This window comes from Monodon monoceros, unplaced genomic scaffold (genome assembly GCF_005190385.1).
Source record: "Monodon monoceros isolate NGI ecotype Baffin Bay Population unplaced genomic scaffold, NGI_Narwhal_1 Super_Scaffold_5, whole genome shotgun sequence".
NCBI lineage: Eukaryota > Metazoa > Chordata > Mammalia > Artiodactyla > Monodontidae > Monodon > Monodon monoceros.
The window spans coordinates 18,952,366-19,024,454 of record NW_021703782.1 but is presented as its reverse complement, the minus strand read 5'-3'; the positions used below and the strand labels follow the sequence as shown (position 1 = coordinate 19,024,454).

Sequence of the window (72,089 nt, the reverse complement as noted above, 5' to 3'; positions counted from 1 at the left end):
TCTTAAAAATTATGTTAAAATACACATAACGTAAAGTTTACCTTCTTAATTATGTTTAAGTGTAATGGTATGAAATACTTTCACATTGATATATAACCATCACCATCATCCCCTCCAACAAATCTTGCAAATCTGAAACTCTATTACCTATTAAATAATAACTCCCCTTTCTCCCTTCCCTCTAGCCCCTGGCAACCACTATCCTACTTTCTCTCTTTATGATTTTGACTACTCTAAGTACCTCATATAGGTGGAATCATATAATATTTGTTTTTCTGTGACTGGCTTATTTCACTTAGGATAATGTCTTTAGGGCTCAGCCATGTTGTAGGATATTGTAGAATTTCCTTCTTTTGTAAGGCTGAAAAATCTTCCACTGTATGTATGTACCACATTTTGCTTATCTATTCATTGGTGATGGACATTTGGGTTGCTTCCATATTTTAGCTATAATGAATAATGCTTCTATGTACATGGGTATGAAGATATTCCTTGAGACCCAGCTTTCATTTCATTTGGATATATACCCAAACATGGAATTGCTGGATCATATGCTAATTCTATTATTAATTTTTCAAGGAACCTCATAGTGTTTTCCACAGTGACTATACCATATTGCATTCCCACCAACACTGCACTGGGTTCCAATCTCTCCACTTCACCACCAATACATTGTTTTGTTGTTGTTGTTTTAGATCATAGCTATCTAAATGGGTGTAGGGTCGTATCTCATTGCAGTTTTCATTTGCATTTCCTGAAGGATTAGTGAAGTTGATCATCTTTTCGTGTGCTTATTGGCCTTTTGTGTAGCTTCTTTAGAGAAATATCTATTAAAGTCCTTTACCCATTTTTGAATCAGGTTGTTTGTTTTTGTTGTTGAGTTTTAAGAGTTCTCTGTGCATTCTGGATAATTATCCCTTATCAGACATATGATTTGCAAATATTTTATTCCAATCTGTGGGTTGCCTTTTTACTCTGTGAATAATGTCTTGACAAAAAATTTTTAATTTTCATGAATTTCAATTTGTCTACTTTAACTTTTGTTGCCTGTGCCTTTGGTGTCACATCCAAGAAATCACTGGCAAATCTAATGTTGTGAAGCTTTTGTTCCATGCTTTTTTTCTTTTTTTTTTCTCAGAGTTTTACTGTTTTAGGTCTTACATTAAATCTTTGATCCATTTGGAGCTAATTTTTATATATGGTGTTAAGTAAGGGCCCAACTTTCCAACTTTATTCTTTTGCATGTGGATATTCAGTTTTCCCAGCACCTTTTGTTGAAAAGACTGTCCTTTATTGAATGATCTTGGTACCTTGTCAAAAATCATTTCATCATATATTAAAGAGCTTATCTCTGGCTTATTTCTATTCCTTAAAGAGCTTATTTCTATTCCTTTGATCTATATGTGTGTCTTCATGCCAATGTTGCACTTGTTGCACTCTTTTGATTATGATAGCTTTGTAGTAGGTTTTGAAATTAAGAAGTGTGAGTCCTCCAGTTTAGTTCTTTTTCTTTCAATATTGTTTCAGTTATTTGGGGTCCCTTGAAATTCTATATGAATTTTAAGATGGATTTTTCTATTTCTGCAAAAAAATCTTTGGAATTTTGATAGGGATTGCATTGAATCTGCAGATCGATTTGCATAATACTGACATTTTAACAATATTAACTCTTCCAATCCTTGAACGTGGAATGTGTTTCCACTTATTTTGTCATCTTTCATTTTTATCACCAATATTTTGTCATTTTCATTGTAGAAGTCTTTCATTTCCTTGTTTAAGGTTAAGATAATTCCTAAGTATCAATATTTAATTCTTTTTGATGTTATTGTAAATTGAATTGTCTTTGTAATTTCCTTTTCAGGTTGTTCATTATTTGTGTACTGAAATGCAACTAATTTTTTGTGTTGATTTTGTATCACTTGGTTGAATTCATTTATTAGTTCTAACAGCTGTTTTTGGAGTTGTCAGGATTTTCTACATGTAAGATTGTATCATCTGCAAACAGAGATAATGTTACTTTTTCCCTTCTAATTTGGATGTCTTTTTTTTCTTTTTCTTGCCTAATTGTTCTGGCTAGAACTTCCAGTACTATGTTGAATAGAAGTAGTGAAAGTGGGCATGCTTGTCTTGTTTCTGATCTTAGAGAAAAAGCTTTCCATCTTTCATCACATGTTTACTATGGGTTTTTCATACATGGCTTTTATTATGTGGAAGTAGTTTCCTTCTATTCTTACTTTGTTGAAGGTTTTTATCGTAAAAGGATGTTCACTTTTTTTCAAATAATTTTTCTGCATCAATTTAGATGATTATGTGTTTGTTTCCTTCATTTTCTTGATGTGGCATATTACATTGATTGATTTTCATATTTTTAACCATCCTTGCATTCAGGGAATAAATCTTGCTCGGTCAAGGTGCGTAATCCTTTTAATATGCTGCTGAATTTTGTTTGGTAGTATTTTGTTGAGGATTTTTGCATCAAGGTTCATAAGAGATATTGGTCTGTAGTTTTCTTGTAGTATCTTTGTCTGGCTTTGGTGTCAGGGTTATGCTGGCTTCATAGTATGAGTTAGGAACTCTTCCTTCCTCTTTGATATTTTGAGAAATTTGAGAAGGATTGGTATTAGTGCTTTTTAAAGTGTTTGGTAGAATTCACAGTAAAGCCAACAGATCCAGGGCTTTTATTTTTTGGGAGATTTTTGATTACTGATTCAATTTCCTTATCAGTTACAGGTCTATTCTCTTTCTATTTCTTTGTGATTTAGTCTTGGTAGGTTTTGTGTTTCTAGGAATTTGTCCACTTAATTTAGGTTATTCAATTTTTTTGAGTACAAAGATTCACAGTACTTTCTTTCTTTCTTTTTTTTTTTTCACAGTACTTTCTTTTTTATTTCTGTGGAATTGATAGTAATGCCCCCACTTTCACTTCTGGTGTTAGTAATTTGAGTTTTCTCTCTTTTTTTTCCCTTGGTCCATCTAGCTAAAGTATTGCCAATTTTGTTCCTCTTTTGAAAGAAACACTTTTTAGTTTTATTGATTTTCTTTATTGTTTATGTATACTGTATTTCATTTATCTCTGGCTTAATCTGTATTTCCTTCCTTCTGCTAGATTTGGTTTCAGTTCGTTCTTCTTTTTAAGTTCCTAAAGTTGTAAAGTTAGGTTGTTGATTTGAGATCTTTCTAGTTTTTTAAATGTAAGCTGTTATAGCTATAAATTTCCTCCTTAACATCACATTCGCTGAGAGCCATAAGTTTTGGTATGTTTTTGTTTTCATTCATCTCTAATTTTGAATTTCCCTTGTGATTTCTTCTTTCACCCATTGGTTGTTTAAAAGTGTGTTGTTTAATTTCCACCGTTTTGTGAATTTTCCAGTTTTCTTTATGTTATTGATTTCTAAATCTATCCCACTGTATTGGTCTCTTAAAACATACAGAAAACAAAAAGTAAAGTTACAAACCATTGTCACAATAATGCTAGCTTATATATTTGTCCACGTATCTATCTTTATTAAGATTTTATTTCTCCACACATCTTTGAGTTACCATCTTTGTCCTTTCATTTCACTTCATAGGACTTTAATGATCATTTCTTGCAGGGAAGGTCTGGTGGTCACAAACTCCCTTAACATTTGTTTCTCTGGGAATGTCTTGATTTTCCTCTCACTTATGAATAACAGTTTGCCAGATATAGTATTCTTGCTTGAGAGTTTTTTTCCTTTTAGCACTTTGAATAAATCAACCCACTGTCTTCTGGCCTCCAAAGTTTCTGATGAGAAATCTGCTTATAATCTTACTGAGGATCACTTGTAAGTGATGATTAATTCCTCTTTTGCTGCTTCCAAGATTGCTCTTTATCTTTAACTCTCAAAAGTTTGATTCTAATGTGTCTTGGTGTGGGTTTTTTGTGATCATCTAAGTTGGAGTTTATCGAGTTTCTTGTATGTTTATTTTCATGTCTTTCTTCTAATTTGAGAAGTTTCCAGTCATCATTTCTTCGAGTATCCTCTCTGCCCATTTATCTTCTACTTCTTCTAGGACTCCCATGATGCATATGTTAGTTCTTTTGATGGTGTCCCTATTTCTCTTAGGCTGTGTTCACTTTTCTTCATTCTTTTTTTTCTTTTTGTTCCTCAGTCTTGATCATTTCCATTGTTCTGTATTTAAGTTTATGGATTCTTTCTTCTGCCTGCTCAAAATTGTCTTTGAATCCTTCTAGTAAACTTTTAAATTTCAGTTTTTGTAATTTTCAGCTCCAGAATTTCATTTTGATTTCTTTTAAGGTTTTCTATCTCTTTATCGATATTTCCATTTTGTTCATACATCGTTTTCTTGATTTTTTCCACATCTTCCTTTAATTCTTCAAGCATCTTTAAGACTGTTATTCTGAGGACTTTGTCTAATGTGTCTTATGTTAAGTCTTTTTCAGGGACAAATTTTGTTGAATTATTATTTTCCTTTGGATGAGGCATACTTTCTTTTTTGTGTGTAATATTTTATTTATTTATTTATTTTTATTTATTTTGGCTGTGCTGGGTCTTAGTTTCGGCATGTGAGATCTTTAGTTGTGGCATGTGAGATCTTTTTTTTAAATATCCATTTATTTTTAAAAATAAATTAACTAATTAATTTATTTTTGGCTGCATTGGGTCTTCATTTCTGTGCGCGGGCTTTCTCTAGGTGCGGTGAGCGGGGGCTACTTTTTGTTGCAGTGTGAGGGCTTCTCACTGTGGTGGCTTCTCTTGTTGCGGAGCACGGGCTCTAGGTGCGCAGGCTTCAGCAGTTGTGGCACACAGGCTTAGTTGCTCTGTGGCATGTGGGATCTTACCGGACAAGGGCTCAAACCCGTGTCCCCTGCATTGTCAGGTGGATTCTTAACCACTGTGCCACCAGGGAAGTCCGGCATGCACGATCTTCTGGTTGCATCATGCGGACTTCTGGTTGCGGCATGCGGACTTCTCTTACTTGTGGCATGCATGTGGCATCTAGTCTCCTGACCAGGGATTGAACCCAGGCCCTTTGCATTGGGAGTATGGAATCTTACACAATGGACCACCAGGGAAGTCCCTGGGCCATACTTTCTGTTTCTTTGTATGCCTTGTGGTTTTATGGAACACTGGACACTTGAATTTAATAATTTGGTAACTCTGGAAATCAGGGTTTCCAGCCTTCCCCAGGGCTTGTTATTTTTTGTCATTGTTTTTGTCTATTGGTTTTGTTTTTGTTGACTATTGCAGCCTCTCTGTGCTGAGCATCAGCATGTGATATAAACCTAATGTCTTCTTCTGTCTTTCCTGATACTTTAGGCATGCACAGAAACTTTCTAAATTTTTCCTGTATGTGCACTTGTTTTTGGATGTCCTAGTCTTTAATGTCTAGCGTCTGAATGAGGAAAAGCAAAACATGTAGTGGAATAAAATGGCACCAGCCCTTGAAATTTCCTGGAAATCACATTAGCCCAAAGAGGAGGGGCTTGAAACAATGGGCAGAGGTGCAGCAACAATGATTTCCTGACTCTTCATCTGTGCCTCTGTGACCAGAAGCAGCAATCCACAATTAGAGCACACTATTTACAATAGACAGGACATGGAAGCAACCTAAGTGTCCAATCAACTGATGAGTGGATAAAGAAGATGTGGCACATATATACAGTGGAATATTACTCAGCCATAAAAAGAAACTAAATTGAGTTATTTGTAGTGAGGTGGATGGACCTAGAGACTGTCATACGGAGTGAAGTAAGTCAGAAAGAGAAAAACAAATACCATATGCTAACACACATATATGGAATCTAAAAAAAAAAAAAACTGGTTCTGAAGAACCTAGGGGCAGGACAGGAATAAAGATGCAGACATAGAGAATGGGCCTGAGGACAAGGAGAGGGGTAAGGGTAAGCTGGGACAAAGTGAGAGAGTGACATGGACATATATACACTACCAACTGTAAAATAGATAGCTAGTGGGAAGCAGCTTCATAGAACAGGGAGATCAGCTCGGTGTTTTGTGTCCACCTAGAAGGGTGGGGTAGGGAGGGTGGGAGGGAGATGCAAGAGGGAGGAGATATGGAGATATATGTATATGTATGGCTGATTCACTTTGTTATACAGCAGAAGCTAACACACCATTGTAAAGCAATTATACTTCAATAAAGATGTTAAAAAAATACATTATAAAAAAACCCCCAAAACAATTAGAGCACAGATCCCCCCATATTTGGAGGATAGAGTCCTTTTTCCTCATCCCATCTCCTACAAGCTCTGTTCAAGTTGCTCGTAGAACACGTGCACAGCTGCCTGCCACATGGCTGTAGTTGGGGGATGGGTAGCTGCTACTGTGGTAAGAGCTGAAATTGCCCCAAATTGACTACAATTTACCATCCAAGACTTCCCTGGAAGTTGCAAGCCTTCAATAGGCTCCAGATTTCCAATATAGTTACATCAGACAGATTCTGTCAGTGCAATTTTTGTCTAGATGGAGAGACAGACTCCTGGCACATCCTACTTCACATGTTCTGTGAATTCCCTCCTGACAGACTTTATTCTCTAACAATTGCACCATTGCATATTCCCACCAGCATTGTATGAGGGTTGCAATTTCTTCACATCCTTGCCAAAGCTTTTTATTATCTCTCTCAAAAACTGTCTTTTGATCAATGACCAAGTGACCGGGAGGGACTAGAGAAACAGAAAAGAACTGTTGAGAAGAAAAGGTATTGAGTGAAAATCCTGAAATAAGTGAGCAGAGGGGATGGGGAGAAGTGGTAGGGACTGGGTAGGAAAAGGCTGGAGGAAACAAGGGTATGAACAGGGGCAAATATGAAGTCAGGGGAAAGACAGAAGCAAACGTGTGGGCTGGGAAAAGGCCACAAAAGTGGTAACAATTAGACAGATGTGAGTGTCTGGGGTACCTGCTGGATGATGGGGGACTATGAGGACAGAGGCCAAGGCTGTAGCTGGGTTTGGCTGTAGCTGCACTGACAATGGTTTGGGACGTTATTAAGGAAACTCAAGCCTGCCTGGTGTTCAGTGGACCCTTGGAAAATACCAGTTTGCAGGACAAGATTTTTGGCCATTTGTGCTGTAACAATTCTTTTTCATTTCAGGAAAGATAGATATGCCAAGCTGTCACTTGAGAATACCATGAGGCGGGACCATTGTCTTCCCAGAAGACCATTTACATAAGTTACAAGAGAGGGAATAAAATCATGAGAGACCCTGTGAAGTCTGTGTGTCTGTTCTTTGCCAAGGGAACTTTTATATGCTTCCTACTTGGTGATATTTCCCTTAAAGGTGGCCCACTTCCCTGAGTCCCAAATGAGAAAGAAGGAGTTAGAATCAGATATCATTACTGTCAGTCATCTCAGACATGAGTGAGTGAGGCAGGGGTCTGACCTCCATGTCATGTTTATGGAGTTGTGTGTATACAAGTCTGTCTCTTTTTCTGCCTGTCTCAGGATGGGTGGGTGATGGCTTTTTCCATAAACCATTCAAGGAAGGAAATATCACTCACAGAATATCTGATTATTACTAATGTTGAGTAGAAAATTAAAGAAAGTTTGCTGGAAAAGTCTTATGGCCGTACCTGTCCCTTGCTGTACTTCATCTTTCACTTGCTACTTTACCACGAGAATTAAATCTCTATTACATATAGTCAGTTCACCTCAAACCTTCTGGTGCAGTTGGGCCATAGCAGAAGGCTCTGGGAGACCTTAGTACCTTAGCTGTGGAACTGGCCCACCTGTAGATTGATGGTAGTTGTATAAAATATGCTAAGTGCACAGGTTAGTATGTTTCTCCTTTTTCCTTTTCCTTTCTTGTTTTTAGTAATCTTTTAGTGCAGTCAAAATGTAGCATACTTGGACAAGGTTAAAGGGAAAGCCAAAATGAGAATTTTCCATTCTCAAGTGGCCAATTATGAGACTGGTTCATTGAGCCACAAATGAGCCAAATGGGGAATGATTCCTAGCTCACCCACAGCTGTAGGGAAATTTTGTTTTGCATTTTATTTTATTTTTTTATACAGCAGCTTCTTATTAGTTATCTATTTTATACGTATTAGTGTATACATGTCAATCCCAATCTCTCAATTCATCCCACCACCACCACCACCCCTCCCCTGCTTTCCCACCTTGGTGTCCATACGTTTGTTCTCTACATCTGTGTCTCTATTTCTGCCTTGCAAACTGGTTCATCTGTAGCATTTTTCTAGATTCCACATATATGTGTTAATATACAATATTTGTTTTTCTCTTTCTGACTTACTTCACTCTGTATGACAGACTCTAGGTGCATCCACCTCTCTACAAATGACCCAATTTCTTTCCTTTTTATGGCTGAGTAATATTCCATTGTATATATGTACCACATCTTCTTTATCCATTCATCTGTTGATGGACATTTAGGTTGTTTCCATGTCCTGGCTATTGTAAATAGTGCTGCAGTGAACATTGGAGTACATGACTTTGTTTTTTTTTTTTGCGGTACGCGGGCCTCTCACCGTTGTGGCCTCTCCCATTGCAGAGCACAGGCTCTGGAAGTGCAGGCTCAGCGGCCATGGCTCACGGGCCCAGCCGCTCCGTGGCATGTGGGATCTTCCCGGACCGGGGCATGAACCCGTGTCCCCTGCATCGGCAGGCGGACCCTCAACCACTGTGCCACCAGGGAAGCCCTGCATTGTTTATTTTAATTTATATTATTTAAAAATTTTACATATAGTAAGTCAACTTTCTTTTGTGTACAGTTGTATGAGTTTGAACACACGTATAGAGTACTGTATAAATGGAATCATACAGTATATAATTTTTTGAGGTTGGATTTTTTCAGTCAGTGTAATGTGCTTAAGTTTTGTCAAAGTTGTGTATTGTAATAGTTTAGGTTTTTTTATTGTTCACTAATATTCCATTGTATGGATGTATCAGAATTTACTGAATAACCTATTAAAAGACATTTCTCTAGTTGGCAGCTTTTGATGATTTATAAAGAGTGCTGTTGTAGACGTTCGTGTATAGATTTTCTGTCAACGTGTTTTTATTTATTAAGAATGAATACATAGGATTAGGATTGTCGGGTCATATAGTGTTTGTATATTTAACTTCTTGAACTTACCAAGCTCTTTTCCACAGTGGTTGTATCATTTTGCATTCTTACTAACAATGTATGAGAATTCAAGTTACCCTGTGTTCTTGCCAGACATGGCATTGACATTTTAAAAAATTTAAGCTGTTCTAATAGGTGTGAAACTATAACTCATTATGATTTTAATTCACATTTCCCAAATCGATAATGGCTAATTATACTGAACATCTTCTGATGAGCCAACAATACATCTTCCTTGGTGAAATGTCTGTTCAAATGTTTTGCCACTTAAAAAAGTTGGTTTGTTTTATTACTGTTGAGATTTGGGAAATTTAAAAAATATATATGTATTCTGGATATAAGTTCTTTGTCAGATAAGTGTTTTGTAAATGTTTTCTCCCAGTCTATACCTTGTTTCTTCATTCTTTTAATAATATATTTTACAGAGCAAGAGTTTTAAATTTTGATGAAGTCCAATTTATTATTTTGTTTCTTTTAAAACATGCCAAGAACACTTTGCTCAACCAAGGTAATTAAGATTGTCTCCTATGTTTTCTTCTAAAAGTTTTATAGTTTTACATTTTACACGTAGATCTGTGATACATTTTTGAGTTACTATTTGTATAAGGTGTGAAGTTTAGTTTGAGGTATTTTTTCTTTTGCATACAAGTAACTAATTGTTCTGGCACCATTTATTTATGAAGATTTATTTCTTCATTAAAGATTTGATAGTATTTTCCAGTGAAACTATTGGGGCCTGTAGTCTTTTGCAAAGGGTTTATTTGGATTCACTGACTTTCTTCAATGTGGAAGTTTATGTCTTTTGCCAATCTTGGGAAGTTTTTAGTCATGATTTCTTAAAATATTTTTTCTGCACACTTTCTCTTCTCTTCTAGGACTGCAGTGACACAAATATTAAACCCTTTGATGTTGTCTAGTATGTCTGAGGCTCTGTTCCTTTTTTGTTTTCCAATCTATTTTTCTCTCTGTCGTTCAGTGCATTTCATTCCCCTATATTCAGTTTTCTATTGCTGCATAACAAATGGCCTTAAACTTAGTGGCTAAAATAGAACATACATTTATTATCTCAGAGGTTATGTGGGTCAGGAGAGTCCAGATAAAATTTAGATGAGTCTTCTGCTTAGTGTCTCATATGGCCGCAGTCAAAGTGTTGGTCAGGCTGTATTCTCATCTGGAGGCTTAACTGAAGAAGCATTTACTTCTGGTTCATTCATGTTGTTGGCAGAATGTATTTTCTTGCAGCTATATGACTTTTGCTGGCTATCAGCTGGAGGTTCCCTCAGATCTTATAGGCCATCTGCTTTTGTCATGTGAGCTTCTCCAGCATGGATACTTACTTCATCATGCTCTGAAGGAGGATCTATGCTAGCAAGATAGAATTTCATATAAGGCAATATAGTCACAGGTGTAACATGCTATCACTTTTGACATATTCTATAGGCTACAAGCAGGTCACAGGGCCCACCCACCTTCAGCAGAATGGAATTATACAAGGGCATGATAACAGGCATAGGATAGAAGCTTTAGACATTGTGATTCAAAATGAGGCAAAATGGAAGGTAAAAAAGTAATCACTTTATCATACACGTTCTGAAATCTAGCCAGGTAAATATTGGGGGGGTCCTCAATTAGGTTTCAAGGTCTAGAAATAGCTCTCCTTGGCCCTTGACTTCACCTCTTGATCTGATTCTCCCCCACGAGTCACCCTTCTTTATTGTTAAAGGTAGATCAGAAAGAAAAGGCTTCTCTTGGAATGCATTCTCTCTACACCTTGTGTGCAATTTCAGGTTTCAAGCTGACTTTGAATTCAGGTCAGGAGATACCAAAGGTGCTGGGAGAATATCTAAGAACCTTACTGCTGGATTGTTCTTACTTGGATTTTGGTTTGTTTCTTCAATCTACCTTTTACCATTTACATTTCAGAGTCCTCAGATAGCTGTTCCATTTATTCTGCCCTAGGATTTTATTTGCATTCAATAAGATAAAGTGTGCTTGTTCCATCTTTACCAGAATTGGAAACTTCCAGTGTTTACTTAAAAAAATTTAATAGACAGAATAGATAATAAATTAACAAGATACAAAAGAGCATACAGTGAAAAATCTCCCTTATTCTGCTGTCTCCCACTTAATCAATTCCATTCCCTGCTGGCAAGCAATATTATTAATTTCTAACATATTTGTTCAAAGAAAATTTATGTGTACATTCAGGGAAGATACAAATACTCATATATACTTTTATACTTTCCTTTTCACAAAAGATAGCATACTGTGTATTCTGTTACATATTTTGCTTTTTTCACTTAAGAATATAGTGGTGATCAATCTATCAATACATGATCATTTCCTTGATATGGCCACTTAGTATTCCATTGAGTCAAAGTATGAAAATTGATTTAACCATTTGCCATCCTTAAACAAAGCCACAGATAATAATGTTATCCATACATTCTTGTAAACATTTGAGGGTTTATTTGTAGTATAAATTCTTATATGTGGAATAGCCAAGTAAAAGAGTATGTGAATTTGTAATTGTTACAGATAGGATCCATCATCTCATATAGCTAAAAAATGTTTTTTTTCCCCATGTGATGAGAGCTCTTAAGATTTACTGTCTTAAAAACTTTCAAATATGCCATACAGCCATGTAAATGATACTCATCTTGTTCCATATTATATCTCCAGTATAACCACATGCTTTTTTGAAGTATATCCTTTACTGGGTATAGAATTGTAAGTTGGCAGTTATTTTCATTAAGCAGTTAAAAAATGTTGTTCCTTTTTTGACCAAATAATGAGAGAGATACTCCCATAATTTTTATGAAAAATGTTATTGTTTTCTGTTTGAAAGCAAAATGATTCTTTTCCCCCTCTTTGTCACTGATTATCGGTAATTTTAGTAAGATAAACTTAGATTTGGCTTAATTTTTGTTTGTCAGATTTGAGGTTTGTAGAGCTTTCTGAATTTGTCACTTGATATTAATTTTGGAAAATACTTGGTCCGTACCTATTCTAATACTACTTTTGTCCAATTCTCCCTCTTCATTATTCTTGCACTATAAATACATTTGTTATACATTTTCACTGCTTTTCATGTACAGTCTTCAAACTTTCTATATTTTCCTTCTCCCTTCCCATAATTTTTCTATCGAAAAAAATTTTATTGACCCATTTTCCTGTTCACTAGTATCCCATCTGTTGAATCTCTGTTTCAAGTTACATGTTTTGTGTTCTAGAATTGCCATCTTTGGTGGCCATGAGAATGCACCTCTCACCTCCCAAAGCAGGGACCATATTTAATTGGCCATTGGTCTCAGCTGCTGTATTCTAAATTCATCACAGTGTTTGTACTGGGGCTGTGATTCCCACAGGCTGATCCCAGCCAGTGAGCTTTGTAGGAATACCAAGGGCAGGATGGTCCTGAGAGATGGAGGACTCATTTGCCAGGAGAGTTTGCCTTAAGGTGTCCCCGACATCCTTACCAGGCATACCTTAGAACTGCACTTCAGTATAAGGTCCTTCCACACATGTTCTTTTCTTCTCTCTTTCCTTCTCCTGGGGTCATATCTGGGTTCTCCCAGGGTCCCTCTCTATTTCCTCTCTGTTTTGGTGGGTAGCTTGGATTTGGTTTAATTAGGTATGGTAAGATGACAGATATGGACTGATGACTGCCTTGAAGGAGGAGTTTATTGCTTAAAATTCCCAAGGGGAGGGAGCATACTGTGCCCTGCAGGGCCACATGGGGAAGCACCAGGGTCAGTCAGGAGGGAGAAGGAGAGGGGAGAGCATGGGCCAGAGAATTTATTGTGGTTTCATGGAGAGGAAAGGTAGGACAGGCTAAGCATCTGAGCAGGTCTAAGATTGGATAGTTTGAATGATTTTGGTGGACTCTGGGCTATAGAAGTCATCCCTAGTTGTCTGGTACCTGGTACGGAGGTGATGTAGGGCAGGAGGAGTACTGGCTTGGTGTGTGTGAGAATTAGATAAAGGAAGTGGTTGGGGGTATAAGCTCTGGGTTAGTTGGTTTGCATATCAAAGGCATGCTTTCAGGCAAGTTGTTTGCTATCTCTAGGAGTTAGCTAACCCTGCAAGGGTCAAGCTCTCTCTGGGTCCATAAGGCCTCAAGATATCAAAGCATCATAAAATATAGAAAATAATAAACATGATTAATACACTCTTACAAGTGTTTCTCCTAATAAATATCTTGCACATCGAATCTTGTCTTGGCTTCTGTTTTTTCTTAGGTCCCAATAACATGACATCTTTTTAAAATCCCAGTTTAGTTTTATCTATCTTTCATCTTTTATATATCCTCTTGAACATGTGATGTGTACCCACATTCCCTCTTCACTGAAACGTTTGTTGGCTCCACTGCTCGGAGTTCTGTCAGCAGACTACTTTCAGCTCTCAGTAACTCCAGGGATTGCCTCAGCTGTAGATGCAGAACCACTTTGCCAAGGTTTTACCACCCTAGGGGAGCCCACATCCACTGACTGATGAGTAACATAAATGCCCGCCTATCTTTGCGCAAGTTGACACAACTTGCCCCTGTACCCTCCCTTCCATAATTATTGCTCACGAGTGCATTTCTGAATAAACTCTGACTCACAGTTGGCCTCTGCGGGATTGGAGACATGACAAGATATGGTTTACCTGTGGGTTTTCTCTACTGTCTGTTTTTACTTTTGTATTTTTGATTACCTGAATTCTTAGTGCACTGCCTTTTCATTAAATAACAGAAATTTCATAAGCAATTATAGAGGCTCAGGATGAAGCTGTTTTTCCTTAGATTGGATTTTCTGTTGGTAGACAGATAGAGAGTGGGTCGTTCACCTGAATCCAGTTCAGATGGTGTTTCAGACATTGTTAAAGCTGGCATTTTCTAGTTTGTTCTGACTCCCATGGTGGAGGCTTTCTGAGGTCTCAAATGAAAACCTCGAATGTTGACAAGGACTTCTGCTCTTTGATAGGCTCTGAACTCCAACTTCCATTTCTCCAGCCCTATTAAACAGCTGAAACTCTGCTTTCATTTCATTTCATTAAAACTGCTTTTTTGCTTGTCTTCTTTGTTCCATATGTACAGCCTAGAATTTATCAAATGCCCTGTGAAGAAGGAAGTTGCATGCAGAATGTCAAGCCCTCTTTGGTTCCCTTTCTTCTCAAATTTTGGCCATCAGCTCCTGCAGCCCAGTAAGATTGCTGTAAGCTCTGGGCTGCTATTTTTTGTTCTGTGTCTGTGCACAGAATGTCAAACTAACAAATGCTCTGAAGGAAAGGGTTGTGGTGAATATAAGGCCCACTCTATGTATTTCCCTTTACTCTGGTATCTTGGTGGCTTTGGCTGTCCTCAAATGGCTTCAAAGACTTGGATTTTTGTTTTATGCTATTTTAGTCTTATTTTATAGTCATTCTGGGGTAAACTTAGCTGAGGGTTGAAGTTTTATCATTTTTCTTTTTGGCTTAAGATAGGGAGAAACTAGAGCTTGTTGGAAGAGGTTAGAGGAGTTTGTATACGATTTCTACACAGTTCCACTTATCCAGATGTATTAGTGAACACGGTATTCTGGAAAGAACCATCATTAAAATTTTTTCAATAATATTGTGTGTGGTTGTGTATGTGTGTAATCCCTCACTAACAAGCAAAACTTCATATGTTGGCAGATAATCATTTATCTTCCTTGAATTAATTAATTTTCTTAAACAATTTGATGTATGTAGAACAGTTTCCAATTACACTTTTCAGACCAACTGGTCCTTATTTACTCTTGTCTTGGAAACCATCATCTGGAGTGTCCCTGAGCTGACCCACACTGGATGGTCTCATTGATAACATCCATCATTCAGCAAGCATTGATACAGCATTCTTTCACACTGCCTTCCAGCCTTCTCTTAGCAGATTTCAGAAAGTCCACTAAAATGCTATGAGTGTATCAATCCTGCCCTCAAAGATTACGTTATAAAAGTGATTTATAATATAGAATACTACCTATTAATTTAATATAGCTAAGAGCATTGAATGAACTGCATTTAATTCTCATTTAAATGAGAATTTCCTTATGGTCTAGAGTTGAGATTAAGGGACTGGATTAAGGGACATGGAGTCTTGCCTTCCACTACTTGCCTCTTTGTGCATCATTCAGTATGAGCCCAACCAAATGAAGGCTCTGCACTAGCAAAGTCCCCAAGGAAAACAGGTATTCATCTCTATGTTTTACAGACTAAGAGTTGTTGTTATATAGCCATATTTATTCCAACATTAAAGTAAATGTGAATGACCTTTGTGACTATAGGAGTAGAGATTTTGAACACAGAACATTTAAGACTCAAGGTATTGCTAAGAGATACAGCTGCCACTCTGCTTAGCATGCTTCACAGCTGTTTCTCAGGTGAACAGGTGTGGTAAGAGTCAATGACTCCTGATTCTATGAGGTTTGTCCACCATGTTGCCTGGCTCCTACTCCATTTCCTAAGAGATATGCTTCTGTGATAGTGTCAGGTTCAGGAATCAGATTTAAAATGTCTATTTTGTGTTTCATTTTATTATTTTTACAAAGCTTATATACATATATATATGTCTGTGCCTCTGTGTCTGTGTGTGTATATATAAGTTTGTGCATGTGTGGTATGTGTACAGGCATGTGTGTGTACATGGGTATGTGTATTTGAGTGGTACGTGTACGTGTATATGTATGTTTGTATACGTATATGTGTGTGCGCGTATATGTATATGCATGTGCATATATCTGCATGTTCACCTAGTTCTTTCTGCTGAGAGGAACGAGAGCAGGGATAAGCCAGTAGCAGTGAGCAATAAGCCAGTAGCAAGCAGCACATATAGTGTGCTGTTTTCTAAATATCAGTCCCCACAAAAAGAAAAAGGGGTCCTTGGAAAATTCTTGATTCCATATCTAGGACAGTGAAAGAACAAGATGACCTTGGTACATCTTATGCCAGAAAACAATTAAGCCTTCAAATAATATTGGAGCTTGTGAAAAGGACTCAAGAGTCTGCTTGAAGTGTTTCCCTCTGACCAATAGGAGATAATTGTCCAGACGGGATCAATATTTTTTCCCCTCCTAAATTCATATGTTGAAGTCCTAACCTCCAATGTGATGGGATTTGGAGGTGGGGGCTTTGGGAGGTGACTAGGTTTGATGAGGTCATGAGAGTGAGGCACTTATAAGAGACATCAAAACCGCTCTCTCTCTCTCCAAGCACACATGAAGAAGAGGCCATATGAGCACACAGTGAGACGGCGGCCACCTACAAGCCAAAAGAAGAAGCCTCAGGGTGACACCTACTTTTATGATGCCTTGTTCTTGGGCTTGTAGCCTCCAGAACTGTGAGAAAGACATTTCTGTTGTCTAAGCTACCCAGCCTATGTTATTTTGTTTTGGTACCCTGAGCTGACTAATGCAGGAGACAATTGAGCATCAAAATAAATAAGGAATAAGGTGAAATCAGAGCCCATTAGTATATTCAGGTATAAATAAATTAAAGAATACATAACAAGTGAGAGAAAAGGAAAAGCTGTTTCTTATAGTGAATGTCAATTAACAAATGTAGAAGGAATGACGACATTGGAAACCTGTCTTCAGAGCATATTAATAACATTCAGGTAAGAATGGTCAGTGGATGAAAGTTTGATGAGGAACAGGATAACTGCTGAATTTTGAAATATTTTCCTACAGAACAGCTTATTAGTTAGAAATGGAGAACAGAAAATTTACAGTAAAGAAGCAATCTGGTTACCCAAAGTTAATATCACCAACAAATGGGCATCAAGTGACCCTGGGGTGCATGGCGTTGGAGTTTGTGCCATCTTATAGGGTGCAATTGGGCAGAACGTCAGTTTTACGGAATTCCTCTCCAAGCTGCTAACGTGGATCTAATCATGTGAAAACCAAACTGAAAATAATTGATCTGTATTTGTCAAAGTCTCCAAGTCATAAAAGACAAAGACAAACTGAGGAACATCTCCATATTAAAGATGTCACCTAAACGCAGCTAGCAGTCCTGGTTTCCATCCTGAACCTGGAGAAAAATAATTACAAAGGACATTATTAGGACAATTAACAAAATTTGAATAGAGGCTATATTTTAGTTAATAGTGTTGTGTTGATGTTGAATTTCCAGGTTTTTAATTTTGTACTGTGGTTATGTAAGGAGTGTCCTTATTCTTAAGTATTTCAAGGGTAATAAAGCTTAATGTCTGTGACTTACTTTCAAATGATTCAGAAACAAAACAAAACAAAACAAAGAAACAAATGGAGTGGGAGAGTAAGCAAGAGGTAAAGTAAATGGGGCAAAATGTTTAAAATGGTAAATTTGATAAAGAATTTACAGGAGGTCTTTGTCTATTCTTAAGCTTTTCTGCAAGTTTGAAATTTTATCAAAATTAATTGTTACCAAAAGGAAATATCTCAACAAAACAAAACAGAATAAAAAAATTATGAAACGACTTATAGCAATTTCTTCTTGTCCTATATATATATATATATAATCATATATATTTTGTATATATATATATATGTATATGAAAGTTCAGAGTTCAAAGGCTATGTTGAATGATTCAGTATCACAATGTCATCACCAGAATGTCCTTTTGGATTTCTCCCACCCTATGATCCAGGGAAGGATTTCCTCCTTTCCCACAGGATGGGCCATTATACATGGATGCCCATCAAGCCTGTACAGTTATGTCTTCTCATTTAACTGCCACTGAGGCCAGTGCCTTCCTTGGAATCCTGGGGCAGGATCCTTCCAACCTCAGGGAGCAGCAGTTGGCCTCACACCGGCAACTCCTTTGGACAGTTGCAGGACTTGGAGCTAGACTTTCAGGCCTCCCTGCTCCACCAAGATCTCCAGGAGGGGAAGCCCTGGGACTGTTTGTGTCACTATGAGCAAGGACAGAACGCCCTTATTCTGTAGGGTGAATGATTTTATGCCCCTACAGAATGCCTCAGGAAGGTACTTAAGGCCAACGTCTGCAGTTCTTTTCCTATTAATTTACCAGTAATAACTCAATTACACTTTTTAAAAATATATGCTAAATAGTGTTTATACTTAGAGCTGGGTTTCAGGGCTTCTGCTTTCAAAAGAATACTTATTTTTTTAGCTAAATTTCTATTTTCTTTTCTAACAAATTATAACAGGAAATGGTGCTTTGAAATACAGGTAGCACTATATTTAAATACATCATGAAATTAATGAATTAGGAAATTACATGTGTTTATTACTCTTAAACATTCTTCAGCTCACTTTCCTGAATTATCAAGCTTTGACTGAGATTAAAAATTAAGACAATTTCTGTAAGCTAACTCTTTTTTGGTGTGTATTTAACAATAACAACAAAAAAGCTGTGTGTCCACAATATAAGCTATATTTTAGTTAATAGTGTTGTGTCGATGTTGGATTTCCAGGTTTTTATTTTTGTACTGTGAGTATGTAAGAAGTTCTTATACTTAAGTAGTTAAGGGGTAATAAAACATAGTGTCTGTGACTTATTTTCAAATGATTCAGAAAGAGAAACATATGGAGAAAGAGAGTGAACAAGAGATAAAATAAATGGGGCAAAATGTTTATGTGTATATATGTATCTATATATCTATATATCTATCTTCTGATGCATGTATACACACACACAATTTTTTGAATGTATATATTTCAGATGCTTTTAACTATTCTGCCAGGTAAATACATATTAACACTCCATTTTGTGTCTTAATTTAGAGATGCTTTTTAAAAATTTTATTTCTTATTTTTATTTGTTTTTTGGCTGCGTTGGGTCTTCATTGCTGCATGTGGGCTTTCTCTAATTGTTGTGAGCGGGGGCCACTCCTCTTTGCGGAGCGCAGGCTTCTCACTGCAGTGGCTTCTTTCGTTGTGGAGCACGGACTCCAGTTGCTCAACTTTAGTAGTTGCAGCACGTGGGCTCAGTAGTTGTGGCGCACCGGCTTAGCTGCCCCTCAGCATGTGGGATCCTCCCAGACCAGGGATCAAACCCGTGCCCTCTGCATTGGCAGGCGGATTCTTAACCACTGTGCCACCAGGGAAGTCCCCAGAGATGCTTTTAATATACTTAGGTTCACATAAATCCTAGCAGCTAGAACCAAATTGGTTCCCAGGAATATGTGACCCAATGCCTACACTAGTTTCACTGTTGTTTCTTCCTGCACATATTTTGGTTTGTGTTTGTCTTGTGTCTTGCCTAAACTCTTTTAATTGTGATTTGTTCGTAGGCAGTTATTTCCTTTTAAATTCTGTAAGAATTTGTTCAAGCATTGTGCTCAGTTTGCTTCTTTGATTATTAACATGCAGGAAAGCCACACAAGAAAATATTTTTTCTCCTGAAAGCCCTTCATATCATGTATCACATGTAAGTATATGTGAGATGCAGCTTTATTTCAAAAATTTCCACTATAATCACACTTAATACAAAAACATCATAATTGAGCCTAACAGAGTTTCTGGAGATCAGATTCGAAGAAATGTATTTTTCAAGTTCAGTTATATGAGAATCTGTGATATTACCTCTTACTGTAAAGATACAAGATGCTCTAAGTTTTCATTAACAATAAAAATATTCAAAATTGTGTAATTTGTTTCTATAGGGCACGTCTTTTCTAAGGTGTTCGAAGAATTTGCTTATTTACTGGTAGGCGTTGATTGTGATCCAGCAGAGTCATTATTCTATGACGACTGCTGCTTCACGAAGATTGAATGACCAGTGGAGACAGTGAGAGCAGGGCTCTTGTGTTCTCCCTGCATTTGGCCCAGAACTCTGAGAGTTTCACTCCAGATCTAACGCTGATATCATATGGGATTTTAGATCCAGATTATAATTTATTGACATTATATTAGACTTAATCATAAGTTACAATTATAGTTGTTGCCACTGTTCTTGTATCCTGTTTCCCTCTCTCTTGAATTCGGCTTTTGTTTTGCACTAGAGAACATCCTGGAAGAATTCTTTCAGAAAAGTTTGTGTGTTGTAAACTATCTACCTCTTTGTATGTCTAAAAGTTTCTTTCGTTCACTCTTATACTTGAGTTTTCATTTGCCAGCACAGAACTTGCTGGGGAGTGATGGGACTAACCATCTCATTAACTGAGCGATCCTTCTGGGAATGGAGGTTTAAGGCTGTTACAGTAATAAGTGGTATAGACTGTACATAATGCTTACCAGTAAGCTATTTTACAGTTGGGTGTAGTGTAGATTTTCAGTGCTTACATTAATATTTACATTAATCTCTAATTAAGAATAAACAGTTCAGAATAGTGACATTTCTTAATTAAGTCCATAAAACTGTCTTTGCCTTGAATTAATGATTTCCCCAACTACATGGTCTGAACCTAGGAATTCGTCTACTCCTGTCCAATGTTTCTTAAATCCAGCCAGCTGCTTCACATTTTCTAAGAGCATTGTGAAGATCCAGGGCTATATATTTTGGTAGCATCTCTAGACTTTAACTCTTTTCTGTTGGTTGTAAATTATTTATGACTCCTTAAATAGTCTTATGCTAAGATTTGCTGTCATGTATCTTTCTCATATCCTCATTTAGGTTGATTAATTTTTTTCCATGTTTGCATTTTATATTTGTTTTTTCTTTCTATATTGCAGCAACAAGGATGAAAAGGATGCCCAGGACTTGATCTTAGAAAAAACCAAAGAAGTGGAGTCTTTACAAAATTCCAGCTTGGCTATAGGAGCAAGAGTGAGTGTCAGTCACATCCCAGGAAGACTCATAGAATGGAAAAAAGGAAAGCTAAAAATGATGAAAATAAAGTTGCTGAATAATGTCAATTTGTCTAGATCTCAACCTGAAAAATGCATTTTCATAAGAGATGAGCCCTGCTTTTTCAGGAGGGGAGGCAGCTATCATAGTTATAAGCAGAAAAATGAGACTGTTCATATGAATCTTTAATAATATTCCCAAATTTAGTGAAAATAATACAATTTAACAATCAGTTTTTCTATTTACTATTCAAGAAAACTAATGGTTCCCAGCACCTCCTAAGTTTTTCTAGAAGTGATTTAAAATTTTGTAAGTATAAGATGGAAATCAAAACCTACTTATCTGATTTTGTAGAAAATGCCAGGGGCAATGGAGCGATTTGATAAACTGGATATGTCAGCTATGCTTAAGTTGGAGTCGGCTTTCACAGCGAATTTCCAGAAAGATCCTCCCAGAGGCTGCTCCAGCCACTCTAAACTGGTGAGACCGACTGACACCATTTTTAAAACAACTTATTTACAATCTGGTTGCAAAGTACTTAAAGCATAGTTATGTGTTTAGTTTCTTCCTATGACATAAAGTTTAGTGTTTTTTTTTAAAGAAAAGCTTTTTTCTATGAAATGAAAAGTAATGAAAATTTGAAAGCAATTAGTTACTTTTAACATATGTACTTTCAACAGGCTTTAATTGATTCTGGGATCTCTACAGAATGGTATCAATAATACTGAAAACTGAATCATCTGTGAATGATATTTCTGTCATTTTCTCCTTATTTTTAAAATTTCCTTGATTCGCAGGCACCCAAAATCCTCTAGTAAGAAATACCTCGTATATGTAGAAAAAAATTTTTTGAATGAAAATAGAATGAGGTAAACTCAAAATGTGGCCTATTTCCCATAGACCTTTAACTTCTAAAGGGTCTACTGAGGCTGGTTTTCTCATATTTTTAATTATAGCTTGTAACTTGTATATTGCAACATGTGTATTTTTTAAAGGGCTCCTCTCTCCATTCTGCTTGCTGGTTAGTGAAGCAGTTTGTTTCATTCTTACCACAAAAATAGAGCAAATTAAACTCCAACACTGTGGATGATAATATGATAATCATACAAATAGACAATAAACATAGCTAATGAATACATCAGTGTAGGTGAGGTGGTGTAATATTGGAGAGTAAAAGGAATAAAAGAAAGAAAATTCAAACCAGTGTGAAAAAATATATATGACATCCATTTCTTATGTAAACGTGCTCCAAAAGAGTCATTTTAGTGAGATGAGAAGAAACATAAGCCTCTGAGGGCCACTTTCATGCCTAAAGCCTTATTCACTTAACTGTAATTGTTAACATGTGGATCAACTTCAATGCAAGAAGTTGAATTATTAAAAGCCAAAAGCTTTATATGCTGCAAACAATCCAGTTATAAGACCAGTATACTTTATTAAACATGAAAAGGAAAAGACATTTCTCATTGTGTGAATGATACAGTGTAAAGAGCTATCAAATAACATCTGTGTAATCGTCCACAATAAACATGTTATTTCATATTATATTTACGGCATCTCAGTTCACATATTTGCTCAAAAGTAGGCATGTAAATCAGACTGAAAATTAAATAATATATATACACATTTATTGGCTCCATTATTTTGGTTCCTTAAGAAACAAACCTTGATGCAGTTGCCAAATCTCTTTCAGTGGAACTACTTTTTTTCAGCATCATGATATATTTCCTAAAAACATGTTAGTAATTGGTAAAATTTTTCAATTCATATCAGTCACTTCCCAGTTTTGGAATGCTCCCATGTGTTGCAGCATGAGACAAACCACTGGCAATGGGGAAGTCGGCTATTGTTCAAATTGGACAGAGTCGAGGCAACACAGGTCTGTGTGTTCAGAGCTGTAAGAGGAGGCAAAGTGAGATATGGCAAAGTGCAGCTGCGGAGACCTCATGGGAGACATGGGAGACTCCCTCAGACTTGCCTCAGGATGCTCCTCATCCTCCTCCGCTTTTCTTTATTTTTTTTTTTAAACATTTTTATTGGAGTATGATTGCTTTACAATGGTGTGTTAGTTTCTGCTCTATAACAAAGTGATTCAGCTATACATATACATATATCCCCATATCTCCACCCTCTTGCGTCTCCCTCCCACCCTCCCTATCCCACCCCTCTAGGTGGTCACAAAGCACCGAGCTTATCTCCCTGTGCTATGCGGCTGCTTCCCACTAGCTATCTACCTTACGTTTGGTAGTGTATATATGTCCATGCCACTCTCTCACTTTGTCACAGCTTACCCTTCCCGCTCCCCATATCCTCAAGTCCATTCTCTAGTAGGTCTGTGTCTTTATTCCTGTCTTACCCCTAGGTTCTTCATGACATTTTTTTCTTAAATTCCATATATATGTGTTAGCATATGGTATTTGTCTTTCTCTTTCTGACTTACTTCACTCTGTATGACAGACTCTAGGTCCATCCACCTCACTAAAATAACTCGATTTCGTTTCTTTTTATGGCTGAGTAATATTCCATTGTATATATGTGCCACATCTTCTTTATCCATTCATCTGATGATGGACACTTAGGTTGCTTCCATCTCCTGGCTATTGTAAATAGAGCTGCAATGAACATTTTGGTACATGACTCTTTTTGAATTATGGTTTTCTCAGGGGCCGCATGCCCACTTTAAGCCATTTTCAACTATCTGTTAACCTTTTTTTCTCCACTAAGATTTCCTGACATTTGCCCATGACTCTGGAAGCTAAGAATGTGTCACCCTTTTCAATACATGGGTTTCTTAGATTCTTTTCATTATGAGGGTATTTATAATATGAGAATTTAATAAAAAACAACTGTGGGTGTTACCTTTAACTGAAGGGATATTTTATTGTCTTAACAGAAGCCACTTCTTATGCAAATGAGTTAGTGGAGCTTCTACCTGTCTGAGTTCCTCTTTCCCTTCTTGCCACAGTTTTTTGGCTCACATTGGACTGGATTAGAGTCCAATGACTCTGAGCCTGCACCAGTGATGAATATTCTGGAGGGGAGGGAGTAGGCTCATAAGGAATTCAGGATAGGAAAACTCTGGAAGTAAATAAAATTGTCCTATAAATATTTGTGAGTGGACTTTTTTATGGACAATAGAAGAAACAATTAAAGAGAACTTGAGTACCCTTGCAAAGATGAGAACCAAGACAGGTTCTAATTCAAGAGAGGTGTAGGAAGCACTGAATGTAGGATAAGTGATGTAGTGTGCTTAGGTGGTGGTGGTCCCAGGGCTGAGGCTCCAGCAAAGAAGTCAAGGCCAGAGTATTGCTCACTACACAGAACCAGCGGATGGGGTACTTTGGATAACAAAACATTGATAGGTGGGAAAGACTATATATATATATATATATATATATATATAATCACAATACTTTATCAAGTTAACATTTTTATCCTGGAATTTTATTTTTACCATTATTTTTTCTCTAAATGCTGCAGAGCAATACAATCCTTGTGCAGTATTATGTGGCATTTCTGAACACCCTTCCTTATTTGACTATTAAGCAATTGTGTTTAGTGATTTATAGCTGGAAAATTCACACTCCTGGCAATGTCAGTTGCTAAAGGTATGCTAGTTAGAGAAAGTCTGAATTTGTGCTTTTTCTTCTCTCATATTTAAGTAAAATTATAATCTTACAGTAAGACTTCATTTTGAATATATTTAAAGTTAGTAAAACTGCTAAATGATAATGCATGGAATTTCTTTAAAATTCCTTTAAGGAAAAAAACCTTGTAGTTGGATACTTTATTCTGTCTAAATAAATAAAGCCTTGACAATATGATAAAAGTTTTAAGTATAATTAATATTTGTTTTATGTCTGCCTGTGTTCTTCTTATAGAAACTTAGTCAAAGAAGTGCATACGTTTGACTCTCCATATCTGCGGGTTTCGCATCTGTGGATTCAACCAACTCAGATCAAAAACATTAAATTAAAAAATTCCGGAAAGTTCCAAAATGGAAAACTTGAATTTGCCATGCACCAGCAACTATTTACATAGAATTTACGTTGAATGTGCCACCTGCCAGCAACTATTTACATAGCATTTACATTGTATTAGGTACTATGAGTAATCTAGAGGTGATTTAAAGTATACAGGAGGATGTGGGTAGGTTATAAGCAAATACTACATCATTTTATATAAAGAACTTGAGCATCAGAGGACTTTGGTATCTGCAGGGGGTACTGTAATCAATCTCCTCTGGATATTGAGGGGTTATTGTACTAGGTACCTAGGAGGAATAATTTGAAATTGATTCCTGAAGTGGGGAGAAACTAGCATAGAAAAAGCAGCCATCATTGGCATGACCATATTGCTGAAATCCCCTTGGGGCTTCCAAAATTGTTTCAAGTTCTGTATGAACCTAATACTATTAGGGAAAAGAAAGCTATGATTTGACACACAGGAGTTAATTCATGAAAACTTATATAATTTATTTATATACTTCCATTATAAGTTTACCATAAATTTGCTAAAAATTATTGTTTCGTTTGAGATGCAGAATGCTTAGATATATTAAATGTACCTAACATATAAAAATAAATATAAACATACTTTGACTTAAGTATATATAGATGATAAACCAGATTACCTCTGAAAATATGGTTTGAGAACGATTTTAAAGAGATTAAGGTCCAAAAAGTCATGAACGTTAGTTTCAATTTTCTGAGTTTAATACATTTTTGCTGATGCGTTCCAGGTTTAGTGCTACCAGACCCAAGTTCATCTTCCTTGGCACTTTTTAATACAACCACCTATGCCGTGGCTCAGTGTGAAGTAAGTACTAAACTTCTTGAGTATGTTCTACAGCCACTTCAGAAGTCACTGATGTGCTCAGAGTAGCACTTTCTTCTTGCAATAAAACTGTTTTAATATTATTCCCTGGGAGAGGCCTGAAGTCTTGATATAAGCACATAGGAAAGAAACAGTTTTCATGGAAAGTAAGTCTGCAAGTTTATGTAAGTTACAAGGTCACCTGTATTAGAATTAAAATAACAAACAAAATATTTTACACTGTGAACTATGACACACATACAGAAGAGCGTATAAAACACCTCTATAGCCTGCACTCAGGTGAAGACAGGAAACATGACTGATGCCCCAGAAGTGTGCCCTTCTATTTGGTAGCAAGCCTTCCCTCTCTGCTGTGGGCAACTGCTACTCTGCTGCTCATGGTAAGGACGTCCTTGTTTTTGTTATGTTATTACACTCGATGTATGCATCCCTACACAAGAGGATTTAATTTTAGAATGTATGTAAGTGGAATCATACTGTATATGTCCTTTTGTGTCGCAGCATGGATGAGTTTCATCCATGTGCAGCAACAATATGTTCAACTGTATTTCAGTATATATGACGGTATTGTATGAATATATTGTAGTTTATTTACCCATTCTATTATTGAGGAACCCTTGGATATATGTCTGGCTCCAGTCAGAAAAATAGGAACTATAACAGTTATTTTAATAGAGACATTTTATTTTATCTATTTATTTTGAAAAGCTTTATTTAGGTTTAGTTGATATACAACTGATGTACATATTTAATGTATACAGTTTGATGACTTTGTACATACACATACACCCATGAAACCATCACCACAATCAAAGTAGTAGATATATCAATTACCTCCAAAAATTTCCTTGTACTTCTTTTTTGTTGTTGTAAGAACACTGTTTTTGTTTGTTTGTTTGTTATGTTTCCTTGCTGTGTGGCATGCGGGGTCGTAGTTCCCCAACCAGGGATTGAACTCCGGGCCCCAGCAGTGGAAGCTCGGAGTCCTAACCACTTGACTGCCAGGGAATTCCTGTAAGAATGCTTAACATAAAGTTCTTAAGTGCATTTAACCATATGGTTAGCTATCGGCACAACGTTGTACAGCAGATCTCTAGAATTTATTCATCTTGCATAACTGAAACTTTGCACTCACTGACAGACATTTCCCCATTTTCCTCTCCCTGCAGTCACTGACAATCACCATTCCTCTCTCTGCTATGAGTCTAACTATTTTAGATTCTTCTTATAAGTGGAATCATGTAGTATTCGTCCTTCTGTGACTGGATTATTTCATTTAGCATAATGTCCTCTGGGTTCATTCCTTCATTTTAAAACAGAGAATTGGTTAAAGAGACATTGGAGGACTAAAAATGCAAAAAGCAAATGGTGAGGTGACACAGAGGCAGGAGAAGCTACCATCTCTGGAGCTTGAAAAACAAAAAGAAGGGGTAGGGGTTTAAGAACCTAGAAGCTTAGAAGATGGGGCTGGTTCACAGAGTGTAGAAGGAGACTGCAGACCAGGACCCACTGCTGCTGGGAGGAAGGGATCTGCAGGCAATTACAGAGTCGTTGTGCACTAGGCAAAAGGAAACGCCAGACTTTTCAGAGGTGATAAACACTGGCTCTTTGTCAATGTTAATTTCTGGGACACAAAGCACCACCAATGTCCATAAGTCAGCCTGGAGCTATATCATACAGGAGGTAAATGACATTTTGGGCTGGGACTCTGTCTCAGTGGACTCAAAGGGACCATGAATCTAACCTGTGGTTAGTGAATATATAATTGGAATAAATATACTAAAAACTGGTATGATCCATACATGATCTCTGCAGTCTGGGCAGTGAGGGAGGCCTATTACGGTAAGAAGAGCCAGATGGAGGCCCTGAGGCCTTCTCTTTGGGGTAGTCTGGTAGGCAGAATTCAAATTGACCTTTAGAATTAGTTTTTGCCACCTGTTGTACATACCCTGTAAAATCCCCTCCCCTTGAGTGTGGGGAGGATCAGTGAAAATGATAGAATATCATTCTTATCATTAGGTTACTCATCAGTTGACTTTGAGTTAATGAAAAGGGAGACTATGCTAGGTGGACCAGACATAATAAGGTGAACTCTTTACAAGAAGGTTGAGTGTCAGAGAGATGCTATTATGCTGACCTTGAAGATGCAGCCTCCGTGAGTTTTATAGCTGCAAGGAAATGAGTTCTGCAACAGCCACATGAGCTGGAAAGAGGACCCCAAACCTCAAATGGGATACCAGCCTTTCTGATACTTTGATTTCAGCCTTGTGAGACGCTGAGCAGATTACCCAGCCATGCCAAGCCCAGATTCTTGACATGCATAACTGTGAGATAATAAATGGGTATTGTTTCAAGGTGCCTCATTTGTGGTAAATGGTTACTCAGCAATAGAAAACTAATGCAAACAGTAAAGCAAAAGCAATACCAATGTCCTGGGGGCAGTTGAAGAGGGTAGTGCAAAGATTTGAAAAATGCAGGGCTGGTTGTCTTTTTCAATCTCCTTTAATCACCTTCTTGCCCTGTGCAAAAGCACATAGATATTGGAGAATGCAGTAGTTTATTGAAGCTTAATCAAATGGTGGCTGTAGTTTCAGCTCCTATTCCGCATCTCTCATATTTATGGGAGAAAAATTTTAAGAAGCTCTCATACCTGGTTCATAGTTACCAATCTTACAAATGCTTTTGTTCCTTTTATACCAGTTTGTAAGTTTGGTTTTGTGCACAAAATGATTTGGTTGCTTTTTTGGCTGATGATAACTGTAAAATAATAGTGATTTTCAGACATATCTCTATTTCAAAGATGTTAAAACATTAAAAAAAATGTGCATCTTAGAATTTGTATAATATGGTCAATGATAAACTTGGAAATAATTTCAGGGAAGCAATAATAAAATATGGCATGACATATTAAAAAAAAGAATCAGTGGACATAACTGGCAGCAAAATGAAGACAGTGGAAGGGAGAATTTGTGATTTAAAAGACAAACCAGGACAAGATGGAGAGAGAAAATAGAAAATACAGCAGAGAGGATAAAAATTGTAGGAATTAAGTGAGAAATTCCCAGCAGTTGACCCAAGTCCTGAAGGGTGAGTAGAGAGAGAAGAGCAATAGTTAAAAATGTCATAGCGGAGAATTTTTCAAACTCAAGACTAGATCCACAGTTGCAAGAAGCTTAGAAATTCCAAGCATGATAAAGGAGAATATATTCATGTCTAGGTACACTGTAGAGCTGCAGAAAATGATGAAGAGCAAAATCTTTAAGTCATCCAGAGAAAAAAGATTGATTACCCTAAAAATAATAGCAGAAGGAATGATAGCTGAATTCTTAAAAATTTCAACAGAAGCTGGAAGAGGAAAGATGTATTCAATGTACTATAAGAAAATAAGAGCAAACCTATCTATCAAAAATGAGAATGAATTTCTTTTATTTACAGATAAATGAAAACTAAGAGAAGAGGATCTGTCAGCAACAAAATCTCATTAAAGGAAATTCTAAAGAGTGTGGTGTAGGCAGTAGGAAACTGATCCCAAATGGTAGGTCTAAGATAGGAAAGGAAAAAAGAACAAAGAAAGTGGTAGATATATAAGCAAATGTAAATTAGCATTGACTGAATAAAACAGTGATAATAATTTCTACAGAATTAAAAAACAAACCAAGATGGACTTTCAAATGGAGATAATAACATTTAATTCAAAAGAGGGGTAAATGAATTGAAAGTATCCCAAGATCCATGTATTGCTCAGGAGGAGGGTAAGGATTTGATCAAATTCAGATTTGTGGAGTTAATGGTACATGCTTTAATTTCTAGGGAAACTACAAATAGGATAGGAACAGTATTAACAAGTTCAAAGGTGAAAAAGTAATTATAACCATATTCAGCTAATCTAACAAGACAAGAAAGGAGAGGAAAAGAAACAATGAATAGATGGGACAAATAGCACAAACTAAGATGATAGAAATAAATCTCAGTAAATCAGTAACTAAAATGATTAATAGTGAAGAAAGTTACTCCAGTGAAAAAATAAAGATTGTCAGACTAGATAAAAATAAAATCTAACATATACACTCCATAAGGGAAACATCTAAAACATAAGTATACAGAAAGCTTTAATATCTAAACATTAGCTAAAACAAGTTACATAAATATCAGATAAAATAAAATCTAAAGCAAAAAAAAATATTGTAGGTAAAGAAAGTCAATTATATAATAAAGGTTATTTTACCTGGAAGTCACACTAATCTTAAACATATATTGACCATATAATGTAGTCTAAATATAAATAATATGGAAATTGACGGAACTACAAGAAGAAACAGACAAACTGACAACTATAGTGGAAGACCTGAACACACATTTCTCAGTAACTGACAGACAATATTTGAATAAAATGATTAACAAAAGTGGACAAATATGGACAAGTGGACAAATATAGAACACATAACACATGCTGAATGCATTTTCTCTTTAAAATCACAAAAACATTAACAAAAATAAGCAGATGGACCACAAACTAAGACTCAACAACAAATGCAAATGGATTGGACTCATGGAAAGTATGCTCTCTGACCATGAAAAAGCTAAGTTATAAATCAATCTTTTAAAATATATGTTAAATTCCTAATGTAAATCAAGAAATATCTTTTTAAGTAAACCATTAATCAAAGGAGAAATTCTAATGGATATTAGAAAATAGTTTGAAGTGAATAATAAAATACTACATATCAACACTTGTAGAATGCAGCTAAAGCAGTATTTAGAAAATATTTATAGCCTTGTATACATAAACTAGACAAGAAGAAATCCAGAAAAGTTAATGGGCTAAGCATCCATTTTAAGAAGTTACAAAAAGAAAAGCAATTTATACCCAAAGAAGGTGGAAGGCAAAAGTAAAAATAATAATGATGTAAAAAAGTAACATAAAATAGAATGGAACAGTAAAGCCAATAATTTCAACCTTGACAAAGCTAATAAAAGTGACAAAAGTGTGACATGGTTCATTAAGAAACAAACATAAAGGCACATAAAACCAATATGAAAAATAATAAAACAGACATTATATCTGGGGCAGATAGTTAAAGATAATAAAGTATATAGTAACTTTAGATCATTTCAAAATATGCAAAAAATCATGTCAATATATGAAAAAAAGGACAAATTATTAGAAAGTATCACTTATTGTAATCAACTCAAGAAAAAAAAATGGAGAAAAGCTTATATTCCTATAATCATTAAATAAATTGAATCTGTTTTTAAATATCTCCCCACACATAAAACTCCAGACCAAAATAGCTCTATCAAACATTTAAGATGAAATAATTTTAATTTACACAAAATCTTCCAGAAAATAAGAAAAGAAGGAAATCCCTGTGATGGTTAATTTTATGTGTTAACTTGAGTAGGCCACAGGGTGTTCAGACCTTTGGCCAAACATTATTCTGAGTGTGGTTGTGAGTGTATTTTTGGATAAGATTAACATTTAAATTGAGAGACTAAGTAAAGAAGATTGCTCTCCCCAATGTGAGTGGGCCTCATCTAATCAGTTGAAGACATGAATAGATCACAAAGACTAACTCTCCAGAGAATAACAGAGCACTTCTTCTGATTGACTACTGAGCTGGGACATCAGTCTTTTCCTGCCTCTGGATTTGAACTGGAACTTTGGGTCTTCTTGGGTCTGAAAGCATGCTGGCTTTTGAACTGGAACTTACACCATCAGCTCTCCTGGTTCCCAGTCCTTCAGATTTGACTGGAACTACATCATTGACTCTCTTGGGGTTCCAGCTTGTTGACTTCAGGTCTTGAGATTTCTAAGTCTGCATAATCATGTGAACTAATTCCTTACAATAAATAAATATGTAAAAAATATACATATAAATATATATTTATATAAGATAAAAACATATATATATATATACACATACATAAGGATACATAAAAAGATATAGATATTAAAAAGAATTGGCTCACATGATTATGAAACATAACCAATAGGAGATATAGATATATAGATACAGATACTGATATATATTTCTGGTGTTTCTGTTCCTCTCGAGAACACTAAGACAGATTTTGGTGCTTAGAAGTGCTGCTGTAACAAATACCTACAAATGTGGATGGCTTTGGAACTGGGTAAAGGAGAGAGGACGGGAGAGTTTTGAGGTGCATGTTAGGAAAAGCCCAGATTGCTATGAAGGGATTGTTCGTAGAAATATGGATATTAAAAGTGATTCTGCTGACAGCTCAAAAAGAAAAAAGGAGAGCTGGAGAGAAAGCCTCCATCTACTTAGATAAAAATATAAATATTCATGAACAGAATATTGGTGGAGTGTAGTTGTTAAGGGCCATTCAAATGGAAATGAGGAAGAGCGTATTGGAAATTGGAGGAAAGGCGATCCTTGTTTGAAAGTGGCAAATAACTTGGCTGAAGTGTGTTCTAGTGTTTTGTGGAAGGTAGAACTTGCAAGCAATGAGATTGGATATTTAGCAAATGAGATTTCTAAGCAAAGTATTGAAGGTGTGGCTTGGGTTCGCCTTACTACTTACAGTAAAATGCAAGAGCAGAGATATGAATTGAAGAAGGAATTATTAAGCAAAAAGGAACCAGAAATTAGAAATTTAGAAAACTCTCAACCTATTCATATTTCAAAAAAAGAAAGCTTGTTCTGAAGAGAACACTGAGGGTGTGGCTGAACAGCCACTTGATAACAAGATCATGGGTGTGATGCATGGATTTAATGAGTCATCTCAGCCGAGGCCAGGAATAGAGATGGCATTAAACCAGCAGAGACACTGCCAGTTTGAAGTAAAGAGGACAGAGAAAGCCAGGGAGAATGAAGGAAAGCTGTCAGACTTCTTGCATTCTACAGAAGAGGACCTAGAGCTATGTGGCTGTGAACTTGCACTATTCTTAAAGGAAAGGGAAGAATGATCTGAAAGGCAATTCAGAGATCATAAGGGCTGCCACTCGCATCATAGGCCCAGGGGACAAAACTATTTGCTCCTCTGTTTCAGAGGCAGAGCTTCTGTAGAAAACCATGTGGGCAGGTCCCATCTAGCTGAAGGGGCAGGGTCACCCCAAAGAGGAGGGTGGGGGGTGAGAGTGATGCTGCCACCTCGGTGGGCCAGGAAGGTAGGACATTGAGGCAAAGGGGATTACTCTGGAGCCTTAAGATCTAATGGAGTCTGCCTTGTTATGTTTTGTACTTGCTGGGGACCTGTCACCCCTTCCTTCTCTCCTATTTCTCCCTTATGGAGTAGGAAAGTCTATCCTATGTCTGTCCCAACATTGTATTTTGGAAACACATAATATGTTTGGTTTCATAGATTCACAGCTTGGAGAGGAAGTTTGCCTCAGGATGAACTGTACCTGAAATCTCAAACATACTTGATTTAGATATTTAGATGAGACTTTGGACTTCAGACACTAGGGATGATGCTGAAATGAGTTAAGACTTCGGGACTGTTGTGCTGGAATGAATGTATTTTTCATATGAGAAGGACATGAATTTTGTGAGGCAGAAAACTATGAAATGAATTTTGTCCCCCACTAAATTCTCATATTGAAGCCCTGATCCCCAGTGTGACTGTATTTGGAGATAGTGTTTTTAGGAGGTAATTAAGATTAAATGAGGTCATAAGGGTGAGACCCTAGTCTGATAGTATTGGTGGCCTCTTCCATGTGAGGGCATAGTGAGGAGCCAGCTGTCTACAAACTAGAAAGAAAATTCTCACCAGAAACCAGCCACAGTGGCACCCTGATCTGAAACTTCCAGCCTCTAGAGCAAAGAGAAATAAATTCCTGTGTTTAGTCACCTAGTCCATGGTATTTTGTTTTGGCAGCTATATTTGACTAAGACACTCCCAAAATTATTTTATGTGGCTCCTGTAACCTGATACCAAAACCTGATGAGGACAATATTAGAAGGGAAGATTGTAGTCTAATCTTACTTGTGAACATACAGAATTCTTCTTCTGACATTAATGAGTATTTTGTTGGTTTTATACCTGTTGTGGTGAAAGTTAAAGGTTTTGTCTTAACTGAAAACAGAGCTTTAATTTTTAGCCACTGGTTTAAAAGATTATTGAAGGTAAGGCTAGGATAACAATGTTCATATGGCTGTTAAAGACAAAGGAACACAATCCAGGATTTTGGCTGAAAATACAGAAGCATTCTTTGAACTGTAGTTTGAATTTTAACAAGAACATGTATGGCTTTATCTGTGCTGATAGCAATGGCATTCCTTGGAACACTTCAAAGATTATATACACTGTTTTCATTATATTTCATCATTATTGCTCAATGGTAGAACATCTTCATAAAACACATACCAAATCTGATCTTTTGTACACTCTTAGCTCTACAGTGGGAATTCCCATGAAATGCTGAACATAATGAATTCTTTAAAAAATATTGCTAAACAGAATCCAGTTATATATAAAAAGAATAACACAGCATGACTAATTTGGTATTATCCCTGATACACAAAGTTTGACTTTAGAAAATGAATGAGCATAACATAGTAACAGATTAAAAATAAAAATCATATATCAGTAAAAGCATAGGAACATCTGATAAAATTCAACATTCTTTTATGATACAAAAACAAAAGCAAAACCTCTCTTCCCAACTAGAAATAGAAAAGAACTTCCTTAATCTGATGGAAGGTATCAGTACCAGCAACAGAATTCATAGCAAACAGTGTAATTAATGGTGAAATACTGAAACTTTTCCAGTTTTATATTTAGGGACATGACAAAGATGCCTGCTATGACTATTTCTATTCATTATGAAATGGAGGGTCTTTCAATAAATTTTTAGAATTAATAAAAGAGTTTAGCAAGGTGGTTAACTACCATGTCAATGTACAAAAATCAATATACAGAGTATATTGTATGTACAGAATATATTGACTACAATGTCAGTATACTCAAATGTCTTTCTATAGATGAAGAATAAATATTAAATAATTACCTTTTTAAACACACACCATTTACAATAGCATAAGAAATCAAGTATTTAGAAACAAATCTAAAAATAGCTAAAAGGTCTCTAGGAAGAAATACTATAAAATTTAAAGAGGGACACTTGAAAAGGCCTAAGTTAAATAGAGAGTTATACTATAATCCTAGATTGAAAGACTCAATATTATAAAGATATTAATTCTCCCTTAACTGATAATATATCAGTTCAATCAAGATTCAATCAAGATTAAAGATTCAGTATATCAAGATCAATATAATCTTGATAAAAATCCTGTTTTTTTATGGAATTTGCAATTTATATGGAAACACAAAAAGCCAAGAAAGTAAAAATGCTTTTGAAGAACAAATAGGCACTAAAAAATATCAAGACATTATAAAACTACAGTAATTAAAACCGTATGGTATTTGTAAAATCATAGACACATAGACAAGTGGAACACAACAGTTCCCAGAAAAAAATGTATTGGGAATACTTGATTTATTATAATGCTAGTAGTGTAGAACAGTGGGAAAAAGACCATCAAAACACAAGGCTTAGAGTGGAGATAGATACTTGTAACACATACAACTAACAAAGGCACATATCCAGAATATGTGAGGAGCCTTATAAATCAATATGAAAAAGACAGTCAACCCAGTGGGAAAGTAGCAAGAAACTTAACAGGCTATTCATAAAAGAGGAAATCCAAATAGACAATAAACGTATTAAAAGTTCTAAACCTCATGAGATGCCACTAGTTAAAATAAAATGACTATAAAAGCAAATGTTGGTGAGTATTTGAAGAAATATGAACCGGCATATACTATAATTCCATTTCTAGAAATACATCCTACAGGAATGGTTGCACATTTTATGCAAGGAGATACATAGAAGAATGTTTATAACAGCTAAAACACAAGTGTTCATCAAAGTGTAGAATGAAAAAAGAAATTATGTTATGTTAATATAATGGAATATACTATAGTAATAAAAATGAATAAATTATAGCTGCACACAACACCATGAATGAATCTCTCAGCATAATGTTGAGTGAAAAAAGCCAGACACAATAAAGAACACACTATGAGCAAAATTAAACAATGTTTTTTGTGTTAGTCTCAGCCTATTGGTAGTGATGCTCTTGGCTAGGAATGCCCGGGGCACTCACCTGGGCCATAGTACTTGTAGTGAGTCCCGCAGACATTCCTTTCCACCACCACAGGGGCCATTGTTGTGACTGGACTGAGACTTGTGGTTCTTATTATGATAGCAGGATGTGTTTCAGTAAAAACTATCAGGGAACTTTGAGGAACAGGATTGATCACTCACAGGTCCTGGAGGGTACATGGCATACCCAGTGGCCACACAATGAGGTGGCAGGTAGAGAGAATGGGAGAGAAAGTGGACGCAGAGCTCTGCTTTTCTTTCTTTCTTTCTTTCTTTTTTTTAACATCTTTATTGGAGCATAATTGCTTTACAAATGGTGTGTTAGTTTCTGCTTTATAACAAAGTGAATCAGTTATACATATACATATGTTCCCATATCTCTTCCCTCTTGCATCTCCCTCCCTCCCACCCTCCCTATCCCACCCCTCTAGGTGGTCACAAACCACCGAGCTGATCTCCCTGTGCTATGTGGCTGCTTCCCACTAGCTAGCTAGCTATTTTACGTTTGGTAGTGTATATATGTCCATGCCACTCTCTCACTTTGTCACAGCTTACCTTTCCCCCTCCCCATATCCTCAAGTCCATTCTCTAGTAGGTCTGTGTCTTTATTCCTGCCTTACCCCTAGGTTTTCGTGACCTTTTTAAAATTTTTTTCTTAGAACAAAAAAATTCCAATTTATATGGAAACATGAAAGACTTCGAATAGCCAAAGCAAGGAAAACGGAGCTGGAGGAATCAGGCTCCTTGACTTCAGACTATACTACAAAGCTACAGTAATCAAGACAGTATGGTACTGCCTATTATTTCTTATTCTGCCTGAATAGGGAAAGTGGTAGTGGACATCTTTGCCTTGTTTCCATTCTTAGGGGAAAGCATTTGGTTTTTCATCATTAGTGGTAGTGCTTGCCTTAATTTCTTGTAAATGTCCTTCATCAGGATAAGGAAGTCTCTTCTATTCCTAGTGTGTTGAGAGTTATCATGAATGGATGTTGAATTTTGTCAAATACTTTTTTTGCATCAACTGATATGATAATTTTCCCCCCCTTCAGACTGAAGATAGTCTCTTTTTAAATAAAATAAAATTAAATTGGAGCTAAGGCATCAATAAATTGCCTCCTAGGAGGGATTCTTTATTATATTCATTCTATGAATCCATATGAAAAAGTCTATTTATTGGGATGCATAGTAAAGAGACATTTTTTTCTTCATAACTTTGAAAATTTGGCAAATGTTCTGAATCTCCTGCATTTACTACCAATTTCTTGTATTTTTTCTCCATGGTATTTGTCATTATTCAAGTCTATACACTTATATGCTCTGCTCAGCTGTGCAGCATCTTCACTTACAATCAAACTTTATTCCCCAGTAACATCTGTAAGCATCCAATTCTTTCCATTTCAAAACGTATTTTCTACTATTTCCTTGGAAAGAAAAATTTTATATCATATAGACAGCCAAATTTCATATGCTTTTGAAGTCTAATTTAAGAAATGTAATCTAAATTACCTGTACCCATTTTTAGATTATTAGTATTCACAAAATCTTGCTGAACATTCTATAATTGATTTTAATGTATTTCTACATATTTACGGCCATAAATCCCTTCTACATTTATAAGATAAGTAGTTCAATGAGTCTTTTGAAGATTCTGATCATATATCTACTTAATGAAAGTGTCTTTTAAATACGTTTATGATTAATATTCTCCTTTTAATGTAGTCTACATGCACACGCTATGACACACATTTAAAAGTAGCCAAATTGTTATAAAGTATATGAAGTATACATATATTTTGTTTGTAGAAATAGAAAGCATAGATTTAAATTACTTAAAATATATTTTCAGCTTTGTGAGAATTTTAGTTTTACTGTGTCTTTGTCTAACAAGTATTATTCTTTTATCTTACTTGAGAAATAATTTAATTCTTATAATTTTAGTGACATAGGTAACTTGCCTATATTTTTGTCTCTTTGATTCAGATCACAGATTCTGCTCACCTTCCAGTTCACACACCAACGATAAAGAGAAAGGGATATCATAACAGAATCCTCCTTCCAACTAAGATACTTGATTTAGTTATAAACTTAACAGGTCCTTGAAAAATGAGAATAAGTTGGTTTTGGTCTCTAACCCCTCCCTCCCTCCCTCTCTCCTTCCCTTTCTCCCTTTCTCCTTTCCTTCCTTCTTTCTTTTCTTCCTTTTTTCTTGGAGACTTCTGGTTAAATATAGAAGATTCAAAAATGCCTACACTTTTGCTTCTAATGAAACTTGTTAAACAGACTAAAGAGAGAGAGTAGACAAATAAGTCAACATAATTTTGAAAGATGGAAGAACCTGAGTGAGGGGTTAGGAGAGCTGAGAAATATGAATGTCAGGTGCTTAGAAATGACTTGCCAAAAAGTCACAAGATAATTAATACTTTGGAAACCTAGGAGGATTCAGGGATTAGGGACACCAAGTCCTTTAGGAGGCAGGGGTGACATGTGGTGCTGAAAAGAGGGGAATAAATTGAAGATCTGAGAAGAAGCAGGTAGCCCCTGTACACAGTCAGGGCCCATGGCAGGGACTGCAATCTGTCCACATCACAAATCAGGAAACAGAGACAATGAAGGTGAGAAAATTTCCCAACTAGTATTTGGAGAAACCGGATTTTGTTGTAATTTAGATATTGCTAATTTATGATAACAATAATTTCAGGTCAAAGAGGCATGATACAGAAATGGACAATCCATAGTGGATTTTCAAATTGTTGATAATTTTGTGAAGACCTCTGGAGTTTTATTTGTTGGGGTTTCAGCTAGAAATTTCAGTGTGCCTTCCACCTAGAAAGTGTAATATGGCTTGCTTAATCAGAGTGTCCCAATTCCTGGAGCACATTATTTTTTTTATTGATAATAGAAAATGAAACACATAATTTTCTATAGAGATAAAATTTAAAATTATTCTTTTTTTCCAAAGAAGGTATAAAAACCATATTATTTTTTGTTACCCCTCCCCAGTAAAAATATGTATACATAGGCAATTCTGACTCCATTAATAGTTAAGGAATCATTTGAAGAATTTATCAATCTAGAATTTTTAAATGTTCAGGATATATCAGCTCAAATAAAGGCCAGGCTTTATTAATTTGGCTCCAAATAGTAGTAATGAACATTTGATCACCACTTAAATAATTCTCCTTCTTCTTCTCCTCCTCCTCCCTTCTCTTCTTGGTAATTTTTGGATCCTTTAATCAGTATTTTCCAACTATGAAGTAATTAGGGGCAAGAATCTTAAATGCTGGTAAGAAAAGGGGGAGCTGCTTATCTTGGCATATAAAATGATATTTTGGGCAGGGTGGGTTGAAGGAATCACCAGAATCACCTTTTCATAGCTATTTAACTATCGATGTGTGTTTGTTCTCTTCATTTTGTAGCATAAAGCCCACAGGTTTTACCTCACGTCCTTTACCACTCCCACCAAGTGTCACCAGTGCACATCTCTGATGGTGGGCTTGATAGACAAGGCTACGCCCGAGGAAGGGACACATGGAGTCAGAGCCATAATACTTGTACCTAAGTTTTTTAGTCAACTCGGTGGTTTAGTCAGCTGCCATAACAAAGCACAGAGACTAGGTGGCTTCTAAACACAGTCATATATTCCTCACTGGATGGAAGTCTGAGATCAGGGCACCAGTATGGTCCAGTTCTGGTGAGGACCCTCTTCCAGGTTGCAGACTGCTGACTTCTTGCTGTGTCCTCATGTGGTGGGAGGGGCCAGGGAACTCTGGGGGGGTCTCTTTTTTTAAGGGCATTAATCCCATTCATGAGGGCTCCACCCCCATGACCTCCCAAAGTCTCCACCTCCGAATACCCTCACATGGGGATTAGGATTTCAACATGTCAATTTTGAAGGAACACAAACATTCAGTCCACTGCATTTAGCTGGTAAGAAGAAATTTCGTTCTCTTTGAATTGTAGAAGCATGACGGTGAACTGATTACTTTACTAAAAATTCCTCTGAATCTGTTTCATATGAACAGGTGGTCATTGGGAGCATTTGGGGGTGACCTCTGCATTGTGCAGCTCCAAAGAGCCTCATGCCCTCATACCTGTGTGAACAGCACCCCAGGGAGGCATGCTGTGTAGCCTGCAGGCAGGGCCACGCTTATTAGGAAAATGTGTTTAATGAAATTTTGTTCTCTGTAGCACTAGTAGAGTATGAGGACGACATTCACCAGCTTATGTGACAGGAAAATGGAACACTATCCTTGAGTTGTAATCCTTTTATTTTACTCAATGAATTTATTACAGTAGATATCGTTGAAAGAAAGAAATATATGTTTGGAAATATCAAACAGTGGATCACAGTGCTACACAGGCACCTCATACGTCATCCTAGGGAACAGACTCTGTACTCATTGGTTTCCCCAGCCAGTCCTGTCGAGTGTCCACTCAGGGACTCACAGCGCTGAGCAGGACAACTTTCCTGCCCTCAGCATTGTGACAGTCACAGATGCCTTAACCATAAATGTGTCCTAGCATATTAAAGAAAATAGGATTTTAAATGGGGAATTATGTGCCCATACAATTCTCCTAGGGCAGCAGAGGCAGGCTCTGAGCTGAGCTCCCAGGAGCATCTCCTGCTGCCAGCATTACTCAGTCTCTGCTGAGCCTGGGACAGCTCCACCATTGTCCCAAGAAGACGGTGAATCTGGAAGCTGCCAGCACTGCTGCAGCCCTCAGAACCTGCAACTTCTGCCAGAGTCAGGAAAGACCCTGTTGCTGCAGAGTTAAGAGAGCTTCCATCAAATTCAGAAACCACCACTGCAGCTGTGACCTCACACTCCCTCTGTCAAGATCCAAGCCAGTAAAATGGATATGCTACATCAGGCATCTCTCCCAGCTTGACTCAACTCAAAGTCTCATAGAGAGCTATCTTATTAGTGGAGCTTACATCAGGTCCAAAACTTAGTTCCAAGGGAGTCTGGGAAATGTAGTTTTTAGCATTTCACCTTTACAGTAGTAGACAGAATTGCAATGGGGGTTGAGGGAGCCAAACCGTCATATCCCCTACAATCATATCTCTTTATTTCCCTCAAAAAACATGTGGGTTCTCATGTCACACAAAAACGTGTCCCATGCCTTTTCATCAGAAGAAAGGTGCCTTCTGTCTAGACCCACAGAAAGGCATGGGAACAGCCTATGAAGGCCATGTCTGGGTAAGTGTCAATATTTTTGTTTCAGATGAAGTCTTAAAGAGTTTATTAATCACTTTTCACAATGTGTGCACAATATTTTTCAGAAATATTTATGATATGTTATACGATATTAATTATATGCAACTGAAAATCATCTGAAGAATATGATTTCAGAATAAAGTTTAGGTGTCCCTGATAGGATATTTTCAAATTTCCCAAAGTTTTCTGTTTAGACCTTACTTTGCAATGAACAAATGCTAAAATCCCTTCTAATGATGTAACTTTGACTTCCGGTCAGTAATAATAAATTATGATACTAAAAGTGAAAGAATCTTCTTCAGAAATATTTAAAATCTGAGTTGAACTTGAGGCTACCAAAATTGAATTTAATCTTATGTAGAGGCAACGCTGTGACTAGTGTTAATGGAAATTGTATTGATCGTATTTTCACAACCCAAGAATTGTTTAGTCCTCAAAGGAATTATGTTATGTAGTTCTGTTCCAATCTTTAACAAGTGGTAGATTTGTAACACATTTTTTTTCATTTTTATTATTTTAATTTTATGTAATAATTGGGTAGTATTTGATGTTTCAGCTTGGATTGCTTTTATTTGTTTTTTGAAAAATAAAAACTAGGGCTTCCCTGGTGGCGCAGTGGTTGAGAGTCTGCCTGCCGATGCAGGGGACACGGGTTCGTGCCCCGGTCCGGGAAGATCCCACATGCCGCGGAGCGGCTGGGCCCGTGAGCCATGACCGTTGAGCCTGCGCGTCCGGAGCCTGTGCTCCGCAATGGGAGAGGCCACAACAGTGAGAAGCCCACATACCGCAAAAAAAAACACAAAAAAACCAGATGCTCTTTATATTGAGATATAATTCATATATTATAAAATTCACCACTTAAAAATGGGCAACCCAGTGGTTTTTAGTGTATTCACAAGGTTGTAAAACCATCAGCACAATCTAATTTTAGAACATTTTCATCACACAAAAAGGAAACCTTTATTAATTAGCAGTCACTCTGCATTTACCCCTGCCCCCAGCCCCAGCAACCATTAATCTGTTTCTGTCTCTATGGATTTGCCTATTCTGAATTTTTATATAAATGGAATCATACAACATGTGGAGTTTTGTAACTGGCTTCTTTCACTAAGCATAATGTTTCAAGACTCACGCATGTAGAATGTATCAATACTTCATTATTTTTCATGGCTGATGCCCTTTATCAGGTTGAGAAAACGGCCTTCTCTTCCTGGTTTTTTGAGTGTTTTTATCTGTAAGGGGTGTTGGATTTCGACAAATTTTTTTGTGTGTCTATTGAGAAGATCACATGATTGTTTTCCCCTTAATTCTCATGATGTATTACATTAATTGATACTTGTATATAGAACCAGTTATACATTCCTGGGATAAATCCCACTTGGTCATGGTATCTAATCTTTTTTATAATATGTCAGATTGGGTTCAATAGAATTTTTGAAGATATTTGCATCTATATTAACACAGGATATTTGTCTATAGTTTTGTTGCCTTGTGATATTTTTGCCTGGTTTTGGTATTAGGATAATACTGACCTCAGATTAAGTTGGAAAGTACTCTCTTCTCTTTTATTTTTGAAAGAGTTTGTGAAGGATTGGTATTAAATATGTTTGGTAGAATTCACTAGTGAAGTCATCTGGTCCTGAGGTTTTCTTTATGGGATACGTTTTGATTGCTACTTCAATCTCTTTACTTGTTATAAGTCTTTTGAGATTTTCTACATCTTCTTGAGTCAGCTTTAGTACCTTGTGTTTTTCTAGGAATGTTTCCATTTTCTTTAGATTATCTAATTTTGGGGGCATACACTTGTTGATAGTATTCCCTTATACTTCTTTTATTTTCTGAAAGGTCAGAAGTAATGTTCCCACTTTACTTCTGACTTTAGTAATTTGAGGTTTCTTTCATTTTTTTCTTCGTCAGTTTAGCTAAAAGTTTTTCAATTGTAGGTGATCTTTTCAAAAAATCAACTTTTGGTTTTCTTGATTTTCTCTTGTTTTATTAATTCCACTCTAAACTTTATTATTTCCTTCCTTCTGCTTGTTCTGAGTTTAGTTTGCTCTTCTTTTCCTAGTTTCTCAAGATGGAAAGTTAGTTTATATATTGATTTGAGATTTTCATTCAATTATCCTTTCTGACCCCTTTTCTCTCTCCTCTCCTTCTGGGACTCCCGTTATATATATTTTAGTATTCTTCATGGTGTCCCAAGGGACTCTGAGGTTCTACTAATTTTTCTTCATTCTTTTTTCTTTCTTTTCTTCAGATTGGATAATGTTAATTGACCTATCTTCAAGTTCAGTGATTTTGCTTTCTGCCTGCTCAGTTCTGTTGTTAACCCCTTCTGGTGAATTCTTCATTTCAGTTATTGTACTCATCAACCTCTGAATTTTTGTTTGGTTCGTTTTTGTATTTTCCATTTCCTTATTTATATTTCCTACTTGGTGAGACATCATTCTCATAGCTTCATTTAGTTCTTTAGGCATGATTTCCTTTAGGTCTTCAAACATATTTAAAATAGCTGATTTATATCTTTGTCTGGTAAATCCAACATCTGGGTTTCCTCAGAGATAGTTTCTATTGATTGCTTTTTTCCTGTGTATTGGTCATACTCTTATGCTTCCTTGCAAGTCATACAGTATCACTTTTTTTTTAAACTGGACATTTCAAATAATACTATTGTCAGCTCTAGTTATCAAATTCTACTTCTTCTCCAGAATTTGTTATTGTTGTTTGTTGTAGTTGTTTGTTTGTTCCGTGAATTTTTCAAACTAATCCATAAGGTCTTTATTCTTAGTCATGTGTAGTTATTTGACGTCTCTACTTTATTAGCTTAGTAGCTAGCTAATGATTTTGCAGAGATTTCTTTAAACATCTGGAACCAGTGAATCTCCCACACTTTGCTGAAGAGCTCTGTGTGCAAGTGGGGTCACTTCTTCAACACTCAGCCAGGCAGTTGACAACACGTTATACTTGTGCAAAGCCTCAAGAATATTGGAAGAAATAATGTCAGAAAACCTCCCAAATTTGATGAAAAACATTTATCTATGCATCCAATGTCAGCCAGAGGTGAGAACTTATGTCCTTCTCTGGTCTTTCCTGAGCATATACATAGCCCTAAGCATGTTCACAGTTCTATGCATGTGCATGATGCTCTAGATTCTTAGCAATATGTCAGACCTTTTCAAAACCCCTATGGATATCTCATTTTCCAACTTCTCCTTTTAAGAGTTTTGGTTAGTCTATTATTTTGTCCAGCTGTTAAGCACTGCATAGGCAGCTATGCAGTTAAAATGCTTGCATGAAATAGTTTTTTATAAGTTCCCCTTGGGGAATAGACTTTTCCCTGGGAGACCTCTGAATCAAGCCTAATACTCCAGCTCCTTTCTCCTTCTTCCTTCTACTCTCCAGCTGCCTCAGGTGTTGAGTGGCTTCTAGGATGCACTGTGAATGCAGGCTGCCATTTTTCAAGGCTACTGAGGAGATGGAAATGGAGCATGGGCCTAGGGTGAGTTAAACTACCGCAAAGCTCATACTCCTTACCAAGATTCGGCTTTTTTTAAATTATTATTTTAAATAAATCCTCCTCAGATTGCCACAAACCTTGGTTAATTTATAGAGTTCTAAAAAAGTTGTTTCTGATGAATTTTGCTAGTTTTCTCATTTCTTTTATGAAGGAGAGAACCTTCAGAGATCCTTACTCTGCCATCGTTGCAAATGTCACTCCAGACACTCTTTAAGTGTTTAATAAAATTTAATCGATGAACTTATAGGAAGTGTATCCTTCGGGGAAATGCAATATGTTCTCGGCTCCCCCTGATTCTTCTGCACCTTTTTGGCTCCTCTACACTTTTCTCTTAGTGTCTCTGAGCATCTGTCCTTGGCCTTCTTTTCTTCCTTGGGTGGTCCCTTCACTTCCTGTGGCTCCAGGTAGTGAGACATTTATTCATAGTATTCCCTTATACTTCTTTTCTAGGTGTAACCTGCACTGTGATGGCTGTGTGCTTGCTCAGCCTGAACTTTCTCCTTATCACAGATTCTGTGGGTCTCTACATTCATCCTATCTTATGTTGATTCCTTACTCACAAACTTTGTTTTATATTCTTCACCTCAGCTAATGTCATTTTTGTCAGAAATTTGGTATTACCTTGAATAACTGATACAGGAAACTAGATAATCTTGAAGGTGACTTTAGAAAGTTACTGGTTTGTTTTTTTTTTTGCGGTACGCAGGCCTCTCACTGTTGTGGCCTCTCCCGTTGCAGAGCACAGGCTCCCGACACACAGGCTCAGCGGCCATGGCTCACGGGCCCAACCACTCCGCGGCACATGGGATTTTCCCGGACCGGGGCACGAACCTGTGTCCCCTGCATCGGCAGGCAGACTCTCAATCACTGCACCACCAGGGAAGCCCAGAAAGTTATTCTTGATGTAGATTTTCAATAAGTTGGTTTGGGAGTGTGTGTGTTTGTGTGTGTGTGTGTGTGTGTGTGTGTTTCATTTTGGGGACAGGGAAAATTAAAGTGGTGCTGGAGCCAAGAAGTCCAGCTTACAATTGTCCATCCTTCAGATCAAATGAGTGTCTTCATTAAAGTGGTGGCTGCAGGAATTACAGAAGAAGAGACAGGTGCAGGAAATATTACTACAGTGACCTCATGGGACATGGTGAGTGGCAGAAAAAGGAAGATGAAGAAAAGAGTAGCAATACCAGATGGTACTGAGGCTTTAAGTCATCAGGACTGAAAAACTGAGGGTCACATTGACAGCTGTAGGGATATAGTGGAGAATGATAGCATTGGGGGAAAGAAATGAGTTTGTTCTAAGTGTTGGAGAAGCCAAAAATTATCAAGTGAGCTGAATCAAACAGACTTCTACTTTCAACCAAGAGGAAGTAACAGGGGCCATATTTATATTTAACCTTCCCTGTGAAATAACAAAAGAACTGATTTAAGGTTCTGGATATCAGATAACGAAGGGAAATAAATGAGGTCAGCTCTATACTTGCCCCAGGTTACTGCCTTGTGAGAGTTTCCAGTATATAACACAGAAAGTGGAATCCCAGGCAGACCCAGATGAACTCCCTGAACTGAAGAGATAAAGCTGAGAGTCCAGAGAGACCCAGTAGACAGAGTACACAGGACAAAGTACAGAGCTAGAGAGGAGAGAGTGAGGGAGAGAGAGAGAGAGAGAGAGAGAGCGAGAGAGAGAGGGAGGGAGGGAGGGAGGGAGGGAGAGATTGAGAGCATGCACTAGCTGCATGGATCTACAGAGGATCTAGCTTGAGGATTCAGCAGATTACTGATCAGCACATGCATGTGAGGAAAACTACAAAATGTTAGCAAATCGAATCCAATATTATGTAAAAATTATATTGCATCTTGAGCAAGTGTAGTGTATCTCAGGAAAGTTGGTTTATATTGAAAAATCAATGTATTTTACCATATCAACAAATGAAAAAGATCATGTCAGTAGATACAGTAAACACATTTGACAAAATCATATATTCTTGATGAACACTTAGAAGGGAGCTTCTTCATCCTGATAAAGGGCATCTATGAAAATCCCACAGCTGACATCATAATTAGCGGCAAAAGACTCAATGCTTTCTCCCTAAGATCAGGAGCAAGACAAAGATGTTCGGTCTCAACACACTTATTTAACACTGTATTGGAAATCCAGACCAGGGAAGAAAAAGAAATAAAATACATCCGTGTTGGAAAGAAGGAAGCAAAATTATTCATAGACAAAATGAATATCTATGGAGAAAATTCAATGTAATCTACAAAGAAGCTATTAGAACTAATAAATGAATTTAGCAAGTTTGCAGGACGCTTGATCAATATATAAAATAAATTGCATTTCTTTATACTAGCAACAAATAATCAGAAATCAAAATTAAATAAGTAATGCCATTTGCTATAGCATCAAAACATAGGGACTTCCCTGGTGGTCCAGTGGTAAAAGAATCCGCCTTCCAGTGCAGGGGACACGGGTTCGATCTCTGGTCGGGGAACTAAGATCCCACATGCCCTGGGACAACTAAGCCTGCGAGCCCCAACTATTGAGCTTGTGCACCTCAATGAGAGAGGCTGCGTGCTCTGGAGCCCTTGCGCCACAACATGAGAGAAGCCCGCACACCGCAACTAGACAAGTCCAAGCATCACAACAAAGACACCATGTGCTGTAACAAAAAGACCCCACATGCCTCAAGGACTATCCCATGTGCTGCAACTAAGACCTGACACAGCCAAAAATAATTAAAAAATAAATAAGGAAAATAAATAAATATTAAAAAATACTTAGAAATAAATCTGACAAAAGATGTGCAAGACCTGTACACTGAAAACTATGAAATATTGATGAAAGAATTAACAAAGATCTAAATAAATAGAGAGAGAGACTGTGGTCATTCATTGCAGAACTCAGTATTTTAAAAATGTGATTGTTCTCAAAATTGATTGATAGTTTTAACATAGTCTTAATCAAAATCCCAGTAGGCTTCTTAATTCTTTTTGTAGAAATCGACAAGCTTATTCTAAAAGTCATAGGAAAATGCAAAAGAGTTAGAAGAGCCAAAACAACTTTGAAAAAAAAACAAACCTAGAAATATATATAACATTTCTAATATACATATAAAATATATTTACATATATATTTTTAACATGCACATAAAATATACTTTCATGTATAAAACATTTGTAACTATATTTCTGAATTTTCTGTTACTTTAATGTATACAATATTTTCAACAAGTTGCAAAAGCTAGCAACAAATGAAATTGGAATTTTAGATATCTATGTGTAAAAAAATCAACTTTGATTTATACTTTATACTATATACAAAATTTAACCCCAAATAGACCATAGAACTAAATGTAAAACCTAAAACTATAAAGCACCTAGAAGTAAACATGGGAGAAAAATTGCTGATCTTGGATAAGGCGAATAGTTCTTAAATACAACACAAAGCACAACAGGTAAAATTTAAAAATTGATAAATTGGACTTCATCAAAATTTAAAACTTCTGTTCCTTGAAATACATTGTCAAGAGAAGTAATAAAAGCTACAGACTGGGGGCAAACCAAACATCTGACAAAGGACTTATATCTAGAATATATAAAAATTCTTAAAACAGTATTGGGTTGGCCAAAAGGTTCATTTGTTTTTTTCTCTAAGATGGCTCTAGTAGCACTAAGATGTCTTTGACTTCATTTGAAACAATTTTGTTAGATTGTATGTGACAGCTGTCATATCGGCGTGCATTAAAAAAAAAAAACTTATCAAAATTGGTGAATTTTTGTGTAGCCATTTTAATATTGAAGATGGAAGGAAAAAAGCAACATTTTCGGCCTGTTATGCTTTATTATTTCAAGAAAGGTAAAAACACAACTGAAATGCAAAAAAAGATTTGTGCAGTGTATGGAGATGGTTCTGAGACTAATCAAACACGTCAAAAGTGGTTTGCAAAGTTTCGTGCTGGAGATTTCTTGCTGGATGATGCTCCACGGCCCGGTAGACCAGTTGAAGTTGATAGCAATCAAATAGAGATATTAATTGAGAACAATCAACGTTATAATTATGTGGGAGATAGCCGACATACTCAAAATATCTAAATCAAGTGTTGAAAATCATTTGCACAAGCTTGTTTAAGTTAATGACTTTGATGTTTGGGTTCCACATAAGTTAAGTGAAAAAAACCTTCTTGACTATATTTCCGTGTGCAATTCTCTACTTAAACGTAATGAAAAAGTTCCATTTGTACAACAAATTGGGATGGGCAATGAAAAGTGGATACTGTAAAACAATGTGAATGGAAGAGATCGTGGGGCAAGCGAAATGAACCACCACCAAACCACACCAAAGGCCGGTCTTCATCCAAAGAAGGTAATGTTGTGTATATGGTGGGATTGGAAGGGAGTCCTCTATTATGAGCTCCTTTGGCAAACCAAACGATTAATTCCAAGTGCTGCTCCCAATTAGACCAACTGAAAGCAGCACTCAATGAAAAGCGTCCAGAATAAGTCAACAGAAAATGCATAATCTTCTATCAGGATAACACAAGATGGCATGTTTCTTTGATGAGCAGGCAAAAACTGTTACAGCTTGGCTGGGAAGTTCTGATTCATCCTCTGTATTCATCACACATTGCACCTTCGGGTTTCCATTTATTTCGATCTTTACAAAATTCTCTTAATGGAAAAAAATTCAATTCCCTGGAAGACTGTGAAAGGCACCTGGAACAGTTCTTTGCTCAAAAAGATAAAATGTTTGGGGAAGATGGAATTATGGAGTTGCCTGAAAACTGGCAGAAGGTAGTGGAAAGAAAGGGTGAATACATTGTACAATAAAGTTCTTGGTGAAAATGAAAAATGTGTCTTTTATTTTTATTTAAAAACCGAAGACACTTTTTGGCCACCCCAATAATAAGAAAATAGCCCAATTTTTAAAAAAATTTTAAAAAATGGGCAAGGGATTTGAAAAGATACTTCAATAGAGAAGATACATATGTCAAATAAGCACATAACAGATACTTACATGCTCAACACCATTAATTATTAGGTAAATTCAAATAAAATAGCCATGAGGTACCATTTCACATCATAAGAAAGATTAAAATTAAAAAGATCATTTCAAGTATTGGGAGGATGTGGAGGACCTAGATCTCTCATATATTGCTTTGTAAATCATATAATAAAAAGCTAAACACACACCTAATATATGATCTAGTCATTCTCCTCCTAGGTATTTCTACAAGAGAAAGCATAGCATGAACATTCATAGCAGCTTTATTTAAAATAGCCCCAAACTTGAAACAAACCGAATGCCCATTAATGGGTGAACAGATATGTTTTGGCATATCCATACAATGAAATATTACTCAACAATAAATAGAAATGAAGTATTCATCCATGTGGCAACATGAATGCATCACAAAATTGTTATGCTGAGAAAAAGCCAGACAAAAAGACCACATATTGTATATTTCATTTCTATAAAATGTTAGAAAATGTAAATTAATCTAGAGTGACAGGAAGCAGATCAGTGGGGGAGGAGGGAGGAGTGCTAAGGATGGGGGGTAGGGGTTGCAAGCTGTACAAAGAAACTTCTGGGGGTGATTGACATGTTCATTATCTACAGTGTGGTGATGGTTTCACAGGTGTATACATAAGTCAAATCTTACCTAATTGTTCACTTTAAAAACGTGCAGTTTATTATATGTCAAGTCTATCTTGGTAACATTTAAAAAATATACAGATGAGCTGATCTGAGGGCACATGGCCCATATTCTAGGGACCATGGCTTTGGAGTCAGACAGGTGCTCCTTCCTAGTTCCCTGTGAACGGTGAATCAGGGACAGCCCAGAGTTAACTTGAGTTTTCTGATAATATGCGACAGGCAGGGTACTGCTGATACAATATTTTGACCACTGTCAGTTACTGAAAAGAAGAATGTTAAAAATCAGGGAAATTAAAATTGAGGATTATGCTTATTTATTGTTTTACTCACTTTCAGGTGATTCTACTCACTCCCAGTGTCTTGCTTTTCCTTCAGGGATGGAGCACTTTCTGTTAGTTCAGTCTGGCCCTCTGATTTTATTCCTGCAAGGAGAAAGGAAATGCCTCGTATGTTTAAGGTAAGTGTGCATACTGCCATTGGATCCCTTGTATGTTTTGTTTCATCCCTTTTTTGACTGTTCCTAGGGGTCAGGGCTCCTTGAGTTACTGAAGGTACCTGGAGGTTGAGATTTTAGAAGTGCTGTGAGATAGTTTCTCTCCTTCTCCCACTTGCCACAAGAAATCTAGCCCTTTATTCTTATTCAAAAATACTATAAATAGCTTTTTGCAGGTGTCACATCTTTCATTCTACAGTTAAATCTGAGACTTAAAATACAAATGTTCCTGAGGGTGTCCATTCACTCCACACTAAGGTAACAGGACAGATATAATTCATAGCTGAAAACAGGGGAAGCTTACAAAGCAGAATGGTACTGGGGTGGGGGGTGTGAAAGAAGAAGGAAAAAATAGTAACAGAGGAAGAGAGACCATATACTTCCGGATCAGACATAGAGGAAGGTCATCGATTCATGGACCTGCAGTAGCATGAATATGCAACTTCTAAAACTAGAGGTACTTTGTAAAATAAGTCTCCTCTGAGGCAACATTTTGAAGTCATAATTCAGATTCAAACCAAGAGTACAAAATGGAAAAATTGGGGAAAGATGTTGTTTTGCAAACTCTAAAATATAGACACTCTGCTCTTTAAAATTCATGTAAAAAATAAAAGTGATTCTGGAATGGATTAAATAAAGTGACAGAGAAAGCAAAGGACTGTTATGCCCTCGAGACCCATGTGGTTACAGTCAACCTAGGAATCTTGGTTTAACAAAGGCCAGACAGGAGTATTCTTAGTTCCTTAGTGCAAAGATAGACATCTATTTAGACTGTACCCAACCACCAAGAGACTACAAAGACCTGGCCATTTGGAACTGACTTACAGTGGGAATTTATAAAGTCATTGCTGCTAACTTCATGCTCACAAAAGAAAGTTTTATATATAAATTTAGAGTTCTGCTAGCTTAATCATATATCTTAAAATTTAAATCTGATTTGCCATTTACTAGTATAATGTAAGTTATAGGCATGTAGCAACCAGGAAAACAAGTGTTTTTGAATATTTCTAACTTAACAACAAAAAACTCCTTAACATTCTGTAATATCACAATTGATTATGATGATTGCCATTGCAGAACATATTGCCGTTTCAGAGGTAATCTAAAGATGCAAAGCTGTGTGTTAGAATTTAAAGAAATAGAAAGTCTCAGAGTGGAGGTCCTGGCATCAGACTGCCTGCATTCTACCCTGCTGTGCTCCTGTCCTCTCACTGATAAAATGGAGAGAATAGCAGCAACTACCCACTGAGGTTTCTGTGAGGATTTAATCAATTAACACTCATCAATTTCTTAGAGCAGTTTCTGGTACAGAGTCAGCATTCAATAAATGGTAGCTATTTTCATTTGATGAAGTACAAGATTTTAGGTAGTCAGAGAACACGGTGGTTTTATGAGGATCAAAATAGACGTGATTCTGACACTTTGCTTTTGGCCTGCTTCTGATACTCACGTCATCTATTTTACTACTAGGAAGAGGGTAACTGTATTACAAGTGTCATTTAACAATGGTGAGTTTTATGAAAAATGCTAGACAGGCTGGCATAAAGAATGTTTGCTTTCTTATAACCTAGATATTCCTTAAATCATTCTAGGTCACAGCTTCCCAGCTCTCAGCATCTAGTAATAGATATTCAATCCCAATCTTAGCAAATAGCGAGAATGAGAAGAGTGAGTGGGTGGGTGTGCTGAGTGAATTGCACAAAATATTGAGAAAAAGTAATTCCAGAGACCGCTCAGTCTATGTTCTGAAAGAGGCTTATGACAGCAAGTTACCCCTGATCAAAACCACCCAGACAGCTGCAACCATAGGTATGGATTTACAACATTTATCCCGCTAGGTTCCTACACTTCACCACAGCCCCAATGTTGAAATCTGAAAACCTTAACTTTATCCACAATTCATTTGTCAGCAAAACCTGAGTGAATGAGGCTTACCTGGGGGTGGAGGGTTGTCTTTCCACTTCTATCCCACAGCTACTCATCAGATTCTCTGCAAAAATATATTTGATTATATGATGGCTCCCCAGGCCCTGCCTGAAAGGGTGTTTCTTTAATCTACCTTTCAAGTCTTTTCAATCTACCTTTTCAAGTCTGAAAAATTATGAGTTCCCAAACACATCTGGCCCCAAACACATAAGGGGTGTGACCCTGTGTGTAACTGTGAACTACCTACCTTAAGGGCAGAGACTGTCTTTCAAATCCCAATGCCCAATACTCAATAAATAAGTGAAAATCAAGTGAATCAATGAATGAATTGCTAAGATCAATACTGAAAGTTTTATCAATAGACAAGAATACTTGCATTTCTTAAACAGCATTTCTTCTGCATTAGATGCTGGTGACAATAGAGCCACTTAGCTATTTCCTCCTGGGGGTCACGGAGCTAGCTACTAAACTTCATGTGTTAAATGCAGATAATTCCAGTTTTTCAGTTATGGAGAGGATTAAATGAGCTTATATATGTAAAGTCTGTGCTTTGTATTCAAAGTCTTCACTTAATATGCTATCTTTGCACTTTTTTAGTTCTCACTATGTTGTGACATACCTCCCCATGCTGTTTTAGCTCAGGCCAAGGTCACCAAATTATTTTATAAAATTTTTTCATTCATTAAACATCACTTATAGAAAATTTGACAGTTTATCATTACTTGAATATTATACTTTCTCCAAGTATTCATAAAGATTACTTTGCAAAATGATCTTTCTATTGAGAAAAGTAATGTTTTATTATGCTTATTTCTGTAATGTGAAAGAAAAATCATAGTGCCAATTATTTATTCTTATGTTTCTTTTCACTGTAGTATTGCTAAATATATATTTAATTTGACTTCGAAACTTTTTCAACATTGATAAACTTGTCCAGTTTATCTTATTAGCTTCACTTAATGTTTGCCCCCCAAAATACTTGATATTTCAATTTATGTGTCAAATATAGATCACAAAAGAATCGCTCTGGGAAGTGAAGAAGGGTTATTTGTTGTCCACGTTACCTTAGATGGTAAGGAGAGTGTTTACTGTTCTGGAATAACTTTAAACTCTAATAATAATAATATCAGGTTGTTCTCTTCTTTTCTGTAAAAGAAATTTTCCACATCTGGTTCGATGTGCTTTCAAGTCAAATGATGACTTTTCTACTTTCAGAGATCCATAATCTTCCAGAGCCCAAATATCTTTTAAAAAAAAATTTATTGGAGTATAGTTGATTTACAATGTTGTGTTAGTTTCAGGTGTACAGCAAAGTGATTCAGTTATACATACACATGTATTCATTCTTTTTCAGATTCTTTACCCATATAGGTTATTACAGAAGATTGAGTAGAGCTCTCAGTAGATCCTTCTTGGTTATCTATTTTATATATAGTAGTGTGTCCAAATATCTTCACAAGTGATTTTATCCAATAAGTGCGCTGTAAGAACTTAGTTTACCATCTTCAAGTTGGTTCATGAAAGGAAACACTTCTGCTTGAATCCCCCTCCCCCACTAGTACATTGACACCTCAAAGAGTAACAACATAAAGTGAATACTTCCCAGATAAGACTGCAGAGTTCTCTGTTTCTGTTTTTGTTTTGTTTGTTTTTGTTTGGATCTAATGGTTGTTTGAGGGAGAAATGGGGGAGTAGATGAAATGAAGAGGAGTCATTGTAATACAGATGTTCTCTTGAATGTCTTGCACTCTAATGATAAGTTAGTTAAAGGAGAACCTGCATTTGAAGGGCATTAGCTATTCTCCATTGAAGGCTTCCCATGCTGTGTGGGTGACTCAGTCCTGGTGAGGAGACCCATGAAAGGTCCACCAGGTGCCAGCATAAGAGCAGGGACTTGTCTCTTTTTGTTCAGCACTGTATCTTATGCACTTAAACAGTGCCTGGCACATAGTAGTCAATCAACAAATACTTGTGTAATAAAAGAATCAATTTAGTGCCAGAAAAAAAAGGACAGTTTTTTTCCCTAAAGAAGCAGTATATTGGGAATTCCCTGGTGGTCCAGTGGCTAGGACTCGGCACTTTCATTGCCGGGGCCCTGGGTTTGATCCCTGGTAGGATCTAGATCCTGCAAGCTGCTCGGCAAGGCCAAAAAAAGAAAAAAGAAAAAGAAAAAGCAGTATATTTCCACTTGTCAGACATTGAGGGTGTTCACCTTGCTGTCTGGAATCTCAGGACTGAGTTTAGTGCTTTATTATGCTAATTTTATGTTTAAGGTAATTATGTTATCTATGGAATAATTATTATTATTTTTTTAACTTATATAATTTTTGATCTCTTATGCTCTTCCTATCCCTTTTTGGTCCTTCTCAAACCTACCCTTTGAGTTTATGTCTGTGATTTTATTAGAACCTGATTTAAATCCATTGGAGTAATAATTGGAAAGAATTTTAAAATAGGAAAACATTCTTCTGCACAGCAAAGAAAACCATCAACAAAAGGAAAAGGCAACCTACCGAATGGGAAAAAAATATTTGCAAATCATAGCTGATAAGGGGTTAATATCCAAAATATATAAAAACTCATAAAACTCAATAGCACAAAAACTAAGCAATCTGATTAAAAGATGGACAGAGGATCTGAATAGATATTTTCCCAAAGAAGACATACAGACGGCCACACCAGATACATGAAAGTGCTCAAAATCACTAGGGGAATGCAAATCAAAGCCACAATAAGATATCACCTCATACCTGTTAGAATAGCTATTATTAAAAAGCCAAGAAATAATAAGTGTTGGTGAGGATGTGGAGAAAAGAGAACCCTTGTTTACTGTTGATGAGAATGTATATTGTTGCAGCCATATGGAAAACAGTATTGAAGTTCCTCAAAAATTAAAAATAGAGCTACCATATGATCCAGCAATTCCACTTCTGGATAGTTATTCAAATAAAACAAAAATACTAACTTGAAAAGATATCGCACCTCCATGTTCCTTGCAGCGTTATTTGTAATAGTCAAGATATGGAAACAACCTAAGTGTCTACCAATGGATGAATGGATAAAGATGTGAGATATATATACATACATACATTATATATGTATATATATATATATATATATATATATCATGGCTGAATATCATATTCAGCCATAAAAAAGAAAGAAATCTTCCCATTTACGACAACATGAATGGACCTCTAGGTTGTTACTCTAAGTGAAAGAAGTCAGAGAAAGACAAATACCATATGACCTCACTTGTATGTGGAATCTAAACAAACACGCTCATAGATGCAGAAAACAATCTGTGGCTGCCAGAGGTGGGGGTAATGGGCAAAATGGGTGAAGGGGTTTTAAAGGTATAAACTTCCAATCATAAAATAAATAAGTCCTTGTTATGTCATGTACAGCAACATGATCATAGTTAATAATACTATATTGTGTATTTGAAAGTTGCTAAGAGAGTAGATCTTAAAAATTTTTATTACAAGAAAAAATTGTAATTATCTACAATGTTGGATGTTAACTAGATTTATTGCGGTGACCATTTCTCAATACACACAAATATTGAATCATTATGTTGTACACCTGAAACTAATATAATGTTATATGTCAAATATACCTCAATAAAGAAAATTAAAAAATAAGAAAACATTGCTATTTGAAGGTGACTTGCTGTTTTATTTGTAGAGAAATTACTCAAGTTAATGACACTAAGAAGATTTATCAGATCATTTTTATTGGGAAAAATGTCTTAATTGCTTATGAGTAAAATTTGGAGAACAGTTGAAATAAGTAAACAGAAGTTATTTAGCATTTAAAAATGACTTACAAATATGCTTACTTGTGTAGAAATTATTTGCATTGGCTACATGAAGAAGATTCACCAGATTGAGCTTATCCCCCATGGCCAGATGGTTGTAGTGATCTCAGGACGAAGTCACCATGTGCAGCTGTTGCCCATGTCAGCTTTGGATGGACGAAAGACTGATATTCACAAGCTGGCAGAAACCAAAGGGTGCGAGACCATGATTTCTGGAACAGTGTGCCAAGGGGCCCATACATGCCTCTGTGTGGCTAGGAAAAGCCAAATCTTCTGTTACGAGCTGTTTCAGAGCAAGAAAATTTCTCACAGAAAATTTAAAGAGCTCCAAATCCCAACCAATGTCCAGTGGATGGGCATCTTCAGCAAATAGCTCTGTGTAGGATTCCAATCAGGATTCCTGAGATACCCCTTGAGGAGAGAAGGAATTCCATACAGGATGCTGCACTCCCATGACCCTACACTGTCATTTATTGCACATCAACCAGCGGACGCTCTCTGTGCAACTGAGATCTCTAGTACTGAGTATCTGTTATGTTTTAAGAGCGTTGGCATTTACACTGACAACAGGGACCTCAGATCTAGGCCAGTTGAACTGATGTGGCCAGCAAATCCAAGTTATTGCCGTAAGGCTACCTTACAATTTATTTCCTTGTCTCTCTGTACCTTTCCAACCTTGTTATTACAGTTCTATATCATATGACTAAATATTGTTAATGACGGTTTTATTTTTGAAAACTACATCACTGAAGAATTTTCCTAAGTTGTCTATGTCTTTTTAAGTAGAATAGCTCTAAAGAAGTTATATCTAAGCCATACATGTGAAATAACTTAGCCTTTAATTTATACTATATTCATAGGATAATTTACCTTGAATATATTCTTAATCCAGGTTGTTGCTTTTTGTAAGGTCCTAAGTAGATATCTTCATGGTCACTGAAAATCACATAAGCATTAATTAACCATAAGAAATATTTACTAAGTAGATTACATTTTGCCTTTTAGATTTAGCTTATGTAAAGTCTACATAGAATGTTCCTAAATAATTTTAGCCTATTTGATATTTCATTGATGCAGGCCATCATTTTATAAATTTAATACAGCATTTTTTATTCACTTAGAGAATAGTAATTGAGCACTTAATATGAACTTACTATGCTAAAAGTTAAGGGCACAATATTAAACATGGTGAAATAGTCTGTATCTTTATTGAGATTATAATCATGATATGAGATCAATAATTAAATTAAGCAAGTGCTGTGATAGGGGAATACAGTATTCTACAGGAGCATGTAGGAGGGACACAATCCAAACTGGTGAGTCTGGAAAGGCCAGCTAAAAAAATGAGAAGCGTTTTTTTCTTTCAGCACTTAAAAAATGTCATTCTATTTTCTTCTGGTATCCATTGTTTCCAGTGAGAAATCAACCATTTTTATTGTTGTTCCCTCTGTCTTTTCTATTTGGCAAACTTTAAGATTTTCTCATTATCTTTGGTTTTCAGCAATTTGACTGCGATGTGTTTACATGTGAGTTTCTTTGTATATATTCTGCTGAGGATTTTCAGGACTTTTTGGATCTGAAGATTGATATCTTTCATTTATTTTGGAAAATGTTTAGGCATTATATTTTCTAAAATTTTTTTAACCTATTTTCTCTTTTCTGGAGATCCAATTACATGTATATTAGACCTCTTGACTTTGTTCTACAAGTTGTTGAGGCTCTGTTTTTTAAAAATCTTTTTTTCCTTCTCTACTTCAGTTTAGATAATTTACATTGATTATATCTTCAGTTTCACTGATCTTTTATGCCTGGTTTGTCCAGGGATTTTTAAGCATTTCAGGTATTATATTCCTCTGTTCTATAATTTCAAGTATTTTTTTTGAAATTTCCATTTCTTTGCTAGATTTCTCCTCTCTGCCAATTTGTTTATATTTTTTCACAAAGTCTTAAACTATTTATACAATTATTTATAATTATTCCAACATATGGCCTCTATGGGTCTGCTTCTACTGATTTTTTTTTTGATTAAAGCTGTTATTTTCCTGCTTTTTTACAGGTCTTATTTTTTTTTTTAATCTTTGCTGAACATTATGAATGCTATGATACAGGGACTCTGGGTTATATTATGTATTTCTCTAGAGGGTGTTGTGTGTTTTGTTCTGACAAACAATTAACCTACTGATGAATTACTTTAGTTTTGCTGAGGCTTGGAATTAGACTTTGTTAGGGTGGGCCTATTTTGTCTTTTCTTCTAGTCCTCATGCCCAAAGAATGGCCTTTCTTGGTCTCACCTGAATGCCTAGGGTTTTCACCAATGTCTCTCTACTCTGGTTCAGAAATCTAATGTCTTTCCAGCACTGTACTACCTATGAAATTTCTGTTCACTCTCAATGCTCTGTGTGAGTCTTGTGGATTCTTGCTCTGTCTGTGTGCAGTTTTGGATTTGGCCAGGAAGTTCAAGGGAACAGCTGTGCAGATTTCTGGGACACCTTTCTTTGTGGCTTTCCTCTGTGTACTCTGTCTTGCAAATTCCAGACACATTAGAATCTGTTTCCTCTGTCTGGCAAAACTTCAACTGTCTGCTTGGGTTCCATTTTCCTGCATAGCAGTTTTGGAAATTTCCCTTAGGCAGAGAAACAGGGGAATGTGGGACCCACCTTATATATTTATCTTCTTTTACGAATGGCAGTCCTGTGCTTCCTACTAACTAATGCCTAAAAACAGTTATTTCATATGACTTGTCCATTTTTATAAGTATTGATGGTGGGAGGGTAATTCCAATGGCAGATGACTCTGTCATAACTGGAAAAGGCCATTGATACCGCATTTTGTGAGGAACTATAATAAGTTCACTGTTTCAGGCATGGAGTTCAAGATAAGAGTTCAAGAGATGGGACCGGAGAAGTTCTCATGAGCCAGATCACAGACGCACTGACATGGTTAGAGTTGCACTTCAGAAAAATCCCTAGGTTCTAGTGGTGAGGTAAACGATAAATGAGAGGTGAGACTGGAGCCCAAGAGACCAACTAGGAGGTCATTGTAGAAATTGTGGATTAAAATTATGTATGGTAGAGACAGTTGGGATGGAGAGGAGACAAGTTGAGGGATATTGAGGAGATATAATTGAAAAAACTTTGCTTTACAAAGCTTTGATTAGAAGTGGAAGCTCAGGGACCAGAGAATCAGGATTTCCTAGTTGAGAAAATGAGTGATGCCACTGATATTACTGAGATAATAAAACACAAGGTGGGACAGATTCGGATGGACAGAGGAGGAAGGGATATGATAACTTAATATTTTTTCTTTTTTGTTGAGTTGTTGAAGTATTTGAAATAAAATCCCAAATATTATTTTCATTCCACTTCTACACACCTTAACATACATCTCTAAAAATATGGTCATTTTCTCATAAAACCACATTGCTATTATCACCTCTGAAGAAATTACCAATGATTCTTTTTTACCATCCAGTAGTCCATATTCAAATATTGCTGATTATCATAAAGACATCTCTTTTGACAGTGTATTTCTTGGAATCAGAATCCAAAAATGGTCCACACATGGCATGTTATGGTTATCTCTTAAATATCTTTTAATCCTGAGTGGTTTTCCACACCATAGATTTGCTCTACTGTAGGATGTTCTACAATCTGGATCTGTCTGTTTCCTCGTGGTGCTTTCTAACTTCTTCCTCTACATCCTGAATTTCCTACAACTGAAAATGAGCATTAATGGCTTCTAATAAGAGTAATTTCTTACTAGTTTTGTATGTCACGCTGAACGCATCAGAGCACACAATGTCTGGCCATCCCATTTGTGGTAAAGCTAAAATCAATGACTAGTTTCTGGCATTATCAACCTGGTTCCTTGGACACGCTGAGTTTGTACTTCCAGTGCGAGAGTAAACAGAGTGAGAGCGAATAGGACATAGGCCAGAGGACCAAGAAACATAAATATTAGAGAGATGGTCAGAGAGCAAGAAGCCCACAAAGGAAACTGAGAGGGAGAATTGTAGGAGGCAAGTATTGCTGAGCTTTCAAGTAAGACAAAGACTGAAACGTGTCTGTTGGTTTTAGGAATAATGGACGGTTAATGGCTTGTAGTGAGAGCAGGTTTAATGGATGGGTTAAGACACAAGTCAGATTGCCATGGACTGGGTGTCAGTAGGGCTGGGAAGTGGAGGATGTGAAATGTAAATGACACTTTCAAGAGTTGACCACAGAAAAAAGGGAAGAGATGGCACAACATGACTGTAGGAAGTGTTGTTAATTATATGGCTGTTGCTTTAATGGGGAGACATATTCATGTTGAGGTGAGTATTCAGGAGCCATAAGATGTTGTTATTAATAAAGTGGAAAGTTCCAAAAATGTTGCTGGCTGGAAGTTCTTTCTGCTTTGCTCATTAATTTCACTCCCCAGATATACTTTTCTAATCTTACACTATATTCTTTTTGGGAGTTGACCTGGTTTAGGAACCACAAATTTTGAAATGTTATGAAATTTCTTAATAAAGCTGCTGTTAGATGTAGGTGTTAGAAAGATTGTTGTCAGACTTTACACACGTGTTGTTATAATTTGACCCATGCACATCATTTATGTGCCATTTTAATTTATGTTAACCCTGTGTATCAAAAAAAAGATTTTTAGGCAGCTATTATATGATAATTATAATATTATTATGGGATTCTCTTTGGATTCCACTCTGAAGGTATTTTTTATAATGTATTTGGGCTTAGCATATATAATTAATCATGAATACCATATGATTCCATTTACTTATTTAACATCTTTATTGGAGTAAAATTGCTTTACAATGGTGTGTTAGTTTCTGCTTTATAACAAAGTGAATCAACTTTACATATACATATATCCCCATATCTCCTCTCTCTTGCGTCTCCCTTCCACCCTCCCTATCCCACCCCTTTAGGAGGTCACAAAGCACTGAGCTGATCTCCCTGTGCTATGTGGTTGCTTCCCACTAGCTATCTATTTTACATTTGGTAGTATATATATTTCCAGGCCACTCTCACTTCGTCCCAGCTTATCCTTCCCCCTCCCCATGTCCTCAAGTCAAGTCTCTACCTCTGCGTCTTTATTCCTGTCCTGCCCCTAGGTTCTTCAGAACCATTTTTTTTTCTTTTTTAGATTCCATATGACAGATCTAAGTCTATCCACCTCAATACAAATAACTCAATGTCGTTTCTTTTTATGGCTGAGTAATATTCCATTGTATATATGTGACACATCTTCTTTATCCATTCATCTGTCGATGGACACTTAGGTTGCTTCCATGTCCTGGCCATTGTAAATAGAGCTGCAATGAACATTGTGGTACATGACTTTTTGAATTATGGTTTTCTCGGGGTATATGCCCAGTAGTGGGATTGCTGGGCCGTAAGGTAGTTCTAGTTTTAGTTTCTTAAGGAACCTCCATACAGTTCTCCATAGTGGCTGTACCAATTCACATTCCCACCAGCAGTGCAAGAGTGTTTCCTTTTCTCCAGCATTTATTGTTTCTAGATTTTTTGATGATGGCCATTCTGACTGGTGTGAGATGATATCTCATTGTAGTTTTGATTTGCATTTCTCTAATGATTAGTGATGTTGAGTATCCTTTCATGTGTTTGTTGGCAATTTGTATATATTCTTTGGAGAAATGCCTATTTAGGGCTTCTACCCATTTTTGGATTGGGCTGTTTCTTGTTTTTTTTTTTTCGTTATTGAGCTGCATGGGCTGCTTATAAATTTTGGAGATTAATCTTTTGTAAGTTGCTTCATTTGTAAATATTTTCTCCCATTCTGAGTGTTGTCTTTTAGTCTTGTTTATGTTTCCTTTGCTGTGCAAAAGCTTTTAAGTTTCATTAGGTCCCATTTGTTTATTTTTGTCTTTATTTCCATGTCTCTAGTAGGTGGGTAAAAAAGGATCTTGCTGTGATTTATGTCATAGAGTGTTCTGCCTATGTTTTCCTCTAAGAGTTTTATAGTGTCTGGCCTTACATTTAGGTCCTTTAATCCATTTTGAGTTTATTTTGTGTATGATGTTAGGGAGTGTTCTAATTTCATTCTTTTACATGTAGCTGTCCAGTTTTCCCATCACCACTTATTGAAGAGGCCATCTTTTCTCCATTGTATATTCTTGCCTCCTTTATCAAAAATAAGGTGACCAGAGCTTCCCTGGTGGCACAGTCGTTGTGGGTCCGCCTGCCAATGCAGGGGACATGGGTTCATGCCCCAGTCCAGGAGGATCCCACATGCTGCAGAGCGGCTGGCCCGTGAACCATGGCTGCTGATCCTGTGTGTCCAGAGCCTGTGCTCTGCAACGGGAGAAGCCACAGCAGTGAGAGGCCCGCATAACCCCTACCCCCACACAAAAAAATAAGGTGCCCATATGTGCGTGGGTTTATCTCTGGGCTTTCTACCCTGTTCCATTGATCTATCTTTCTGATTTTGTGCCGGTACCATACTGTCCTGATTACTGTAGGCTTGTAGTATAGTCTGAAGTCAGGGAGCCTGATTCCTCCAGCTCTGTTTTTCTTTCTCAAGATTGCTTTAGCTATTTGGGGTCTTTTGTGTTTCCATACAAAGTGTGAAATTTTTTGTTCTAGTTCTGTGAAAAATGCCATTGGTAGTTTAGTAGGGATTGCATTGAATCTGTAGATTGCTTTGGGTAGTATTGTTATTTTCACAATGTTGATTCTTCCAATCCAAGAACATGGTAATTCTCTCCATCTGTTTGTATCATCTTTAATTTCTTTCATCAGTGTCTTATAGTTTTCTGCATACAGGTCTTTTGTCTCCTTAGGTAGGTTTATTCCTAGGTATTTTGTTCTTTTTGTTGCAATGGTAAATGGGAGTGTTTCCTTAATTTCTTTTTCAGATTTTTCATCATTAGTGTATAGGAATGCAAGAGATTTCTGTGCATTAATTTTGTATCCTGCTACTTTACCAAATTCATTGATTAGCTCTAGTAGTTTTCTGGTAGCATCTTTAAGATTCTCTATGTATAGTATCATGTCATCTGCAAACAGGGACAGCTTTACTTCTTCTTTTCTGATTTGGATTCCTTTTATTTCTTTTTCCTCTCTGATTGCTGTGGCTAAAACTTCCAAAAGTATGTTGAACAATAGTGGTGAGAGTGGACAACCTTGTTTTGTTCCTGATCTTAGAGGAAATTGATTCCTTTCATGTAACATTTTTGAAATGACAAAATTTTTGTAATGGAGTACAGAATATACTGATTCCCAGGGATTAAGGAAGGAGGGGAGGATGGAATGAAGGTGAGTGAGATTATAAAAAGGCACAATGAGGGATCCTTGGAGTTATTTTGTATCTTGACTTTGGCTGTAGACACCTGAACCTACACAGATGATATAATTGTATATACCTTCACACACACAAACAGATGCACACAGACATCCACACACATGAGTGCTAGTAAAACTGGGGAAATCTGCTTGAGATGGATAGGTCATCTCTATCAATGTCAGTATGCTAGATTTGCAAAATGTTACATTGGGGAAAACTGAGCAGAGCATGCAAGAGATCTTTCTGTGTTATTCTTACAACTGCATGTGAATCTATAATTATCCTAATAAAAATTCCAATTAAAAAATGAATCATGAAGTCCATGCTTGCTGTCACCTGCTCCACTTTTCCCAGGTTTCAATGCCCCATATCTCTCAGTGTACAGTGAAAATGCAGTGGATATCATTGATGTGAACTCCATGGAATGGATCCAAACCATCCCCCTCAAGAAGGTGATTTGACATTGAGATCATGTGACTGATGAATTACTGACTGAAAATGGAAACTCAATTGTGCCTTTGCTGTACTTACTAATGTGCACTTGGTGATTTGAAGGCTTAGCTAAGAGTGAAAATAACCACCAAAACCCAAATTGGTTAATTTTTTTACTAGTACAAGAGCTATTTTTTGATATTTAGTTGCACTATATAAGGTAGGATTGTCATGATATAAATAAATGTACTATTTATTTATATAGATAATATAATATGAATATTTATAGCATACATTATAGATGTTACTTCTCACATTCAGTTTAGTTACTTGTGTTTATTACTAATTTTCACTTAGTATAATTTTGCACACTGTGAAGGAAAATTTTACTGGCAAAAAAAAAAAAAAAAAGGAAAAGTATATAGCCAAAGCTGTGTTTTAGGATTCTCAATTAGATTCTCACAGATTCATAATAAAATAAAGATTTCGTATCTTTACTACAAATAATCTAAAATTTACATAAAATTTATAAGTAAAAACCTCTATTTTGTTAAAAGACCACGGAAGATTTAAGAATGATTAAATTCTGGCATATGTGGAGTATACATAGCAGGAGCCATCAAAAAGGAGTTTATACAGGAAAGGATGAAGGAAGTATTTACAATTATATGTGAGATTTTGCCTCACTTTAAACAATATAAGCAATGGGAAAAGATTTTGTAAGGACGGTCCCACTACATAAAATATTAAAATACACTTTTCTAGCATTCTAAACGTGAACAAGTCACATTTACTGTTTGATAAAATGAATTCACAAGGCAGATGAATCTTCTCAGGATAATTTTTTAGTTACTAATAACGTTTTAAAAGTTAATATAAAAATGAAATATATTGCTATTTAAGTTAGTGTTCAGATTTCTTTAATCTATGATATTCATGTTTCTGAAATTTTATCAATATGAGTTTGTAACACCATTTATTTTCTTTAATTGATGTTTTTGGGGTCTTTTTTTTTGAGACTACATTATTCTGAGGGGGAAGTTTAAGTAGAATATATTTATTCTTAATTCTTTATATGTAAGAAAATAATCTTATAACTTAATTTTAAAAAAGTATTCATTGAAATGGTAATCTTGTTTTTTTTTATTATTTTAGGGTCAACGCTTGAATAGTGAAGGATTCCTAAATATTTTGCTTTTAGAGACAATTAGATTAATATATTTCAAAAATAAGAAGACAAGTAAGAAATGACTTCTTCTTAGTAGAAGTACTTCTAAGAGATCATGTCTCTAACTGACTGTCCAAGGTCACAGAGCTAGTGAGGGTCTGACATGGACACCTGTGCCCTTTACACACAGTCCTGGGATGCTCTCCTGGCAAAGTGGCTCTCCTTCATCCTCGCATAGCAGTAGAGATAAAAGCATTTACTTGTGCCACACTCCAGGTATTTTTAAGCAGGACTGATGGGTGGACATAAGCACCTGGAAACACTAATCTACCATTTGAATGCTCACTGTGAAAATTCATTCACTTCCCAGCAGGCTGTGCGTCCAGATGTGCTCCAAGCTGCAGTGCACACGGGGGAAGCAGATGCGGCCCACCCCACCGCCCTGCTCCAACTTCTCCCGCTTGCATTTTAGACTCTAGCAGATTTGGAATGTGAGAAAAGCCACAGGGATTCATTTATCTTTCTTTCTTATTTTATTCATACCATGGAATACTTAATGTAGCAGAGAATTAGTTTGCTAGGGCTGCTAAAAAGTGCCACAGGGCTGGACAGCTTAAACCACAGAAATGTACTGTCTCACAGTCCTAGAGGCCAGAAGTCCGAGATCAGGTTGTCAGCAGGGTTGGTGCCTTTTGAGGGCTGTGAGAGAATTCCTTTTCCCAGACTCTCTCCTAACTTCTGGTGACTTGCTGGCAATCTGTGTGTTCCTTGGCTTTTACATACATCACCCCTGATGTCGGCTTTCATCTTCATGTGGCATATTCACTGTGCATGTCTGTGTATGAATTTCCTCTTTTTATAAGGACACAATCAGATTAGCCCCCCACCCCAATGATTTCATCTTAACTTGATCATCTGCGAAGATCTTAATTCCAAATAAGTTCACATTCACATGCTCTGGGGGGATTAGTATGACATATTTTGGGGGGACACAATTTAACCTATAAGAAGCTCTCTTATTTTCTTTTTGTAGTCTAATACAGTTTTGAGTGTTTCTGGGTGACATTTTGTTGACTTCTAGATATTAAGAACTTAAACAGAGTAAGTCTTGAGTCTAAAGAAGGTGTATCTTTCCCCAAGATCAGAAGAGGCAGCAAGTAGAGAATGACTCTTACCTCCAGGAGAGAAGAAGAAGAGAATGACTCTTACCTCAGCACCTCTTCCTCCAGCAGTGGACCTCAGAAATGCTTTGCTCAGTTACAATTATTGTAATTGTTTTCATTTACAGAATGACTGGCCCTTTATGCTTGCCCCTGAAGCATAACAGACAGTTTTGATACCCTTTAGCCACAAAAATCTGATAGGAAGAAAACAGCATAGAAATGTGAGGGCAAATCAAAGTGGAAAGACACCAACATGATTGCCCTCTCCTTCCAGTGAAATGATGTCATTTTATAGATAAGAGTCGCAATAATTTCATTTTTAAGTGTTGCTTACATTGAACATTAAATTCTGTTCATTAATACTCTGTTTTAATTCTTGAGAAATTTGCCATATTCATCCATTTTTAACTTTAAAAAATCAGAGCAGGGGGCTTCCCTGGTGGCGCAGTGGTTGAGAGTTCGCCTGTCAATGCAGGGGACACGGGTTCGTGCCCCGGTCCAGGAGGATCCCATATGCAGCGGAGCGGCTGGGCCCGTGAGCCATGGCCGCTGAGCCTGCGCACCCGGAGCCTATGCTCCGCAACGGGAGAGGCCACAACAGTGAGAGGACCGCGTACCACAAAAAAAAAAAAAAAAAAAAAAAAAAAAATCAGAGCAGTATGATATTTGTGCAGTTAATTAACAGTTGTGAAATTAACATGAGAAATTGGATGGGAGGCCTCTTAACAGTTTAAAGAATGACATTGGTTTTTTTTGTTTTAAAATACATATAGATGGAGATGAGCTGGTATTTCCCAAAACATCAGATAATCAACAGAAGAAAATGGTCCGACACTGCAGCAGCAAGCATCATTATTCCTTCTGGGTTCCCAGAGGGAAAGGGATGCTACTGAAGGGGCTATGATGACCACCCTCTCACGTGTGGTCCAGAGGGACCACTTGAGGACCATGTGATATTTGATGTAATTTGGAAGAAAAAGAAATAAATCTGTGAAACTCAGGTGGAGACATCTGTTTGCAGCAGTGTTATGTTTATTTTTCTGTGCAACTTTAAAGAAAACATTTATGTAGTGAGTATGAATGGAAGTGTAATACGTGGATATATTTCTCTGTGAATGTGGAATAATTGAAATTCAGTACTTAAGCCTCCACATAATGCAAATATAGAACACGTGTATACACACCATAATGTATGTCACTGAAGCATTTTGCAAAGGAATAAATAGTACTGAGCTGCATGTGGATTGATTATCTCTGACTCTGGAGATGACTTCCTTTGACTTTATGAAAGAACTTTCATTCTCTTATTGCCTATTACTTGGTGGTAATTTCTATAACTAAGTGGAAAAATAAGCTGATCTTCTTTGGATTACAAATAAAAACTTCTCTAGAGCAGTGCTGTTTCTTTTGAAGGAGCTGTAATTATATGAAAAATATATAATAGGGCAGAGCCTCTTTGATGTCTGTGGCTGTTAAATGCCATATGATTTGTACCAAAAACTTTAAGATACTTAATTTTTTAAAAGTATCTGGGAAGCACAGAATAACTGAATATTCTCTCCATTCACCAAATTTGTAATTGGATATACCTATCAGTTGCCCTTGAAAAAGTCACCAGTACAATTTTGTCTTTGTCTTTTAAAGGTGATTGCAGTAGCATCTCTGTTGATTAATATCTAAAGTAATAATTTTTAATAAAGTAGTACTTTTGAAAATGAGGCTGAAGATCTTCTGATTTCAAACATGAGAATTCTTGAGGCATTCATCTAAATTGACTGTTTCCTTTTTAAAAATTTGTTTTTTCATCTTTATTGGAGTTTAATTGCTTTACAATGTTGTGTTAGTTTCTGCTGCACAACAAAGTGAATCAGCTATATGTATACATATATCCCCATATCCCCTCCCTCTTGCATCTCCCTCCCACCCTCCCTATCCCACCCCTCTAGGTCACCACAAAGCATCGAGCAGATCTCCCTGTGCTATGCAACAGCTTCCCACTAGCCATCCATTTTATATTTGGTACTGTATATATGTCAATGCTACTCTCTCACTTCGTCCCAGCTTCCCCTTCCCCCACTGTGTCCTCGAGTCTGTTCTCTAAATCTACGTCTTTATTCCTGTCCTTCCCCTAGGTTCTTCAGAAATGTTTTTTTAGATTCCATATATGTGTGTTAGCATACCGTATTTATTTTTCTCTTTCTGACTTACTTCACTCTGTATGACAGATCTAAAGTCTGTCCACCTCATTACAAATAACTCAATTTCGTTCCTTTTTATGGCTGAGTAATATTGCATTGTAAATATGTACCACATCTTCTTTATACATTCATCTGTTGATGGACACTTAGGTTGCTTCCATGTCCTGGCTATTGTAAAGAGTGCTGCAATGAACACTGTGGTACATGACTCTTTTTGAATTATGGTTTTCTCAGGGTATATGGCCAGTAGTGGGATTGCTGGTTCATATGGTAGTTCTATTTTTAGTTTTTTAAGGAACCTCCATCCTGTTCTCCATAGTGGCTGTATTAATTTACATTCCCACCAACAGTGCAGGAGGGTTCCCTTTTCTCCACACCCTCTCCAGCACTTACTGTTTGTAGATTTTTTTGATGGTCATTCTGACTGGTGTGAAGTGATACCTCATTGTGGTCTTGATTTGCATTTCTCTAATGATTAGTGATGCTGAGCATCTTTTCATGTGTTTGTTTGCAATCTGTATGGTTTTTTTTAGAAAGAAAGACAGAGCTGGAGGAATCAGGCTCCCTGAATTCAGACTATACTACAAAGCTACAGTAATCAAGACAGTATGGTACTGACACAAAAACAGAAAGATAGATCAATGGAACAGGATGAGAAGACCAGAGATAAATTCACATACATATAGTCACCTTATCTTTGACAAAGGAGGCAAGAATATACAATGGAGAAAAGACAGCCTCTTCAATAAGTGATGCTGGGAAAACTGGACAGCTATATGTAAAAGAATGAAATTAGAACACTCACTAACACCATACACAAAAATAAACTCAAAATGGATTAAAGACCTAAATGAAAGGCTAGACGCTATAAAACTCTTAGAGGAAAACTTAGGCAGAACACTCTATGACATAAATCACAGCAAGATCCTTTTTGACCCACCTCCTAGAGTAATGGAAATAAAAACAAACAAACGGGACCTAATGAAACTTAAAAGCTTTTGCACAACAAAGGAAGCCATAAACAAGACAAAAAGACAATGCTCAGAACAGGAGAAAATATTTGCAAATAAAGCAACTGACAAAGGATTAATCTCCAAAATTATATAAGCAGCTCATGAAGCTCAATAACGAACAAAACCAATCCAAAAATGGGTGGAAGCCCTAAATAGACATTTCTCCAATAACTGTCTTCTGTTCTTTCCCTTTTTCACCATTAGAGAAGAAGTGGTGCTGGAGACAGCCCCACCTAAGACTGGCCTGTTCTCATGCCCGAGGACTGAAAAATGCACTAGTTTCCAGACATGTATTTTATGGCGAGGTATTTTTATGTATGCAATAACTAGTCTGGTTGCTTCTGATTTTTTTTCTATGAAAAATTCCTGGTTTCATCTTTACTAAAAATATTAGCATTCATAATTCAAATCTGTTTAATGTCTTATCTGTTGGAAAGTATTTTATTTTGAGAGATTTCTGTGACAGGAACAGCCAATTGGGGTTTTATTTTAATAGTAAATTCATAATCATGTCTTAAAGTAAAAATAATAATAAGTGAAATAATAATAAAATTCCTTATATTTGAATCTCATTCCTTTGAGGCAAGGAAATTAAGAAGTATTTACATGATATCCTCCACCAGTTTAAGCAGTTTTTCTTTTTTCTTTTTTTCTCACTATCTGTATACTCTTGAGACTTCCTATGTGCATTTGATAATGCTGGTGTTAGGATTTTCTGACTGCTCTGCAATGCCTATATTTCTGGGTTGGAGGATTTTCAGAGGTTTCTCTGGACAGGCAAGGAAGGGGAGAAGCTTCTTTGACTCTTCACATCAAAGAAGGAAGTGAGAAAGACAAATATCATATGATATAGCTTATATGTGCAATCTAAAAAAAAGGGTACAAGTGAACTTATTTGCAAAACAGGAGTCACAGATGTAGAAAACAAACTTATGGTTACCAGCGGTAAGGGGGGAAGGGATAAACGGGGAGATTGGGATTGACACATACACTCTACTATATATAAAATAGATAACTAATAAGAACCTGTTGTAGAGCACAGGGAACTCTACTGAATACTCTGTAACAGCCTAAATGGGAAAAGAATCTAAAAAAAAAGAGTGGATATATGTATATTTATAACTGATTTACCTTGCTGTACACCTAAAACTAATACAACATTGTAAATCAACTATACTCCAATAAAAATTAAAATAAAAAAAGAAGGAAGTGAGATGGTGAGGGGTGTGATGAGAGAGGGTGGGCACTAGGAAATCCATCTTCTCTGGAGCTCCTGCTCTCCGAGTTCCCTGCATACTTCTCCCAGCTGGTTTCACTGCTCTCTCCTTGGTGAAGTAGGCCTTTGGCATGTGGTCTTAGCATCACCTGGGTAACAGTCTGTATCTAGGGCAGTGGTTCTCAAAGAATGGTCCTCTGACCAGCTGTGTCAGCCTCACCTGGGCACATGTTAGAAATACAATTAAGAAATGGGAGAGGGGCAGCAATCTGTTTTCTCACAAAAATAAATAACATATAAATCAAATCAGATTTCAGGAGGAAACAAGAGAGAAAGGAATAGTAAACAGGACAATCTTGGTATATATGCATAATTATAACTTAATAAATAAGAATATATGAGTAGTATTTTATATCACTCATGTTACAAATAAGAATTCTTGAAAGAAAAGTGATGTGGTATACAGCTAAGCTTAGTAACTGACCAAATAGGAAATAAAGACTCCAAAAGATCTTTGGAGATCTTTTTAGATAGAAGCCTTCTAATTGTCTCCTCCAGAAGATTATTTTCATTAACAGGAGCATGAATAAACAAGCCATGAAATATTCAAATAATAGGTACTACTAAGCAATCAAAGGAACTACTGATCCACAACGCTGTGGATGAATCTCAAAAACATTATGTTGAAACAGAGGAGCCAGAAACACAAAAACCAAACAAAATGAAAAACTATGAGACATGATTCCATTAATATGACGTCCAAAAGCAGGCACACCTAGTATATGGTGACGGAGGTCAGAGGAGTGCTTCCCACTGCGGAGGGGAGGGGTAGTTATTAATGGCAAAGGGGAATGGAAGAAATTCCTGGGGAAGGAAGTGTTCCACATTCCACTCTGGGTGGCAAATTACATAAGAGTGTAACCGAAAGTGGGGTCCAGCTTCTCGCTGCTCAAAAGCCAATAAACAGGCAAGGTTGGTGGAAAGGAAAGTTTGCTTTATTTTGGATGCCAGCAACCGGGGGTGGACACCTGTCCAAAGGCTGAAGCCCTGTCACTGACAGTCAGTGGGAAACAGCTTTTATAGACAGAGGGACAGGGCTACATGTAGAAACAGCACAGTCATCTCTGACAGTCATCTTGAAATTGGTCATTGGTGGTCTGACCAGCGTCATCTTGATTG

The 72,089-nt window shown here is 36.6% G+C and overlaps 1 protein-coding gene across 1 annotated transcript; it reads left to right on the top strand.

The window, feature by feature from the left end:
• The first annotated feature begins 17,984 nt into the window (after positions 1–17,984).
• LOC114884419 (serine/threonine-protein kinase MRCK alpha-like) lies at positions 17,985–67,387 on the top strand. Its single transcript, XM_029203436.1, is given in 11 exon segments — positions 17,985–18,055; positions 20,708–20,801; positions 21,177–21,302; positions 32,314–32,504; positions 50,552–50,633; positions 52,262–52,478; positions 53,605–53,667; positions 56,445–57,041; positions 64,075–64,172; positions 65,308–65,392; positions 67,257–67,387. Coding segments are annotated over 11 exon segments (1,755 nt in total).
• Positions 67,388–72,089: the final 4,702 nt, after the last annotated feature.